The following is a 60,948-nucleotide window of genomic DNA, read 5'->3' as shown; positions in this document are numbered from 1 at the left end:
CAGCTGCTTCTTTCCTCCCTCATGAGAGGTGGGCCGGGGCCAAGGCCATGTTTGCTGACCCTCAAGGCCCCTAGAGCCAGTCCCAGCCCCCAGCGAGGAGGACAGAATCCAGGCTCATGGAGGCGCCGGTCCCCTGGAGGGGGCTGCAGGCAGACTCCACAGCCAGCCCAGTCCAGGCGTCTGTGGGACCTGGGGGTACTGGACAGGTGGGGTCTGTGGGAGGAGTGTCACTGCTCCAGTCTCCTGGGGGGATGGCTGTGTGGGGAACCACGTACACACACTTCCTACCACACACAACCACACACGGAAACACGCACAGCACGCACACAGTCGCAATTGCCGATGGGCCCCCAGGGCTGGAGCTACACAGATGAGCTCACCACCCCGTGGGCTCTGCGCCCCAAGTCCCCTGCACCCCAGTTTCACAGCCAGAAACTGGGGCTCATCCTTGAGCACGAGCTGGCCTCCGTCCCAGCACCCAGTAGTTTCCAGGGCCAGAGGGTTTGCTTTCTGACCTTCTCTGTCATCCCACCCTCCCCCTGCACGGCCTGGAGCCAGGTCGCGGTCCCCTGTCCCCTGGATGGTGGTCTGCAGCTGCCCTTGTGCTCGCTGACAGCTCCCTGGATCACTTCCGAGGTTCTCAGGCTGGCGGGCAGATGGCATGCTCTCGGCCCTGCGTCCAAGCCCTTAGCCTGAGACTGCTCCCGACCGGAGGAGGAATGCACATCTGGGGCCCTGGTGGGGCTCGGCGGGACCGGCGCTACCCACAGGCGGGACAGTGTGTGGGTTCTGGGCTCTGCACCTCCAGACGCAGCGAAGCTTTCTGCTCTCCCTCCTGTGCCTGTGCCGTCACCGTGTAAGTCGCGTGTCTAGCCAGGCTGCTGGTGTGCGAGGGATGAGAAATGCGTGGAACAGACGCACACCCGTTGCTTAGAGCCAGCCTCCCAGCCAAGCCCAGACGGACAGGCCCACATCAGGGCTGACTTAGCCTGTTGTGGACGTTGTCGGTATTTGCTACGTGGCAAGAGCTGACGGCTACCAGGCCCGCGCGGCCTCAGCTGCACCCATGCTTCACCTTGCCCAGGCAGCCCTCACATCGGGGCCACTGTTCAGGGGCCCACCGCCACCACCTGCGCAGAAATGTTGAGGGATCCCCTCCCGCTCCACAACTCGCCAATCCTTCCAGAAGCCCGGAGCGGGTCCTCCCTTTCTGCAGCCTGTGGTCAGAGCTCCAGCTGTTGGGAGGGTTGGGGACCAGCGCTCTGATGGCTGTGGTCATCTGGGGGTCGGGAAGGTGTCGGTGTGGGAGGAACAAGGGGAGTGCCCTGGGCTCCTTCCCTCCCTCCTGCCTGCCATTGGGGGATTGACTGTGAGGAGTTGGGAGCAGAAGTGCCCAGAGGGCAGCCTGTTCCCGGCCCAGCCGGTGGTCAGGAGCCAGGCCCCGGGGGCACCGCCAGGGCTGTCAGAGGAGCTCCCTGGGCAGAGTGTGCTGGCTTCACACTCTGGTCTCGGGTCGCTCATCTGGAAACCGGGGTGCTGGTGTGACGTCGAGGGGACAGGATTCTACCGTCCCTGCGCACAGAGGGTCATAAGCAGACGCTGGCTCTGTCCTCTTGGGGTCATTCTGCTCATGACAGTTTCCTCTGAAATAGGGTCTCCTGTACCAAACTGCAAACACCCGGTGGCTTTCGAATCATCGCCAAGGGCGGCGACCGTGGTCCAGTCGGGACCAGAAATCTACGAGGCCCTCCCCCGAGGCACCGGGAGATCCAGCAAGGCCGCAGGTCCCCCCGTTGTGAAGATGAGGGGCTGGGCTCTGGATCTGCCGGCCCACCTCTGTGTCCCCACGCCCAGTCCGAGGGGGCGGCACGCTGAGCCGCTCCGTGGGCGCTTCCTCTCAGGGACGAGCGGTGAAGCCGAGATAGTGGCGACATGGGAGGTGCGGCTCTGCAGCTCTCCTCTCAAGGAAGACAGGACGCTCGCTGTTGGCGTGACCCACGTGGGAGAGAGGGGGACAAAGCAGGCATCCCCAGGTCTCGAGGCTCGGCTGTGCTGCTGCTGGGGCGGCCGCCCGGGAGACGGGTTTCCCCGAGGGCTCTGCTCCCCGGCTGCCCTGTCTCCTCCCTGGAGATCCCGGGCCTGGCACCGGGGTGCCAGCCTCTCACTGCCTTGTCACCTGGTCTTGGCAAAGGGTCACAGCCCAGCCGGGGCCTTGCATCGCCTTGCTCTGCCTCCCGGACCCTCCTGTCCCCCCTACTTCTGGGGCCCGTTCACCCCCAAGCCCCAGCCCGGCTTCTGCCTCTGGTGGGAGGCTCCTCGATGCCCACCGGGCTCTTGCTCACGTTCCTGGGGGCCGTCTGCTCCGAGGGAAGAGCAGGCCCAGGGCTGGACGGCAGGACCTCGGGAATGGGGCCGGTCCAGGATTCGGGCCTGCGCGTCCTTGTGCCGCCGGCCCTCAGCGGGCTTGCCCCTGTTGCTGGCTCGCCGTCTCCGCACTCTGCACTTGGTTTGTTTCTGGCTGGGCCCCGGTTTGGGGCCTTGATGAAGAATGTTCTTGGACGGCTGCCTCCTGCGGAGAGGGAGACAAGCCAGCTGTGGGCCGCAGCAGAGCCAACCCCACTTGCAAGCAGGCATTGAGGGTCCCTGAGGCAGCCAGGACTCAAAGCACAGAGCCGAGAGGGCGGAAGATGTAGCGGGACCTCCTCTGGGTCGGGTCTCGGACTTCCCCCTGTAAACAGGGGGCCCCTGAAGTCCGGGGGAGTCAGGGTGAGCCTTGACGCTGCCAAGGAGGGACGGCCCCCCTGGGAGGCACAGACCTGTCTACACAGCAGACCACAGTGATGGAAATGGGCCGTCACCTCCTAGATGCGGCCTCACTTACCACGACCGCGGCCACCCATCCCGTGTCTTTGTCTTTCCTCCTTTCCGTGACTTTGAGGCAAGTAGAGCCGCTGTGGGCGAGGGCTGTCCGCTGAGGTCTGTCTCCTGCCTCCTAGAACCCAAGGCTGGCAAAGTCTCCAGGAGCCTCGCATGGGAGCCGGCGGTGCTCACCTGGTCAGATCCAGCCTTAGGATTAAGCTGGTGCCCTCCCGCACACCTGGGGTTCAGCTGGGTCAGGTCGGCCTCAGAGTGACGCTGGCCTCCTCCCACACACCTGAGAACTTTCCCGGTGGGACCCTCCGGGTTGCATGGAGAGCATCTGCTCACTGGAAGGACCCAAGGGCCCCCGGGGAGATGATCTCTGTCACAGAGATTCTTGGATTCTTTGGTTGGAACTCACCTGATATCTCCTTCCTGACGTACTTGGCTCCCCGAACTTCACACTTGTGGTAGCATCTTATTTACCGCATGTCTGGTTCCTGCCCGCTTTCCTCCCCGAGTCACTGTCTCACTCCTGCTGTTTAATGCGGAGTAGTGTCTCGGTCGGCTGAGTCCACAGTCCCCCAGACGGGGGCCTAAGCAGCAGAAATGTATCGTCTCTCTTTCCAGAGGCTGGAGGTCCGGCATCCAGGCGCGGGCAGGCTCTCCCTGCTTGGCGATGACCGTCTCTCCCTGTGTCCTCAAAGGGTCATCCCTCTGTGCCCGTCTGTGTCCTGCTCTCCTCCTCTTGTAGGGACAGAGGTCGGATTGGATCAGGACCCACCCCAGTGACCTCATGTTACCTTACTCACCCATATAAAGGCCCCATGTCCACACACGGTCACACTCTGAGCTCCCGAGGGTTAGGCCTTCATACAGATTTTGGGGAGACACAACCAGCCTATTACAGCTGGACAAAGGTTCTTGGGTCCCAGGAGAAGACGGAGGCAGGCTGAGGTGGCATGGAAGGGGCAGCATGACTGTCACCCCAAAAGGTGGTGCCACAAGGTACAGGGACACTGGTGTCCGGTCGGGTCGTGGGGGCAGGCAGGCCCGGGGGGCGACCGAGCGCGCTTCTCAATTGGTCTCCGCAGCTCGGGTCACCCTCCAGTGTGTGGGCGGGGGCCAGAGTCCGATTCTCTGAGCACCCAGCCTCCCAGTGGGCAGTCACGGGTCCTGGGTCAAGGGCCACTGGCCAGACACCCTTTTAAAGCAGAAGTATTTCTGCAAACTACCCAGTGGAATGCCAAGCTTGCTTCTTTAGTCTTAAACATTTAAAGACCTCATTCGCTGCCGACACTGTGGATTTATGCCTGGTGACAGTTTGGCTCTGGCGCCTGTGTTTTGCTGTGTAGTGTCCTTGCATTTATTTCATGACAAACAGGAGTTTATTTTATGTCCTTCTCGCCCCAAAACTTTAACATGTCTCAGAGGTTGGCTTTTTTTTTTTTTTTTGCCTAAACTGTCATCATGGCAAGACAACAAGGGCGCAGTACGTTTGCACTTTGAATCCTTCCTGAGGTTTGCTTTGCGTCTGCGCTAGCAGGTGTATCTAGCCCGCGGCACGGGTCCGCGGGGCATCTCCTGCAGGGGCTGCTGCCCGCCGGCTGGCCGCCCCCTGGCTCCCCGCTAGAGCGGACCTCATCCCCTCTCCCTGTAGGATGATGATTTTCTTTTCTCTTTTTGGTGCTTGGTTGCGGTGCTGGCGAGCTCGCACACGCTCGCGGCCGGTCTCCGTCTTTACTCGCGCTCGTGCACATCCACGGCCCCCAGGGGACGGAGCGCGTCTGCCCTGAGTTCAGGGAGACCGTGTTAATGCTCCGCTCCAGCTTTCCCTGCTCCCTCCAGCCCGCGCCTTTCCTCCTCTGCCATCTCCCTCTGCTGCTCTCTCCTGTTTAATGATCTCCCGCAAGTACTGACACATCGAGGCGTTGTTTGTTTTTCTTAATAATCAGGAATCCGTTGTGTTTAAAGAATCCTGACAGGTTTGGGGCGCGGCTCTTGGCGTTCCTCCGCTTCCTGGACGGGGGGGAGCTGCAGTTTTGTCTCGTTCTGCTCAAGTATTTTAGTTCCCTCTTCAAAACCCTCTGTAATGATTTAGAAGGCAGGTCATGGTTTTGATTCTGCCACTTTCTCTCTTAAGCAGTGTTAGACTTGTGTTTATCGAATCATCAAAATGTAAACAGGAACCTCTGACCCGGGTCGTGGTCGAGGAAGGAAGCCTCCCACTGGTGCTGTCTTCGCCCTCTCTGAGCGCATTTGCTCCCCGGCCCCTGCCGACCTCCCGCTTCCCGCTGTCACCTCTGAATCGCTCCGAGGTTTGCGAACGTGCCCTGTGGCGTTGGCGTGGTCAGCATCGTGTGTTGATCCTGCTAGGATCCTGCTAGGATCTCAGTTTTAGTTCGCGTCTGCCGCAGACTTTCCCCCTGTTATTCTTATTTTTATCTGGCCCCCGACATTCCAGTTTTCCATCACGACACCCCGTTGTCGTGTCCTTTAAAACGGATGCCTCAGGTCTTCGGGAAATCACGGTCAAGCAGCGGGTGGTTCCAATGTCTGCTGGGCCGCTGGGGGTTCGCCGTGCTCTTCCGGCATCTTCCGTTCCACGGGGACACGAGCACGACTCAGCTGTGGTCTGTTGCAGGATCATCTGTTTATTTTTCCTCTTGGGAGCTCTTTAGACACCTCGGCTTCCTGAGATTGGGGCGCTCTACCTCCCCGGCCTCTGGCATCGTTCTTGCTGCATCATTTTCCACCTGGAGCTGGAAAGGCTTCTCCCATCGGTGTGGGGTGTCCCGTTGGCCCCATCGCTTCCCCGTCTCCTTCAAGGAGCGCTTGCCGTCTGGGACGCCAGGCCACCCGCCTCGCTGCCTTCCCCGCTCACCACTGCTCACCTGCAGACGTTCTAGTTCATCCGTGTCTTGGACGCGTTCCTTGAGCTTTCTCCTTTGTGCCAGGTTTGCTTCTCTCCAGCGTCGAGCCTGCCCCGCTGCTGACTTCTGATCTTGCAGACTTTATTGCGGCCGTCGTGTTTCTTCTCCGCCACGGAGGGCTTATCTAGAATTCTGTTTTGTGTTATCTTGCCTTGAGCTCCAGGGGGAGAAAGCAAGTTTCAGCCGTGAGAGTGAGGGTAAGGAGGGCGCGGTGGCGGTCTTGTCCTGCTCAGCCTTCCCCGTGGGCCATGCCTACGATGCCGTCAGTCGTCGGACATCCATGGGAGCCCACATCCTCCAGAGGGTGAGCGCCCGTGTTGGGGTGTGGACAGCCTGCCGTGGGCACGTTGCAGGCCCCCTCTCTTCTCTCTGCCGTGCCCCAAATCCAGGCCTCTTTCTCAAGGATCTGGAGCAATAGTTTGAGGGTGGGGTCCTGCACGCAAAGGGCACGGAGTAGCGCCCAGCTCACTCTAAGCCTGTGATACACCTCAGCTCTTGTTACTGTTAATGCAAAAACACTTCCATCAAGGTACAATGCATATTATAGACACATGCATTGTTTCAGATGGAGCTGCATCCCCCTAATTCATGTGTTGAAGTCTTAACCCCCAGGACCACAGAATGTACTTTATTTGGAAATAGGGTCCTTACAGATGTAATCAGTTAAGATGAGGCCATTAGGGTGGGCTCTGGTCCATGATGACGGGTGTCCTTATAAAGAGGGGACATTTGGACACCGGCACAGGGAGAACGCCGTGTGAAGACAGAGGCAGAGATGGGGTGATGAGTCTATAAGCCAAGGAACGCCAAAAACGCCGTCAGACCCCAGAAGTGGGTGGGGGTGGGAGGAGAGGCCGGAACAGGTGCAGCCCTGCCGACACTTTGACCTGGGATTCTGGCCTCCAGAGCCGAGAGGCAGCGAGTTCCTGTTGTCTCGGCTGCTCACCTGCAGGGCCGTGTTACAGCGGCCCCGGCGAACGGATGCACGCACACCTGAGTAGAATTCACATCACCAGCGGATTTTATAAACTGGGCACAACTGTGCGGCGAGTGTCCTCCCCGGGGACAGAGGAAGAATGTCAACAGTCCCAGAAGGCCCCTTCTGTCACTGCAGCCCCCACCCCAGGGTGGCAGGGACAGGTCTTCCCGCTCGTGGTCGTGCAGCGCCCACCCCCTCCACCATGCCCGTGTCCGAGGGCTGGTGTGGGCTGTGTGCCACGGAGCTATCACTCATGCCGTGGTTTCCCTGTGCCTTCCACCGCAGGCAAGGGGAACGTTTCCACTGAGGGGCTGTGAACACCTGAGTCCCTTTCTCCTGCGTGTGCGCCGAGGAGCGGCATGCTGGATCTCAGGGGATGCGGGGCTCCCCTCAGTGGCTGCACCAGGCCCACGCCATGGCACTGGCATGGGCTCTGGCACCACAACCTAGCCGGCACTCGGTCTCTTCTGTCTCTGTTGTGCTCGTACGGGCCTGTGGGAGTGAATCACACAGTGGCTTTAACAGGCATTTTCTGATGATTAATGACTTTGAGCAATGCTTTCTATATTTATCAGCTGTGTAAATTTCGTCTTTTGTGAAGTGCCCATTCAAATTTTTTGTCCATTTTTCTGTGGTCTTGTCAACCTTGTCTTACTGATTTATGTGAGATCTTGATATATTTTGGTTGCAAGTCTCTTTTCGGATTATGAATTGCAGGAATCTAGGGTGTCTTTGGACAAGAAGTGTTCATACAGTCTCATTTATCAAGGTTTCCTGTGGTTAATGTTTAAGAAACTTTTGCTTATGCTAACTAAGGTCATGAAGATGTTTACTTAGGTCTTCCTAGAAAAGCTGTATTGTTTTACACTTTGCATGTATCTGGAATTTACCTCTGTGTATGGTGTGAGGTTGGGCTCAGGACTTTTCTTTTCCGTTTGGGTATCCAATCGACCCAGAACTCTTTACTGGAGGACGGTTCCCTCCTCGCTCCCCATGTGCACAGTGCCATCACGTTTGTTATAAGTCAAGTGACTACACAGGTGGGGGTTGGTTTCTAGAGTCTCTCTGTGCTGTCCTTCCAGTCTGTCTGTCCTTAACGCCAGTGCCACCTGTCTTTACTACCTGTTATGGGTGCTCTCTGGCTCCGTGCTCCTTGATGGATTGGGCGGTCTGACATAAACTTTTCCTTTTTCTCAGTTTCAAAGGCTTATGCCATCTTGGTAGAATTTGGCTGCGTGCTTTGGCCTGTCAGTCTTGTTTTTACCCCTGTGACATGGAGGGCAAGGACCCTCCTGCTCACTTTACAGAATTAGGTGACATGCCGCGGGGGCAGTGCTGGCCCCCAGAAAGCAGCTCTGTGACGTGCGCTCTGGTTGCGAGGGAGGCTCCGATCATACAGACTCCAGCCCGGCTGCCTGGCTCAGATCTCGGTGGCCCTACTTTGAGGGCATCCCTTTGGGAGAATGACAATGCGAGCCTCTGTTTCCTTGGTGTGGGGGTACTGTGCACACCTCTCAAGGTTGTATCACGTGGCGCTTCCCAGCTTGGTACTCCAGTGGGCGTGCACAGGTAATGATAAGCTCTGTGCACTCCCCTGGGGCACACAGGTGAGGCTGCCGGTGCCTGGTCTGGGCCAGCATCTGGCCTATGCTCCTGGCTGGCACCTGTCCTGTGCACCTGGGCTAGCACCTGGCCAGCACTTGTCCTATGAACCTGTCCTATGCACCTGGGCCAGCACCTGGCCAGCACTTGTCCTATGAAACTGTTCTAAGCACCTGGGCCAGCATCTGGCCAACACTTGTCCTATGCACCTGGCCTGTGCACCTGGGCCAGCACCTGGCCAGCACTTGTCCTATGAAACTGTTCCATGCACCTGGGCCAGCACCTGGCCAGCGCTTGTCCTATTCACCTGGCCTATGCACCTGGGCCAGCACCTGGCCAACACTTGTCCTATGAACCTGGCCTATGCACCTGGGCCAGCACCTGGCCAGCACTTGTCCTATGCACCTGGCCTACGCACCTGCCCCATGTACCTGTGTGCCCCTGGGCCAGCACCTGGCCTAGGAACCTGGTCTACGCACCTGTGCTCACCTGCAGTCTCCCATCAGGCTGGCACTCAGCTGGGAAGGGCTGAGTCCATATGTGTGAGTGCTTCACCTGTGTGGCTTGTGTGGTCACTGAGTGGACATTGCCTTCTAGAACCTTCTTTATGTTGATCACAGCACCCTGGTGTCTCTAAGCTTGATTTCCCCCAACTTTTTTTTACTGTGGTAAAGTACACATAACATAAAAATTTCCATCTTACCCATTTAAAGTGTACATACCCTTCAGTGGTATTAAACACCACCCGCACCCGTCCTCTCCAGAACTCTTTCCATCCTCCCAAACTGAAACTATGCCCACTCAACACTAAGTCCCCGTGCTCCCCCTCCCCAGCCCCTGGCTCCCACCATCTTGCTTCTGTCTCTGTAATCAGACTCCTCTAAGGACCTCACATAAATGGAATCCTACTGTATTTGTCCTTTGTTTCTGGCATATTTCACTGAGCGTAACGCGGTCCAGGCTCATCCATGCGGTGGCAGGTGGCAGGTGGCAGGATCTCCTTCCTTTTTAGGCTGAGTGGCCGTCTGCCGTGCGGACGGACCACATCTCGCTCCTCCGTCCGTTCTTCACGGACACTTGGGTCCTTCCACCTCTTAGCCGTGGAGATCCAAGTCTGTCCTGGGTTTATAGCTGCATCCCTCGCAGCTCACTGACCGCACGGTGAACCTTTTAAAACCCCTTCTTGTGTCTCATGGAGTAAATCTATTTGAGAGGAGGGATTCTCCTCGAAGCCCTCGATCCTTTGCTCTTCTGCTGAAGCTGCTGCTTTCTCATAAGCTCGGTGCTTACATTCTTTCAAACTTCACTCACCCCCAGTGCAGATGGCATCTTCCCACACGGGTGGTCCGGCTTCGTCTTCTGCCCCAGTGAGGGGTGGGTCGACCCTCGGAATGACAGAGCGGGTGACCGTCACGTGCCTAGCACAGATCCTTGCCCAACAGTGGCTGATTTCTTCTTTGGGACGTGCGTCCCGGTCAGATCCTCCAGGATGGTCAAAAGGGACAGACCCAGAACAAACGTGGCTGAGGGTTCTGCAAGCGAGGAGGTCCCCGAGGACTCTGGAAGCCATTTCTGGGGCTCTGATTGCTTTCGGAACCAGCACTGAGGCAAAGTCAGGGATGACTCCTCGGGTGTTTTTCCTGGAAGTACAGATCTGGGCAGAGGCAGCCCCGCTTAGCTCAGGGTCCTGGGGACGGCCGTCTGCCTGGAGGCCCACTGGGATTCCCTGAGCTGCTGCTCCCTGCGACTGCTTCTGGCCTGGGTACCTCCACAGCCTGCCGGGTCTCCCCTGTTCCCAGCTCTGACTCAGGCCTCTCCCTTCCTTGCAGGTCCCTCCCCTGCCGTCCAGGTCCCCCCCGGGGCACTTTCCCTGCCGTGGCCAGGGGGACGCTGTCATGGCCCCTCAGGTGACAAGCAGTTGGTGTGAGAGGAGGTGTCATGTCCCAGGGGTCTGGGTGGGCACCCTGTCGTCCTGCAGCTGGGGACCCAGCTGGCCAGCAGAGACAGGCACAGGCCGTGGCTGTAGGACGGGTGGGAGGTGGGGAGCAGGAGGCCGTGGAACAGGGTGGACAGGCAGGGCGCAGGGCTTCGGATCCATTTCTTCCCACTGCTCCGAGTAAATCTCCAGGGAGGCCCCATGCAGAGACTGACAGGGAGGAGCTACGGTTCTTCAGGCCCCATGAGATTTGGGCTCTTCTGAAGGAATCCTGCACATCCCCCCTGCCCTACGGAGCCTGCAGACGTTCGGGTTACGGGGCCAGGCTGCTGAACTGGACCCTGTTCCTTCCAGGGCGCCTTCACAGGGCCGGCTCCTCGGCACGGTCGCCTTAGGTCCCATCAAGCTTTGATCAGAATTACAGCCCAGTCTGAACCATGCCCTGCCCTCTGCCAGAATGTTCAGCAACCTCCCCCTCTCCGTGCCCAGGCTCCGTCCCCTCTCCCTAGGTCCTCCTGCCTTCAGGTAGGACCGCTGCCCGCCCCTGTGCCCAGGTCGGACCAGGCACTCTTCCTGTGCCCCTCCCTCCCACACTGGCATCCATCGCAGGACCATTAGCACCCGGGAACGGGACTTCTCTACAAGGGCAAGGAATGTACACCCAGGGTCCCGCCCAGGGACAGCACGAGGTGGCGCCTGGTGTATGCACTGATATTTTCAACAGGGATCCAGGCCCGCCTCCCCCTCCCGGGGGCTGATGGCGTTTCCTGTGAAGTAAGGCCCTGGGGGGCCCTGGACTGCGGGGGAGGGGGCGCAGGATGCCTTCAGAGGGGCTGCCCCACGCAGGGAGCCCCCTCCTCGGTCTGGGCGCCCGGTCCCCATGGCTCTTCCCCTCCTTGTCCCTCATAGAGTTGGGGGCACAGCGACAAGTCCAGATGACATACTCGCCCCCCAAACCCATTGGCTCAGGGTCCCCCTGAGGGTGGCCTGGGGGGCCCCTCATGCATTCCCGCTCCACATGTCCTGCCGATTCCGACGCGGCCTTGCTATTCCTTGTGCTCTGCAGGTCAGAAGATCCCTGTCCCCGGGCTGCTGAGGACAGGCAGGCGCCCCAGGGGCCGCGTGGGACCTGGGCAGGGGTGACATGTGGCTGGACAAAGGGGCAAAAGGAACTGGGGGCCACAAGTCTCACCAGTCTGCGCGGGGTCAGGAAGTGGTGTGGTCTCATGGCCCGGAGGCTGGAAGTCTGGGCTCAGGGCCGGCAGGGTGGCTGGGGGGCCCCAGGGGCCGCAGACGGCCACCTCGTCACCGTGTGCTTATGGCTCCTTTGTGCACGTGTGGAGAGACTGCATGCTGGCTCTTCTCCTCCTTTTTTTGGAAAGACTGCTTTTTAGAGCAGTTTTAGGCTCCTGGCAAATTCGTGTGGAAGGTGCAGGGATCGCCCATGTACTCCTGCCCCCCCCCACCACGAAGTCTTCCCGGCTGCCCCCATCCCCCCCCAGAGTGGGACTTTCATCACCTCGGACGAACCCGGCTGACGTGTCATCATCACTGCGTCGGGGTCACCCTTGGTGGTGGACACTCCATGGGTTTGCACAAGACAAGCGCAGAGCGAGTGACAGGTGCCACACAGAGTGACCTCGCTGCCCTACATGCCCTCCGGGCTCTGCCTGCTCATTCCTCCTTACCTACCAGCCTCTGTCTCTCTTTATAGAGACACTAGTCCTATCATACTGGGGCCCTGGACTCATTTAACCTCAATTCCTTCCTCAGAGGCCCCTTTTCCAAATACAGCCACCCTGGGGAGTAGGGCTTCAACATGTGAATTTGGGGGACACGAACGTGCAGCCCGTAAAGTAGATACATCTGGACAGTGGCTTTAGGCCTTTGCTCAGGGCCTTCTCTGTCGGCAGCCTGTCTAGTCTTCATGGGGCCTAATTAGTCTTCAAAGATGCTGCCTCCTCCGGGAAGCCTTCCCTGAGTGCCCGTGGGCCTGGGGTGCCCGGCCCAGCCTGTAGGAGCATGTGGGGGAGGACATTAGGAAAGGCTGTTCATGCCGCTGCTCGTGTGGCACTTGGAGCTGCGCTCTGTCCTTGTCACGATGTGCTCCTGTCTTTCCTCCAGAGCCAGGCGGGGACTCCCGAAAGCCCGTACGTGAGGCCCCTGTCAGGGACTTTCTGGTTTGATGACGATTCCCTGGGGGCGCTGGCCTTGGCTGCCCCGATGGGAGGGTCCACAGGGTTGGAGTGGTGTGGCGTGGGCTGCGCGTTCTGCTCTGTCTTAGGGGAGGCCGGTGCCGGGGAGGGGCGGTTGTTGCCATCCCTGTGGCCACAGAGCAGGGAGGTGGGCATGCAGCAGGGAGGTGGCCACAGAACAGGGAGGCGGCCACGCAGATGGTCTGGGGCTCGTGGCCTCTGCAGGGGGCTGAGGGTGCCATGGTCTCGCCCACATCCTAGGCTAAGCAGGGGCTAATGGGCGATCAGATTCCAGAAGCTGATGGACTCTGCAGGAAGGGTCTAAGGCTCCCTTGCCAGGTCTCTGGGGATGCGGCTGCCACCCACCCCTCTCTCCCCCTCCCCCTCCCTGCAGTGTCGCCAGTCACCACCCTGCATAGCTTCTCTTGTAGCACGAGCTCCAAGCCCGTCTCCTGCTGAGCACCATGGACAGTCACAGAGCGCCGTGGACGGTCACCACAGACGCCCAGGGCTGAGGGGCCCCTGCTGCCCAGGAGGGTCCTTCCTGGCTCCCCTTCCCACCTGTCTGAAGGGCAGCCTTCACCTTATAAACCTCAGAAGGTCTAGAGAGCTGGCAGGTCCCTCGGACGGCCTCCTCGTTTTCCAGGTGGGGACACTGAGGCTGCCTGACGGAGGGACCCGGGGGTCCTTGTGCTGCTAAAGCAGCATCGGGCCCCTACCCTGGGACTGAGGCCTCCAGCTCATGGCAGTTCCTGCAGGGCCTGGCGGCTCTCCCATGCCCCCCAGCCGTGAATGGGACCCCCGTCAGGCCCACGCTTCCAGCACTTCAGCATGTCCCGACTGCCAGCAGGGTATGGCTGAACGGCTCAGCTCTCGCATGGCACGTGCCTCATCGCCTACCTCTTCTCTGTGCCTCTGGGCTCCTCCAGGCAGGGGCCTGCATGTCCTAGATGCCGTGTGCTAGCGCCAACATGGGGGGGCCCCTGGACCTTTGCACATGCCTTTCTTTCGCTTGAAAAATGTCTCTTTTTTCCCCATCCCTCAGCTTGGGCATCCCCTCTTCCAGGAAGCCCTCCTGATACGCACTCCACGTAGTCTGGGTTGTTTTGACACCTCTCCTACTCCAGGTGGGAGTCGGATCCTGGTCCCCACAGCAGCGTCCGTGCTCAAGGACTAGGCTCTCAGCGGACATCCACTCTGACTCTCTGCGGTGATGTCAGGACTATTTGCTGGCTCGGCCCTCCCTGCAAAGGAGACACCAGTCACCTTTTTTACAGCTGGGGAAACTGAGGCTCAGGAAGGGGGTGTGGCTGCAAGCTTGTGGTAGAAGCGGCCGCACCCACCATGCGCACAGTCTGGCACATTTCTCCTGACTTGCTGCATCCATGGCCGGGATGCTGAGGCTGGGAGCCGGGCCCTGTCCAGCCGCGGGACGCATGGGAGGCAGGTGCCCTTGGCTCCAGAGCCCGGCCTCAATGTAGGGGCCTCCTCGTACCCGCCTGGTTCCACAGCCCCCCTCGCTGTGGGAACGGGGCTGGAAGGGGGCCTGGGGCAAGGGCGGGGCGCTCTGGGCACGCAGGGGAGACCTCCCTCCCTCCAACACGGCGCCTGTCTGCCCACCCAGCCACCCTCAGAAGTGCACTCAGCAACTGCCCAGAGCCCAGAAAGATAACTGGGTCATGGCAAAGAGTGAATTATTCTGCAGGAGAAAGTTTTAAAATGCATAAGCCTCCAGCTGCAGGGGGACTTGCTGTGATTGAGGGCAGAGGCGGCTCCCAAGAGCAGGCTCTTTCCGGGGGCCTTGCCGATGGGGCTGGGGGTCTGACTCTGGGGCCAAGCTGGCTGAAGCCCTCCCTCCAGGCCCTGCGCCAGGGCACAGGGGGATCCAGAAGTGGCCCCAGCCCAAGGAGCCCCCATTCTGGTGAGAAAGACTCGGACACAGGCAGTAGGAGTTGGGGGAGGTCAGAGCTTTGAGAGGCGGACCCCCATGGGGCTGCGGGGAGAAGGGCAGAAGGAAGGAAGGGGAGGGCCAGGGAGCATCCTACATAGCAGGGGGTTTGTCCTGGGTCATCGGAGGTGCTTAGGGGAAAGAAGGGAGGGTGTCCAAGGTGGCAGGAACTAGGTGGGTCAAGGCACAGGACCCTGGAATGATTGGCAGTGGCCAAAGCCCTGAGGACCCCGTGCAGGACAGTGGAATGAGTGCGGCGGTAAGCACAGTGGTAAGTGGGGCAGGCCAGGACTTCACCTGCCGGTGGGTGCCTGAGGGTTGGGATAAGAACTCCTACACATCCTTCAAGGCCCTGACTACGTGTCCCATCTCCTCCTGAAGGTCTGATGCCCCCAGACCTAAGAGGTCTTGTCTGAGAAATGGGCTTCTGTGGATTGGCCGAGACACCCGAGAAGGTGCCAGTCCTGTGCCTGACCCACCGAGGGCTCCTAGGCCCCGGGTTCCGCACCCCTCCCCCCCGGCACCTGTCCTGGCTGCCAGGCTCTGCAGTAACGGCATCACCACCCCAGGGCGAATTTCCAGCACAGCAGTTCTCGGAGCTGAGTGAGCCCCCGAGCCCCAGATGTTGAAGAAGCTGCAGCAGGGTCCCCATGCTCTGGGGCTGGCCAGTGGGGGCCAGCGGCTATGGGCCCGGAGCTACCGTGGGAGGCTCCCAGCTGTGGGTGGAGGGGCCTCAGGGGGTGGGCCTTTTCAGGCAAGCAAAGGATGGCAGTGCTCCCACGGAGCCTGGAACCGCCGGTCCTGGAGGGGGAGGCCGGGACCTCAGTGGCCGGCCTGTAGTGGAAGGGGCAAGACTCGCTAGGACACAGGGGATGCAGGCCTTGGCCTCCTGGGGGGACAGGCTCAACGCCATTGCCCTCCAGGCAGGACCTGGCCAGCGGGCCTGGGACCACCCCGAGCTGGGAGCTGGGGCGAGCTGGCCTCTCTTGGCTCTGTCTTCCCCACTGTCCAGGACACTCAGGAAAGAGCCCTCCACTGGTGGGGCCTCCATTCCCCCCAGAGCAGGGAGACTCCTGGACAATGAAGGGGGGGAGCCTGGGGACCGAGGGTGAGGCCCCAGGAGCAGGGCCTGGCTCCTCCGCTGGAAAGACCCTCCCCAATGCCTGCGGAGTGAGGGGCTGAGCGCGGCCTGTGGACACCCTGGCTCCCTCCCATGTGCTGGACTTCTGTGGACGCCCCGGGCCACGCGTCCATGCCCTGGCCCATGCCCAGGCATGCCTCCGCGTCCCTCTGACCGTGCGAACCCTCGTCTCATGTCTTCCTGAGGGTTTTCCCACTGGATGGTGATTTACCGTTGCCACAGGTCACCGTCCCTTTCCCTGCGGGCGCGTCCTCCCTCCATCTCGTACCGGTCACCTGCACTCAGCACAGCTTCCTAGAGCACTTCGTGTCCTTTCAGCTTACAGAAATACATCTACGAACAGTGCGGTCCCCTCGTCCCTCCCCGGCCCATCCCCCACCCTCCCTCCACTCCCAGAGGTGACCCCTGACCCGGAGCAGGTGTTCCCGGGTGCTGCTGCCAAGAGACAAGTTACAGACTGCCCCACAACGCCTAGCTCATATCACCCACGACTTTCCTGGCAGGGTGGGGAGCGCTGGCCTAGGGGCTCTCGTGTGGCTGTCCCTGACGTCCACTGGGCTGCTGTCCTCTGAGTCCTGGCAGGGCTGGATGTCCAGGTGGGCTGCTTGGTGGCGGAGCTCAGCTGGGCTGCTGACTGGTGCCCCCGCACATGGCTTCTCTGGGATGGGGGACACCTGTGGTGGGGGGTACCCCCAGCATGGCCCTGCAGGTCCCCACACCCGTCTGCTTTCTGTGTGGGGCTTCTAGCTCCCCCCGTGGTTTTTGCCACCTGTGGCCCCCCGGGGCAGCTTGCGTGGAGGCAGGGATTGGCGTCATCTCTCTGGCTTTAGAGGCTCGTGTCCCGGAGCTCAGGGTCCCCCTAAAGCATCGGTGGTGGGGACTGGCAGGTCCTCAGGTCCATGACCACAAGACCCTTGGGTCAGGCTCCCGGCTGGGCAGAGATGGGGCTTGGTCATGACTGTCACCTCCCTAGAGGTGCCGGACTCTCTCGCTCTGATCTGCTTGAATCTTCCTGAAAACCCCTCATGAAGATGCGGGTCTTGCATCTCAAACACTCTGAAGTCAGAAGACCTGTAGCCCGGAGGTCTGAAGGGACCAGTGGGGCCCACACTGAAGAAGCAGGGTCTCAGATCGATACCCTGGCCCCTCCTGCATGGTGCGCGGGAGGCTGGGACCCTTGTGAGGACACGGTGGACCCAGTTCTGGCCTGAAGACTGTCTGGGGCCCCCCATCAGGAGTGGACTTGCAGGGGAGCTGCCAGGAGGGGGTTGGGCTGATGGCCCCCAGCTGCACCGTTCTGGCGAGGCCCCAGCAGCTGGACACTCGGGGCGCTGGAGCCCAGATGTGTCTGCCCCCTCCCAGGACTCCCACCACAGGAAGCCTCTGCCCTGGGAGAGACACCGTCTGACCTGCAGGTGGTCCGAAGTGCTTCCTGACCAGCCTACCTTCAGCCCCCTTTGTCTATTACAGATGTCACCCCCAACCCCTCCTGCACCCCTAAGTGAGCTCAGTATCTGCTTCCTGAGGACACCCCCCCCCCCGTAGGAATAGGGCCACACCACAGGACTGGGACTACCTTTCAGGACCAGGAGCCCTGGAAGGCATCGGGCCCCCTCCCCGGGACTGGGATATCCCCCTCAGGATAGGACTGTCCTGCAGAACTAGACCCCCTAACAGTATTAGGACCCCCCCATTGGACTAAAACCTCCCTCAGGACTAGGACCCCCAAAAGACCGCGTCTGTCTGGTCCCCACTGCTTCTGGGCTGTCACACAGTAGGTGTTCAGGCAGAGGTAAACTGAGCACGAACTTACCTCCTTGCTCCTGGGCTCCCAGGGTCCTGGGGTGCTGGGTGCCCTCCCCTAAGTTCTCACTGAAGAATTCCCATGGCCTGTCAGGCCGCCTGGGAGGGAGGCCTCTTAAAGACCAATTACAGCTATCTAGGTGGGGGGGATTCAGGCAGGCGCGGGTCCAGGCAGGTGCGGGTCCAGGCGGCAGGGTGGGGCGGGGTGGGTCCAGGCAGGTGGGGGTCCAGGCAGGTGCAGGCCAGGCAGGTGCGGGTCCAGGCGGGGCGGGGGTCCAGGCAGGTGCAGGTCCAGGCAGGTGTGGATCCAGGCAGGTGGGGGTCTAGGCAGGTGTGGGTCTAGGCAGGTGCGGGTCCAGGCAGGTGCGGGTCCAGGCAGGGGGGTCCAAGCAGGTGGGGGCCCAGGCAGTGCAGGCCAGGCAGGTGCAGGTCCAGGCAGAAGGGGATCTGGGTGGGGGGGTCCAGGCAGGCCGGGGGGGGGGTCCAGGCAGATGGGGGTTTATAATTGGAGGTCTCAAAAACCATTTCTAAAAAGCTGACCCAAGTAGACAGAGAACTGGCAAGTCCAGAGAAGGCTTGAACGACACTGCCGACCACCTTGGCCCAGTGGACATCAAAGGTACGTGGCCAGCAGCAGGACACCCCAGCATGGGGCACCGCCTCAGTCCTATAGCCAGTCTCCGTGATTTCAAAGGATGCAAGTGATTTAAAGTGTGTTCTCTGGCTGCAGAGGGATTAGATTAGAAATCAATCACGGCCGTGGAATGATACCTGGAAAGCCCCCGATATTTGGAAACCAAACAACGCGCCTCTACATCACCCTTCAGTGGAAGAAGGAACCAGAAGGGAACCGAGGGTGTGTTCTGGACTGCATAGCCGATGGGCGCTCACGGGGCTGAACGTGAGCCGTGTGGGGAGGGAGCTCCCCGCCTGGTCAGCGGCAAGGACAGGTCTCCAGATAGTGACCCCAGCCTCTCCTTCAGGAACCAGGAGAAGCGCCAGGGAGGGAGGGTGAGACCTCCAGCCCGAGCGACGCAGGAAAGGGGCACAGATGCAGGGGACCCACCTGCCGGGTGAGGGAGGCCAGGGCATCGCAGACTCGGCTGTGTTGGCGGGACTGTAAGGGAACGTTCTGCACGCCTCCAGGCCAGGAAATTGGACCAGACCTAGACAAGCGGGCACATTCCTCGAGAGACACAGCGCCCAGAGCTCACTGGGGAATCGGCGGAGAGCTCCAACAGCCGTACCTGTAGTTACGAGATTGAATTCTTCGCAGAAACCTTTCCAGGAAGCCAACTCCAGGCCCCGAGGGCGTCACCGGCACGTTCTAGCAAACACTGAAGGGAGTGAGGGGACCGGCTCTGCACACTCTTCCAAGAAGCTGGGGGAGAAGCACTTTGTGCCTGGTGTTGACGGGGGCTGCGGCTCTGTGTGCTCCAGGCTGTGTCGGGCCCCGAGGGGTGGGTGGGCCTGACGAGGGCAGACCCTGCTCCGCGTGTTTGCCCGGGACCCGGTGCGTCAGGGCGCGCGTGGGCACACCCTCTGTCGTGCGCGTGCACACGGAGCACCAGGTCCCAAGGGCAGGGGAGCCTCCTGTCTGTGCAGCCTTATCCTGGCCCTGCTGCCGGCCGTGCACACTGTTCCCGTAGTTCCGCTGAAACGTCTCAGCCACCCCCTGGTGCTGGGGATTATTCTCGTGATTTTAAAGATGAAGAACAGGTCAGAGAGGTGCAGGGACTCCGCCGGAGAACAGGAGAGCCAGGGCTCCAACCAGGTCTGTCTGAAGCCCTCCAGATGGCTGTGGGCTGTGTGTGAGAGAGCATGAGGAGGAGGAGGGGGAGGGGGAGGGGGAGGGGGTGGAGGAGATGCAGGGGGACGGGCCGGGGAAGCTCAGCGCCAGTCACGGGTTGCTGCGCCCAGGCAGGAGTTGGGCAAAGCGGGGAAAGATTTCGGAGGACACCACCGTGGTCAGGATCGGGGCTCCGCGGCCAGCCTGCCTGGGCTGGAAACCCGCCTCTGCCGCTGGCGGCTGTGTGGCTGGGGCCGAGATACTAGGCCTCTCTGGTGCTCTGTCTCCCCATCTGTGAATATGTGACAGGATGACCGTGTTTGGTGTGGTTACCGGGCAGCCCGTGGTAATCTGTGTGAGAGCAGTTAGAACCGTCCGAGAACTCAGTGGCGTGAGCGGCGCTGCCGTGCGGGGCTCAGCTCCACTCCTGCGTGAGCTTGTTTTTCTCCGAGTTGTTTACCCGCGTCCATTGGCTCACTTCCTGTGCACGGGCGCCAGTCGGGGCTCTCCCGGGAAAGAGCCAGACGTGCGTGTATGCGCACGTGTGCGTTACATATTACTGTGTGTAAAGGAGCTGACATCGGAGCCCTGCCTCCCTTGACGTGGCTTCTCCCCTGAGCGCCCGAGAGCCGCGGGCAGGCATGCAGGCCGCAGGCTCAGGGGGAGCTGGGGCTGCTGTCTTGAGTCTACTTCCTCCGTCCTCCAGGGAGGCCCCGCTCTGGCTCTTAGGGCCTTTGACTGATTGGCACCCCGCCCCCCACCACCGCCCCATTACTGAGGGTGCGTCCTTCACCTAAGGCGGCTGCTGGGCCACGCGAACCACACGCACACAACACCTTCATGGGGATACAGCGGGGACCAGCCCGGTCAAGCTGACGCGTAAAACATCAGGGTTTTTTCCTTCAAAAACCCCCGACAGATGCTCCGCACCTTCTACCAGGATGCCCCAAATGCCAGCTCCTGGCCTCTCAGTCCGGGGGGCCACGAGGCCCGGTCTCCCTGCCCTGGCCTGGGCCTCACCCCGGGCTCCCCGCCTCCCCCGTCTGCACACCCGGGGGCTCCAGGTGGCAGCAGGACGAGTCCCAGAATGGCAGGCACCTTAGGGGTGATGTGGCCAGGCTGGGGGCATGCTTCTCCATATTTGGAAGGTTTGTGCCGTCTTGCGGTTTCCCTTCTTGCTTCTGACTAATGCCTTTGTGTTTCTGTCCTTTGCAGTGACCGTGCGTGTCCTCCTGCCGGAAGCATCTCTCCCTGCTCTGCTGGAAGTGCACGACGATGACCCGCGTGTGGCCCCATTCCTCGGTGGGGGCCTCGGAGGGTCTGCGGGCTGTGTCAGTGTCCAGCATCTGTTCTCTGGGCCAAGCACCTTCTACAGATAGGAGCCCCCAGTTCTCCTGCCTGAGGGCCAGGACGGGGAGAGGGCACGGGGTCCCCAGGTCGGGGTGTTCACCTGCCCTCCATGTCGGCCACCCAGCGCTGGGGCTCCCCCGGCTTGACTTCTGCAGGAGCGTCTGTGCGGGAGGCTGGGGAGAGGGGCTTTGGGGCTGGGCAGTCTCCTGCTCTTGCTGCCCCTCACTGTGGCTGCCTCCCAGCGCCCCGGCTTTCTGGGTCCCGTGGGGCAAACAGGCTGGTTTCTCGGGATTTCTCCCCTCTGGGCTCTGGGCTGCTTCCACCTCCACTCTGCCAGCTCCTTCTCGCTCCTCTCTCCTCTCTCTGGTGACCTTTCTCTAAAACATGTCCCTCTCCCCTGTCTGTCCTCTGGAGCTGGGGGTGGTGGTGGCAAGGACGTGAGTGTCTGTGGCCCAGCCACCCTCTGAGCCAGAAATCCTGGTGGCCGGATGCATGGCCGCATCCCGCTCCCCGCGGTGCTCCCCCAGCCCTTCCCGCCCCTCACCCCCAACCCCACACAAGCACCTGAAAGGGGCCCTCCTGGTTCTGGAAGGCACGTCTCCCAGCCCTCGGCCCGGGGCCTCTGCTCACCCACTTTCCACGCTCCCTGTGGCTTTAATACCACGTGTGTGGTGGCAGCTTCCCAGCTGACCCCGTGGGTCCTGCTCTTGAGCTCCAGACCGACACGCCCAGCTTAGCATGGACAGAATCCGACGGCTCCCGCACCCCTCCTGCCCATCCCCTGCCCAAGCCTCCAGCACACTCGAGATGCCCCCTGGTGTCCTGCTCTGGCCCACCTGACCATCCGCAGCGCTGTAGTCTCTTCTCCCACAGGAGCCACGTTCCATCTGCGCCTTCCGTGTCCTACGTCTCAGCCCTGGTCTAAGCCACGGTCCCCCGTTGGGCAGGGATGGGGGTGGCCTCCCTTCCAGCTGATCCTACTGACTTAGAACTAACCCACCCCTGGCTCCCTACTGCTCTAGGGTGAACTGTGAAATCCTTTACCCGCCGAGGAGGCCGGGGGCACACGGCTCCTGCCGCCCTACCCCCCACAGGTGGCATCCAGCCGCAGGTGCCTTGGGGCTTCTCGGACCTCCTCCCCGGTAACACTGGCCTCCCATCGGAAGCACACACATCTCACCAAGAATCTCCTTGTCCCGTAAGCTTAGCTTAGGGGAGGCGTCCTGGGCACGGTCAGCCCAGCTCTCCTGTGACACGTCTCTTCCCGGCGGGATTTCTGCCTGTTGCAGGTGATGGTCGGTGCAGTGGGGACCTCCCTGACAATTCTGGAACCTCCTTCAGCCCCTCATCCCCTGGGTCCAGCACAGGTCAGTCATCAGAGCGGCACTGACCAAGGGCCTCCTTCTCTGATGTTGCCGACAGGTGGGGTCCCAGAGCCCGAGCAGCTCCTGGCGCACGGGGTGAATGAATGAATGCACAAACGAATGAACAGATGAGCGAATGGTGGTGTGCACAGGCAGGTTCCTGTAGCCCTGCCCCTGAGCCTACCCTCCCGCACCTGCCCTCCCCCGCCTGCCCTCCCCCGCCTGCCCTTCTGCAGCCTCGAATCCCGGGTGTGTGTGGCCCGTGTGCCTGGCCCGCGGATGGCTCGGGGTGAACACTGCCTCCCCGTCCCCTCCCAGCCCTGGCCCCGCGGCCTGCGACCGAGGTGCTGGGTGTCAGGGCTCTGGCGGTGGCACAGCCCCTCCGCGAGGTGTGACGCACGCTGGCCTGGGGACCGATGCCAGCGAATGACTCACCCCACTGAGTGCACAGCTGCTGTCATTCTCACCCATTCTATTTTAAAAACGGTGTCCTTTCGCTTCTGTAGTAATTTGGGGCCTCTTTTTACTAGAACTTTTAACTCGCTTGGGAATTTTACACTTGTTGGAACTTAGGGGCTTAAAACTGTGCGTAAGGCACAGAACTAAATTCAGACAAAGTATGTGGGGTGACAGTGGGGGGACGGCCCGTGAGCCTCCTGTGGCCCATCCCCTGCCCGCTGGGCTGCACCTTGGTGGGGACAGGGTCGTCTCTGGAAGCATGAAGCTAACTCGGGCCCTGACCAGAGGGGCTTTATTTCCCAGAAGAGACGCAATTCTGACAAACACAGCACGCCCCGACTCCTTGTCTATGAACACAAGGAAGGATCTTTCCAGAAAACGTTCTCAGTGCACTCAGGAACGAGTGCCGCTCCGCCCGGCTGCTGGGCCTCAGGTGCTGGCTGCAGGCCGCCGTGGACAACGCTGGGAGGAGCGGGGGTTCCCGTGGCCCAGCAAACAGTGAGTCTCAGCGTGGAGGGCGGGGCTCCCTCCCGCCAGGTCGCGGCCCCTCGGGGTGCGGCCCTGCCTGCTTGCCCGCTGGCTGGTTAAGTTCTCCCTGCCTGCCACCTGCCGACGGCCCGCCCCAGCTTTGTCCCCCGCTGCTGCGGCCCACCTGGCTCATGTCTCAGATGGCGCTCACCTCTTCCCAGAGGCCGGCCCTCCCCCGTTCTCTCCGCACCTCTGCACCCGGTTCCCCCCAGCAGACCCAAGTCCCCAGAGCAGCCACAGCATCTGTCCTGCTCACCGTGGCTCCCTCAGCAACCAGCGGCCAGACTGCGTGGCAGGGCGACCGTGGACCAGTTTCTAAAAAATGTGTGTTTGTGGTAAAAAACGCATGACATGAAATTTCTCATCGGAACCATTTTGACTGTACCGCTCAGCGTCATCAGAGAGCATTCAGCATCGTGACGTCACCGACACCGCCTCCTCCAGCGCCGGCCCCCCCAACCTGTGTCTCTGGGGCTCTGGGTCGTCCAGGCTCCTCACGCGAGCGGAGCCGTGCTGTAGGGTCCTCCGGGACCGCTTAGCCCTGGGAGCACAGGGTCCCCACGGGCCGCCCCTGTGGTTGCAGGAGTCAGAATGTTGTCCGTGTGAAGGAGGGGTAATATAACGAATGACTTTCGAGTGAAGGTTTGCATGTGGCCATTCCCAGACTTAGCCTCGCCGCTGCTTGGAGCCTTCCCGGTATGGGGAGCTCACTCATTACCGGGCGGCTCTGATACTTGCGCTGGTCTTTATTTATGCCAAGCGGGTCCCGGTGCCACACTCAGGAGACACCTGCTCCTCCTGCCCCATGACTGTCCTTTGGAGACTGGAGACCCGTGAGTCACTGCAGCCTGGGTCAGCCACGGTCAGCCTGGGGCAGCCTGCGTGGCATGCTGGGATCCCACCATCTGCCAAGGGATGCAGAGGCACAAGGCCAGCATCTCGGCCACACCCTCTGCTGACCATGCTGGACACGGCTGTGGCCGAGATGGGACAATGGGGCTCCCCTTACATCTTTTTCACTGTCCCCTCCAGGCCAAGCTGGGGCAGAGCTGTGCGAGTCACCGCAGGCCAGCCAGGGCCACCGCATGTGCAGAGGGGAAGATGTAGGGGTCCGGGCTCCCGTGGCACCTTGGCTGCCAGCCGCCTTGGAGCCCCATGTCCCTGGCTGTGCGGTCAGCTGGCGAGGACCCCACCACTAGACTGTCCACTCTGCTCAGATTCGCACTCTGGCCACAGGGGCCCTCTGGCCGTCCCGCCACAGCCGGCCTGCACATGTGGAGGCCCTCGCAGGTGCCCAGGGGCTCCAGCCCGCCCACTTGGTCATTCATGAGATAAAGCCAAGTTTGTGCTTTCCTGCCACTGGTCCTCGCAAGTCCGAGAAGGAACAGGGACTCTGGCTTCAGATCCCGGCTACGTGTGCGGGAGAAATGATGTTACCTCTCTGTCCTCAGTTTACCTGTTGGTGGGTGGCAGCCCCTGGGGCTCTCTGCCCGCGCCGGGGTGGGGGGGGCTTAGTAGATGTTCGGCCTTCCTTCTCCCCCACCTCCCAGCTGGCCGGCTGCAGAGGGGGTAGTCCTGCACCTCTGCTCTTTTTAACCAGTTAAGCGAGATCTCCTTCTGTGGCCTTTAAACTGGTTAATTAGTCACCTACTAATTGTATCCTCCTGCCTTCTTCCTTAGCTGCTGCTTCCTGGCGTGCAAGCAGGTGCGCAGCTCCACGGCCCGGCCGCCCCGCCCCATCCCGCCATGGTGGATGTGGGTGCTGCGCCTCCGGCCCAGCGTGGGGCTCTGGCCCCATCCCGCAGGGAGCCACACCGTAAGGAGGCTTTGTGGCTGGGCTCCCCCGACCCTCCCAGCCTGTGAGCTGGTCCCCATTCCAGGTGGAGACGGAGGGTCAGAACAGCAAGGGGATGCCAGCTCTTCCTGCCCTGCCCTGTCCCGTGGAGGTCTGGAGCTTTGGAGGCAGCGTGGTCCCCTGGGAGCCAGAGTCCAGGGCGTCCATGACAGTCCCTCCCAGTGGACAGTGGGCGGCCCGTGGGAGCTCGACCAGGGGCCTGGGGCCCCATGGGGACAGCACTCTGGCTGTCGGGGAGCTGGGCTACTCTAGCCATGAGTTAAGTACCTGTCCAGTCTGTTCGTCCAGCTGCTGGCCTCAGAGGCGTGGACACAGGCAGGCTGGGGTTGGAGTCCTTTTCCCTCTGGGGGGAGCTGTGTAACCACCGCTTCAGGCCTCGGCTTCCCCACCTGTAGAATGGGACTGAGTGTCATCGTTTGTTCGCGTGTGTGCGGAGATGCCCCTCACAGGGCTGACACTCATGGCCTCTTACCTCGTCTCAGCCGGGCCCACTGCCAGGTGATGCCGGTGATGGCCTGTGAGCACGGAGGCGCCCGCCTGGCAGGGAAGAATGCACCATGGGCCCACCTGGGCCAGTGCACGCTGCAGGAAAACGTCAGAGCTGAGGGCATTCTCAGACCTCAGGAGAATGCCTCCAACTCCACCTGCAATGAAGGGGTTCAGCGGGGCACCTGGACCTGGGGGTGAACCCCGAGGAGGGCCCACATACTGGGGGAGACAGGCAGGTCTCAGAGGGGGAGGGCAATCGAGGTGTCGTGGCGCCCATGGAACCCAAGACCATCGGTGGGGGCACAACTCCTCAAAAGTAAGATAGTGAGACCTCCCGTCCCTTGGAGCATTCAAGAGGAGCCTGGCGGTCCTTTGTTACTGGGGCACTTCCTGCCTCTGCGTGGCAGGCGAGCTGCGGGTGATGCCACGGGTTGAATGGCGGCCTCCCCTAAAGCATGTCCGTGTTGCAGCCCCGGAACCTGTGAGCGAGGCCTTACTCGGAACAAGAGTCCGTGCCGATGTGATTCAGCGAAGGGTCCTGAGACGAGATCAGCCTGGAGTGCCCAGGGGGGTCCCTAAATGCAACGACTGTGTCCCTATGAGAAAGGAGAGGAGAACACACACCTGGGGGGAGGCCACAGGCCCAGGAGCACCCAGAGCCCCAGGAGCCAGAAGAGGCCGGAGGGAGCCTCCCCTGGAGCCTCTGGAAGGAGCCCAGCCCTGCTGATCTCCGCCGTCTGGCCTCCAGACTCCGAGAGAAGCAACATCTGCTGTCTTTAGCCCGCTCAGCGTGGGGCCTTAGGACACTCACCCAGGTGGCCTTGGGGAGCCTCCCTGGGCCAATGGACCCTGGACTCTCACCCTCCTGAGGCTGGGAGCAGGGAGCAGGCCTCCTCTCCAGCAGGAAGCTCCATGGGAGGGGCAGAACGATTCTAGAACATTCCTGAGGGCGGTGATTTGTCATCCTGGTTAAATATAGAGCATCGATTGCAGCCAGGCTCCTGGGCCCAGGCGCTATCGGTCAATCGGAGGGCACCACCCGACTCACCCTCCGCTGCGCCTGCATCAGCCCCTCTCAGGGCTGCTGGGGGAGGAGAGAGGATTGTTTGTGGGTAAATTGGTGGCAGGTCCTTCACAGGAAACTTCAGCCTAATTGCTTTTGAAAAATGACTCTGTGTGGCATTATGTTTCACAAGACATCAAATGATGTGGAAAATTCATTATAAGTACCAGGAGATGCCGCTTGCCTCGAGGGCCAGCCCGGGTCAGAGTGGGCGTTGGGCTCTGTCCACTCTGCTGTCCCCACTCTGGGACCTCAGGCAGGGGCCTCTCCTCCCTGGATGGACCAGGCGGCTCGGGGTAACAGGCCTGGATTGGCCATCTGCCCGACCTCTCCGGGCCCCGCTATGCCCGGGGCAGCCAGGACAGGCTAAGGGGTGCCCCTCCGGTGAACGAAGCCAGCTGGCCAGGGAGAAGAGACCGGGGAGATGAAATGCTCCAGACCTCTTTCTGGGCTTCCGGATTGGCGCATTTCCTCCGTGCTGCTAGGTGGGACGCCGAGGAGGCATCAGAGACTGGGCTCCTGGCTGTGGGCACACAGGGGTATGGGAGGGGGAGTTGAGGCCTTGAGCAGGGCACTGCCCATCTCTCTGAGCCTCAGTCTCCCCCAGTGTACAGAGGGCTTGGGCCCCATCCCTGAGCCCTGCCTGCCTGCCCCCCAGCCCTTTTGAAGCCTCCCCTGGTCCACAAAGCAAGTGACAGAGAGCCAGACTGGGGCCGGGGCCCCTCGTGTCCTGCTCCCCAGTGGAAAGCCCTGCCAAATTGCCGTTGCCCTCGGGGTCCCTTGCTTCTCCACCAGGCTCCCTACCTGCACCCCAGCTTCACACACCCACAGGGCGGCTAGTTTCTTCTGTGCTCTGCCCAGGGGCTCAACCCAGAACCTGGGAGTCTGCCGTGATCCTTCCCTGTCCCCAGCCCCACCCCTGACCCTCAGCCTGTCTGCAGCTGAGTTTCGCGCAGACGCATCTGTTTCTTACCTCCTTGACTGTCAGCTTGACTCCAGACGGCTTTGCTTCTTCCCGGACTGTTCCCGGGCCTGGAGTTGGCCCTCTGGCCCTTACTGTGCCAGCGGGAGCACACCCCTGGGGAGCACACCCCTGGGGAGCACACCCCTGTGGACCCCCATAGGGCATAAACCCCGAGTAGGTGCTATGACCTCTTGGGTCTCACCCTCCCCTCCCTGGCAGGGGCTCCCAGCCTCCTTTAGAGGAAGGAGTGTCCGTGATTCTGTGGACAGCTCATGGTCGAGCTCACCTGCCACAGGGCCTTTGCACCTGCTATTCCTCCCCCATTTCACATAAGCTGTGTTCCTCTCTGCAGGGACACCTCTCCGGTGACCCCTAAACTGCCTGCCCTTGTTGGTTAGCTCCCTCCCCCCCAGGCACATGCCATTACATCAGGGTCAGCCGTTGACACTGCTTGTTATGGCATCCCTTTCGGAGACCGGGAAGCCTGCCTCTTGCTCCTTGCTGCGTGTTCAGCAGCTGGCATGATGTCTGCAGACCAAAACGGTCTCTATAAACACTTGCCAGATAAGTAGAATATATGGTTGAATGACTGAAGGAGCCCCAGACTGGAGGAGGTCTGGAGGGGGTCTAGCCCAGGCCCTGCACTTAACCAACGGGGAAACCGAGGCCTGGGGGCGAGGAGGTGGAGGAAAGAGGAGCGAGCTTGTGCGGGGCTCCCACCAGCGCTTAGAGGTGGCTGCCCACCGTGTAGGGACAGGGGTTAGTGCCTCCCTTTCCCGAGGGAGAAACACCCCCTGGTGTGGACTCGACTCCAGGGCCAGGCCTCTGGCAACTCCGAAGGCCCGGCACCTCCTGCTGCATGCCCCCCATCACACAGCCCCCCTTGGCTCAGCAGCTCAGCCAGGGACGATCTGAGCTGCTGGGGAGGAGCGGACAGGGCCAGACCCTGCCTCTGGAAGAATGAAGGGCACTTTGGGCAAGTTCTGAGGGGCTTCCTTGGCCAGAGTCCCCCACGGAGGCTGCCTGCCGTCAGAACCCGGCATGGCCCGGACCCGAATCTCCCGTGGCTTGGAGCATCTCTCCTGCTGCCATGTTGCTGTTCTGGGCAGCCATCCCGGGGGCCAGAACTCTTCCCTGATACAGGAAGGACCCTCCCGCTGACCTGGCTCTGGGCGTCTCGGGCCGGAGGGTGACGTGCATGGCTGCTGCCTGGGAGCCCCTTGTTCCCCAAGACCAGCCGCTCCTCTGGGGAGCCACAGCCATGCGGAGAGCACAGTGGGGTCCCCTGTGGGGACACGGGGCTGGGTTGGGCCCACCCACATTGCTCCTGGTGGTTTTCATCACGGGCCATCTCTGAGTCCTGTCCGCGGCCTGGGGCTGCTCGCTCCGCCCTTTGAAGCAGCGACTTGGAATGTTGGAAAGAAGGAATCAGGGTCTCCTCCTTCCCCGAAGGCCGCGACTCCCCCTGCCCTCACTCCTGAAACCTCCTCGTTCCATCCCTTCTGCACGTGGGGACAGTGACCTATGGGGAAGGAGAGCATGTGAGCCAAGTGCTTGTGTGTCCCAAGCCCCTCACCAAGAGCGCTGGTTATCGTTCTATTTGTGGTGGGCCACGTTCCTGTCCACGCAGGGCGCCGTGTGCCACCCCCGTCCCTGTCCGCACCCAGGGCGCCGTGTGGCCTCATCCGCACACCTGGGTGGAGGCACGGTGACGACCACGTCTGCTGGGACAGGATGGCCAGGGCAGCTCACAGCCCCTACACCCCGCTTTTCCTCCAAACGCGCTCAGTCACCCACACTGTGATGTTCACGGGGCACGCGTGTGCCGTGTCTAGGTCCTGGGTTGCGGTAACAGTGAACAACGTCCCAGCCCTCATGGATTGGCATCCTCGGCGAGACCCCCAAGGAGCCGACAGGGCCCGAGCACACGGGGATTCCCGAGTCCTCTCCAAGGGCCGTGGGTGCCGGTCCCACGGGAGTGCTTTCCTCTCATGCAACAGGGGCGCCACACCGGGTGTGCAGGGGCGCGCTTGCCCGCGCTCTCCACGTGTGCGTGCCGGGAGCCTCCGGTGTCTGTCAGGCACCCGGGCTCAGGCCTGTGCTGAGCTGTGGCCAGATCCTTGCAGCACATCTCAGCGGAGGCCTCACCAAGCCCTTGAGGATGGGCCTACTGTCGCCCCATGTGACAGATGAGCAAAGCGAGGCCCCAAGGGCAACGCACAGGCCCGGGGGCAGGGAGCCAAGCTGCAAACCGAGGAGTGGGACCCAAGCAGGAAAGGCCCGCCCTGCCCCTCCCCAGGGGTGGCCAGGGAGGGTGGGAGGGTCTCCACCTCTGCCTGAAACTCCACGTGGGACTCTCCTTTGTGGTTTATCCACGGACACACTTCCTCTGGCGTCTAAAACACAATCCACCCGGGCTGCTGACAAAGGAAGCCCTCAACACTTTAGTGAGAATAAGTTCACCTTTCTTCCTGAGAGGAGATGCCCAGAGCGAAGTGCTGGGGTCTAAGCCACTCAGCCTCTGGCTTGCTGGAGGGGATACTGAGGCCCCGAGACAGGGAGGGGATGTCCCTAAAGAGGAGATCTCTGACATTGGTTTGGTGATGCCTCCTGGCTTCCTTCAAGTGTTTTTCAAAATTGTCAAAAATAACATACTCTTAATTCCATGTCACTACCAAGTATACGTGCCTTGGCGCCCAGAGAGGGGCCATGCGTCATCAGTCCCCGCGTGGTGACAGGAAGTCGCGGCTCACAATAGGCCCGAGTCAGGCCCTGCCCCGAGGGCTGCCAAGCCCACCCCGTGTCTCTGGAGCGTGTTGCCCATTGACCCCTCCCACACGTGCAGGCACGCATACAGACACACACGTGCACACACACATGCAGGTACACACACGCGTGCGCGCGCACACACACACACCCTCGGGCCCCATCTCCCTCCGCCCTCCCTCTGAGCTGTGCACTTGTCCAACAAGGAGCCGGCTCAGAGCAGGGACGGTTCAGCTCCCTCACCCCCACGGCAGGGCCTGGCAGCCTGGCCCAGGGGCTCTGGAGGGCCCATGTCTCTTGGTCCCCACCCCCTAGTGTAGCTCTTCCTCCCTGACTGTCCTGTAGCCCCCTCCTCTCTGCCCCAGTGCCCCTTTCCAGTGGGCACTGCCCAGCCCCAGCCCAGGGTCAGGGCACCCGCCTCTGTCCCCCAGGATCTGCCGTCACTGTACCAGCCCGAGCCTCACGTCACCAGGGGCCTGTCCCCTCCTTGCCTCCCCAAGTCCCAGCCTGGCTGACCTGTGACCCTCTTGCTCGTGCTGGACAGGGGAGGCCCTCTAGTACCCACATTCTGGGTCGTGTCGTGAGACGAGTCCTTCCCCTCAGCTGCTCCGTCCCAGCCTGGACCCCGACCCCGGGAGCCGCGTGACTCCTCGAGCTTCCCTTTCTTTCTTTTTTTTTTTTTTTTTAAAGATTTTATTTATTTATTTGACAGAGATAGAGACAGCCAGCGAGAGAGGGAACACAAGCAGGGGGAGTGGGAGAGGAAGAAGCAGGCTCCCAGCGGAAAAGCCTGATGTGGGGCCCGATCCCAGAACTCCGGGATCACGCCCTGAGCCGAAGGCAGACGCTTAACCGCTGTGCCACCCAGGCGCCCCTCGAGCTTCCCTTTCTGCACCATTGGTGCTAGGAAGTCAGCCAGACTGGGGGGAGCGTGGCCTCGCTGCGTGTCCGTGCGCACGCCTGTGTGTGTGTGCATTCACACACACACGTGCAGCAGCGTGCACCCAGCACGTGTTCGTCCCCACGCAGACAGCGGCGGGTGTGCCCGGGCCGTGCTGTGCACGCGCGTGTGCTCAGGACGTGTACTTCGGGGTACTGACCTCAGCCACCGTTCCTTTCCCTCCTTGGCGTCCTTGGGCAGGTGGTGAGCAGTGCCTCGTACTTTGTAAGACTGCTCGTCCCTTTCCAGACCAAGGAGCACACAGAGGCCACAGTCAAACCGGGCCGAGCAGCCCAGTCAGCTCCTCAGCTCCAGAAACCCCGGGCTGTTTGCCAACCCCGGAGCCCTCTCTGGCCTGGGGGCGGGCTGGGGTCTCTGCCTGCCTCTCCACTCCCTCCCCTGCTCCAGCCCTGTGGATCCTGCCCTCCCTCACAGTGGGTGTGTGGGGTCACTGAACCGTGGGGCTCCCCACTGCACCCCACCTCCGCCAGCCCCTCCCCAGCCTCCCCTTCCACCGCCCAGGTCTCGAACTTGCTGCATGGTCCCTGCTCAGAGACTGCTTGGGTTGGGTCGGATGGCTCATCCCTTTCCCAGCCGCCTGCCCCACCCCTGCCCCAAGTTCCCCCCCACCCCATGTGCCCGCCTGGCCTGGAGAATGCTGCACCTGCTGGAGAGGCCGGCCACTCACCTGGAGGCCACGCCAGCTATTGGGCTCACCTCCTTCCCCAGGGCCTCCCTCCAGGGTCGCTTGTCCAGCTGAGGCTCAGCCCCGCCCAGAGCTCCTGCCCCCCCCCCCCCCGCCCGGCTGAGGCTCCAGAGTCTTCTCCGGGGAGGCCCCTGTCCACCACTGTTCCCGCGAGCTCAGCCAGGGCTCTGCTGACAACGTAATGAAACTGATGTCCGTCAGGGTGGGCGTTTCACGTTTTGGGGTTAAGTAGCCTTTTCCCCATATTTGGCCCCTTCATCCTGAATGTTTTTCTTTCATTTTCTGCCCCTGTTCCAACTCCGACGTCTCCATGTCCAGTTGTCGGGGATTTCGCTGTATGCACGCCGGTCTGAATGCGCAGCAGACCCATTCTGGGTGGAGTGGCCGAGGGAGGGAGGCTGTGGGACAGCCCAGGGTCCCCCTTGCTGCCGGCCAGCAGAATCCCCGTGGGGGGTCAGCAGTCCTGCAGGCCCCGCTCCTCCCAGAGCTGGAGTCTGTCTTCTCATTCGATGGACTCCCCCTCACATCTTCCGCGAAGTGAGGTCATGGTGCCTCCTCAGAGAGGGGAAGGGAGGCTCAGACCACCGTGCCGAGAGCCTGAAGGTGCCATCAGACGAGGCCCAGGGGGCCGGCCCCTTACCCAGAGTGGCCTAGCCCCTTCCCCACAGCAACCCTCCCAGGGAACGAGCCCCTTGCCCAGAGCCACCCACTCAGGGAACTGGCCCCTTACCCATGGTGACCTGCCACGGAGCTGGCCTGCTCTTAGTCAGATCTGCAGAAGACAGACTGCTGTCTCTAAGAACAATCCGGGAACCCAACAATAACCCTGGGACCATCGGCCAGGACAGGATGGATAACTGACACCTCTGATTTCTGTCCTGCTTTGGACTCAGGACCAACCCAAGTAACCCAAACCTGCTCCCATAATCAGCCACGTGGTAAGCCCCCTTCCAGCCTCCCCAAGCCCCCAGCCCCCATCGGGCTCACGCAAGAGCCCCCTTTCCTCCTCTGGGTAGCCCCCCTCCCCCCGCTCTGTCTCTGGGTCTCTGCCCAGTGCAGGCAGCCGACCCCTGCTCCAGCCAGCACCCGGTACGCAGCTTTGCCCTTCTCGTGGGGGGGGGGGTGTGTCTTTGCTTATTTCCATGGGTGTTGACCACTGACACCATGCTTTTTGGGCCCATTTCCCTGACTTCAGGCTGAAGGAGGCCTGTTAGCAGTGCGGCATTTATCCTTGGACAGGACTGGGGCTGTGGAACGATGCGTCTGCCTGGAGGCAAGGGTGAGGCCCCAGGAGGCCGGCAGTTTCTGGGTCTGCCAGGACTGGGGCTCTTGGTGTGGTGGTGGCTTTGCTGCCAGCTGGAGCCTTCTGGCTTTTGCAGACTTCCTGAGGCCTCAGTTTCCCCAGCAGCACTCAGAAATCGGTGGGATTAAGTCGCTGAAGTGAGCTGTCCTGGGACTGTAGGCACCACTGCTGTCCTCCGTCTCCTGTTCTCCTGGACCCCAACTGTTGAGACCCTCGTCCCTGTGCCACGCCCCTCCCCACACCTGGGTCCTGAGTGGGGATGTGGGGGGTACGGCCCCCTTGAGGGCTCCCATGGTTCTGACCCTTGTGTTCTGGCCCGGGCTGGCCTCTGTTATGAGCAGCCTATTTGAGCGTGAACCCTGGGGTCAGGGGCACTGGCTTGCGTGGGGGGCTGCTGGCAGGGAGGGCATGAGCAGGTGTCTCTCAGGAACGGTGACCAGCCTCCCAGGGCTCCACTTCCTCCGTTCAGGCCTGGCACCCCACTACCTGCCCAAGGAGGGGCCGAGCACACAGCCCCAGGTGGTCAGATAGCTTCGGGGTCACAGTCCTCTCCCTAGGCAAATGCATTAGGCAAGCCGCCCAGAGCAGCGGGGAAGGTGCTGGACACAGGTCATGCCCAGCTGCCCCAAATGTGCAGGGACCTCGGAGCCACCGATGCCCTGTGGTCTCCTTGGGGAGGGCTGGGTGTTAGGTCCAAGGACCACTGAGCCCATCTCGCTTCCATCTGAGCACCCCCGGCCATGGAGCCACGGTGCTCAGGACAGAAACCCTGGGAACCCCCAGCAACGAGGGCTGTGCCCAGTGTCCCGGGCATGCTGATGGCCACCTCCCCGTGTTGTCTCAGTCTGTCCTCCACCATCCCTCTGGAGGGTCTTATTCTCTCCGTCCTCGAGAGAAGGAAATCGAGGCAGGGCTCAGCCCTACAGCAGAACTAGACGAGCCCACCCGAAGGCCGTCTGCGAGCGGCATGGAGCTGAGCGCTGAGCCGGGTGGCGCCGTGCACAGCCAGAGGGAGCCGAGGGAGGGGTGAGGTGCGGGCTCCTGCCAGGTGCCTGGGGGCCGCACCTGGGGCACCCCAGCATCTCTGCGTGCGTCTGCCTCTGCTGGAAGGAGAGCTTGAAAATACTCTGTTTGGAAAGGAGCTCGCTTGTTTGCTGTTTTGTTAATGAGTTGAACTGTGGCTTCCGAAAAGGTACGTCCAAGTCCTAAGCCGCAGAATGTGTGAACGTGACCTCACTCGGACAGGGCGTGTTTGCAGATGTCATTAAGGTAAGATGAGGTCATAAGAAGTGGGGCGGTCCTGATCAGATGATGCTTTCCTCATCGGACAGACAGACGGAGAAGAGGGCCACGGAGGCGGACGGAGCCACGCGTCCACAAGCCCAGGAAGGTCCCTCCCCCGGAGCCTCGGGAGGGGCACAGGCCTGCCCCACCTTGAGCTTGGGCTTCTGGCCCCCAGGACTGTGAGGCAATCAGTCCCCGTGTCCTAGGCCCCAGGTGGGGGGCATCTGGCTGAGCAGTCCCAGCAGACTGAGACTCAGCCCCAGGGCCACACGCTCCCAGCCGACACTGGCCACAGACCGACGCACCGGAGGACCCGCTGCCAAGCACGGAACCCCTCCTCCTCCTCGTCCAGAATGGGGTGGGGTGCTCACAGCGCCTGTGTTGGGGGTTAACTCCAGGATCACGTGAATCAATATTTGCAAAGTGTGGAGAACGATAGCTGGTACTCAGTGAACGCTCCGCCTGCTCGTTAAATAAATGGAAGAAACGAGCGCCAAGCCCGGAGTCCACGTGCAGCCCTACATGTCAGCACACATCCTTCCAGCCTTTCCTCACGGCTGCATGGGTCAAAGGGCAGCCACACTGCAAAGGGCTTTTCTAGGACTGCCTGACTGTACTGCAGGGAGGGGCGGGGACCAGGCTGCCCTGAGCCCAGCCCCAGGGGATGCTCGAGGGCCTGACTGCCCAGGGCTCACAACGCTGGGGCCCGTTCCTGGGGGTCTGGGCAGGCATTGCTCCTGCAAGCATGGGAGCCTGGAGAGGGAACCCCTGAAAGAATGCACATCGGAAATGGTGGAGGGGAGAAGGCACTAGAGGGAGGAGCGCCAGGGGAGCTAGGAATATGGGCAGACGTCAGGAGGGGCCCGCGGGCATTGCCGGCCAGCACTTCTTCCCTATTTGGAATTATTTCCTTTGGCCTGGATGCCTGAAAGCACAGAGGGGTCCAAGGCTACATACTATTTGCTGGGTCCTCCTGCAGTGAGACAGGTGGTTCTCCTCCAGGGGGCCGGAGGGAGTCTCTCTGCACCTTGTCCTTGCCAGCTTGACCCCGCTCATTTGGGAGGTGAAGGTGAGGCCCCTCTTCTCCTCAGGTCTCGGGCATCCTGGTGTCCTCCCTGGGCTTCATGGTGACCTGTGTCCGAGCAGAAGAGCAGGTGGGAGACTCAGCGGGCCACGGCTCAGCCCTCCGGGGACAGCGCATCCCTGGCCTGGCCCCATGGCTGTAAAGAATTCCATCTTTCCCCATTCCCCCCTCGTAAATTCAGTTATTTCTTGGCATACAAAAGATTTAATTTTATGTGGTCAAATCCATCCATCTTCTCATTTAGGCCTCATTTTGTTCCTTTTAAGCTTGGAAAGACTCCCCAGTGCCAGGGAGCAGGGAATCAGGTTTACCTTGTGCCACAGGAGAGTTTGAGGGATCTGGTACCACTGCAGGGCCAGGGGGGTTCCCTGGAGAGAGCACCCGGGCTGCTTTTCTCTCCCAGGGTGGAAGGGAGGGGCCTCCCCTCAGCCTTGCCCCCCCGCCCCCCGGCTCTTGGCTCCCTGCTCATCCCTGGGCCTGTGCCCAAGCCTCCCCGTCTGCTCGCAGAGTTTACAACACAGGACTGCTCCCCAGAGAACCCCACCACCCCAGGCCGGCCCTGCATGTCCAGCCTCCAGCCCATCGGGCTGCAGAAAGCCAGGCCCACGGTCCTGGTGTGGCGGCCAGACTCCTATGGGAGCTCACTGGTCCGTGCTCCCCTGTAGACTGGTGCTGTCACTGGGCCTGGAGTGGGAGTTCAGTCCCTGGGGCTGAGGACCTGGTGCACTGCTCAGGCTCTGGGCCTGAGAGAGGAGCAGAGTCGTGCTGCCCACGCTGCCCCACCCCCAGCGTCTCACTACAGGCGGGGGGGGGGGGGGGTTATGAGTTCACCCTGTCTGGGCAGCCCTGGCCTTTCCCTCTCCCCTCCCCTCCCCTCCCCCTTCCCCCTCCTCCTCTCCTCTTCTACTCCCCCTCCTACCTTCCTACACCCCTCCCCTGCTCTCCCTTGCCCCCTCTTATTCCCCTTCCTCCTCTTTCTCCCTCCTCTCTTCCCTCCCCCCTCCTCCCTCCCCCTCCCTTTCTCTCTTTCCTGGAGTCCTCCGTTAGTTTCCGATTGTTGCTGACACAATTATCCCAAACTTAGTGGCTTAAAACAACACGAGCTTATGCTCTCACGTCCTGTGTGATGAGGGGTGAGCCAGGATCCTTGTGGCCAGTCCATGTCCCCTCTCTGTCCCCTGCCTGCCCCAGGGGGAGCCCAGCCCTGACTTGGGCAGGCGACAAGACAGAGAGGGGACAGGAGACACTAACCAGGTAGACGAGGCCGCCAGACGGTACTCCGAGGTGTGGCCACCTGCCCGCAGATGTGCTTGCTGAGTGAGGGCTGAATGGGGGGTGCTCAGAGGCAGCAACAGACGCCAGGCTGGCGGGCTGAGCCCCGTATGGAGGGTTCCGAGAGGGGCAGGGGCTGACTGAGGCATATGGTGCTATCTAGAAATGGCTGCGGGTGGCCGCTGAAGGCTGTAGGCAAGTGGGTGGCATGGTCTATTTTGTGTGGTTGGAGACCCCTTGGACACAGCATGGGGGGTGGGGAGCCGAGGGTAGGACTCTGCTGGGACATTACCGGGAATCCAGTCTTCCCATAGGCCATGTTATCTTCCAGGGCCCATATCGAGGTGTCACCTCCTCTAGGAAGTCTGCCCTGGTCTCCCTGGCTGAGGGGGCCCCTCTCATGTTCCTGGCCCAGCATCACTGCATGGCCATTGTCTGACTCTGGGCGGTCCTCTCGTTTGGTCCAGGAGCCGCTGGAGGCTGAGGACGTGTGTGGGGCCTGGCTCTGTGTCCAGGGCAGGCTCTGCACCGAGCCTGGATGCTGGTGATCTGACAGAGGCGACAGGCAGGGCCCAAGGAAGCAGAGAAGGGAGGTGGAGCAGGGCAGAAGGAGGGGTGAGGCTCTGCTTCCCGGGAGGACACCTTTGACGACCTGCGGCCATGGACATCCTGGGTCGGGGGAGCCCAGTGGTGCAGGAGGCCCTTCTGCACACACACACATGCACACGCTTGCACACACATGCACGCACATGAGGGTGGGAAAGAGGCCATCTCCCCCCCACGTGCTGACACAGTGCCCCCATTTCCTGGGGAGAGAGGGGCTTGCTCTCCTCATTTCACCCCATGCTCTCTGCTCAAGTCTGCGCCCCCTCTCGCTTCCCCCGCGATGACGGTCAGGGGCTGGGCTGCACTGGGGCTGGCAGGGAAGGGGGAACATCGTGTCTCTGATCCAGTGGGGACAGAAGGCCCGCTCCTGCTGCAGCAAGGCCAAGGGTCCCCAGAGGAGCCCCCCGGGCAGGAGACCACCAGCTAGGATGACCTCAGTCTGTGGCACCCGTGCGGGGCTGGGGCCTCTGAGGGGAACTTGGGCCCCAAACACTTCCCACAGGGACAGCAGGGAGGCAAGGGACCCTGAGACATCCTAGGGGGCCCGGGGCCCAGGAAGGGCTTAGAGAATCGGGGAGATTTGAGACACTTTCTGGGGAACAAAGGTGGAGAGAAAGAAGTCTCCTGAAACGTCAGAGCAGCTCCAGACCAACCATGTCCGTGGCGACCCTGACTGCGTCTTGTCCCTCAGCCTCGGCCTCCTCAGTAGGTAGCAGGGGGCAGTCAGCAGGCTGGAGGCCGGCGGAGCCCTGTCACTGATGTAGGGGTGGGGGAAGCTATGTCTGGGTGTCAAAGACCAGAGCTGGCCTCAGAAGACCCCAGAATCCGTCCAATTGTTCCTTGGGATAGATGGGGTATGTGAGACTGGGGTGGGGGGCTGCCCCAGCGTCCCAGGCAGAGCAAGGGTAACCCAGGTGACCTGAGGTCCAGCTCATCAGAATTTACCACGGCACGGTCCTGGAGGAGGGCAGGAAACCCTGGGGCACCTCCCCTGAGGACTCATCTGGGCTGGGCCGTGTGCACGAAATAGTCACTAGATGCGGCCCCTCCCTGCCCGCCACCAGCCTCTGTCCTCACTCAGAGCACCCCGACCTCTGCGGCTTTGAACACCCTCCTCCAGGGGAAGATTTTGTACAAATGGAGACTACAAAGGGGGGTTTGCAAACCTTGGGGGAGCACGTTATTGTTGATGTTGGAGAATGTCCCCGATCCCACGCAGGGGCCCGATCGGGGTGGCGGGCTGGTCAGTAGCTGCCGAGTATCATGCCGCCTGTCAGCTCCGGGCGGGAAGCACTTGCTGCCTTGTGTTTGTGGGGGGCTCTGCTTCAGGCCGCAGGGCCGTGCTCACGCCCCCAGGCACGTCCTGCTCACTGTGAGTGCGGAGGACTCGAGGTGAGCCCTGCCAGCACCACCTCCACCATCATCCGACGGGTCAAAGCCGGGCTTGGGTTGGAAGCCACGTCCAGGCGGAAAGCGGCCGGCTCAGGAAGGGAGAGCTGCCGCAGCCCGCGGGGCCCACAGGCCGGGGATGTCGGCAGCAGGAGGGGTGCTTGGGCAGAGGCTGGTGGGAGCGTTGGGGCACCAGCGGAGGGCACGCGCTGCGGTCGTGCCTGGAAGGTCGGATCCAGGAACAGCAGGGACATTATCCCATCTCGCCGTCCTACAGCTTAGCCCGAAAAATAACCTCTGCTCACCCACACTCGAGCCCCTTTTTGTCCATTTCAAGAAGTAGCACTTTGCTGCCTTGTAACCTGAGCTCGTTAAATACGGGGGGCGGGGGGAGACCCGTGCTTCAGGCTGTAGCTTCACCCGAACGAGGAAGTCTCAACCCAGGGTGGGTCCCAACCTGGGTCATACACCGCTGAGAAGATGGGGTCCCGGCTTTCGAGGGCTGTCTCTGGAGAGGGAGGTTGTCCTGGGCTGACGAGGCAGGGGTTGTCAGAAGGCTCAGGCATGTGTTGGGGCAGCCCAGCTGTCCTAGTTGTGACCCAGGCAACAACAGAAAACTAGTTTTATCTGCGTCGACCCCTCCATTGCTGTACCTTCCATTGTCAATTATCTTGAGGGTTCCACCCGCGGAGGCATCAGGCTCTGGGGCTGGTGACCAGTCGCCTTGAGTGTCCATGAGTCACCTTTACGGTGCCCACACGTGGGCCGTCAGAGCTCAGGTTTGGAGAGAACCCCTTGTTTCTAGTCGCCCTTGTGCTCGGGCCTGTCCTCTCCTTGCAGCAGGAGACTTGAAGCTGTGTGTGTGTGTGTGCGTGCGCGCCCGTGTGCACACGTGTACGTGCCAGTACGTGGGCGTGTGCACATGCAGTGCCTGTACATGTGTGTGCACATACATGCATGTGCTTGTGCACGTGTGTGCCACGCGTGTGTCTGTATGTGTGCATGTGTGTTGGGGCCCCTGTGCTGCCTTGGCTGGTTCCCGAGTCACCTGGACTGACTCACGCCACCTCTATGAACCGGGGGTGTGGGGAGGAACAAGCCCCGAGGGAGAAGGAAGGACGAGGATGATGGCCGGCAGGAGTAAGAGGCGGCTTGTGACTTGAGGTCCGGGGAGACCAGGAACATCCCCCAAGTGAAAACCCGTCCGTATGTCTGGGGTAAGGAGCAGAGCGCGCCACGGACAATAAACGCAGAGGGACGCACCTTGGAGGTCAGATCCGGCCCAGAGATGGGGCGTCTCTGAGGGCGAGGCCAGAGTAGCGGGAGCCCCAGCACTAGCCGGGTGGCACAGGGGCAGCTGTGGGCGCCTCCATGGGGCCCAGCGCTGCAGCAGATGGGACGTGCTGCCGGCAGGGGGGTCGCGTCTAGGCTCCGGGTGGGGCAGGTGCTTGCACGCACAAGCCGGCCTCACGGACACCACCGTGTCCTCGGGCTCTGGCCAGAGGGCTGTCCCCCGTCACGTCCCTCCAGCTGCTTTCACATGTGGCTGCAAAGGCCCTGGGGACACTGTCATCAGGTGTGAACGTGTCCTGAGCAGAGATGGGGAAGAACGGAAGGGGCAACGGAAGGCACCAGAACCCGCTCAACTAGAGCGAGGCTCAGTGATGGGCAAAGCGGGAGCAGAGAGAAAGTGACACAGCAGCTGTTGGAAACAGACAAACGATGTCAAGGTCAGGGCCGTTGGAACTTGGTGGGAGAGCAGCCAGGCCGCAGCGGGGCAGGGGCCTGGCCGGGGGTGAGCGGCGGACAGGGAGCCCCCAGCCCCACCAGGGAGCACCGGCCAGACCCAAGCGCAGCACACCCCAGGAGCACAGGAAGGAGACAATTTTGGTCCAAAACGAAGTAAACAAATCCCCAAACAAAAGCTCTGAGGAAGTGATAATTAAACCCCAGAGCTGGCTCTTTGAAAACAGTTTGCAAAATGAACAAGTCTCTTGAAAACACATCAGAGAGAGAGCCCGCCCAACCCAGAAGGCGGGCCTCAGGCTGCGGCGAGGGGACGAGGGGCCGTTATACACCTGCCTCTCTCGCCCTCCTCCCGCGGCTCGGCGAGGGGTGCTCCCCACGGTGGGTGCTGAGCCACAAGAGGTGCCCCGTGTGGGCCGAGAACAGAGGGGACAGATCAATCAGGAGAGGAGGACCCCGTTGGGGAGGCCACGGGGGACAAGTCGTTCCTGCCAAGCCCCTGCGCCCCCACCCTTCACCAGGGCTGCGTTCCAAACATGAACCACCACCCCTGGCAGCCCTGGGCCAGATCAACGGACCAGGCCACAGGAAACGTGGGCACCCTGGCCAGCACCTTCTCTGAGTCTGGCCCCACCTGCCAAAGATGGAGGAAGGTGAGTAGGAGCTGGAGCGAGGGGTGAGGCTCCCCACCTCCCGACAGAGCAGGCCGCCCGCAAGAGCAGGTAGCCCAGCCCCGATGACACCCCCTCAGCCCGGGAGCCCGAAGAGCAGAACCACGGGATGGCTGGGTCCTCGCCCCCTTCAAGGGCTGCAGCCATGACGTTGACAGGGCGTGCTCAGGAGGGCCCCCCATGGAGGGGGCTGTGCTCAGCGGTCTGTGCTCAGGAGTCCGTGCTCAGGGGGGCCGTGCTCAGGGGGCCATGCTCGGGGGGCTGTGCTCACGGGGGCCGTGCTCAGTGGTCCGTGCTCAGGAGGGGCCCTGCTCAGGGACATGCTCTGCTGTCGCCATCTTGAAACTGTCAGCAACGTTTGGACAAGGACCCTGCGTTTTCATTTTTTATGGAAGCCTGACTGGTCCTTCCACACACACAGAAGCATGTGGGCCACAGAGCTCCTCTGAGTGAGGTGCAGGTGGCCGGTGCCTGGCGCCCAGGCGGGGGTGGGGTTCCTGTCCACATCTCGGGCATCCCTGGGCCCAGCTGACCTGGCTTGGGCGTCCCTGGCACATGCATCCCGGAGGGGCCGGCGGTCGCTGGGCTGTCCTCCCTGGGCGGCTACCTCCCCCTCTCTGGCTGGGTCTGCCCGGGGGGCCAGCAGCTCCCAGGGGCAGGGCCTGGTCCCACCGCTCCCTGGTCCCTCCTGTATGGACGTGGAGTCGACGCTCAGAGTTGCCTCCTTCATGTGGAATGAGGGGCCGGAGTGCGCGTGGGAAACCGCAGGTTTCCACGGGGTCTGCTGTCTGTGGATGAGGTGGAACTGGTGGAGAGCTGAGGCCCTGGCCCAGGCCCTGGGGACCTGGTCGTGCAGGAGGACGCTTGTCAGGAGCCAGCTCTTCTGCAGACTGCCGCCGCTCGGGGCAGCCAGCACTCTCGTCTTGTCTGCACACCGGGGCTCTTGCCGGCTCGCTGCAGGCCCAGCGCCCGATGGTGTGATGTCAGCGTCATGACTGGAAGTGCGGCTTCCCCGGGAGCATTACTGACCCATGGGAGTCAGACCATGTGAAGAAAAATGACAAGGATCCACTGTCTGCCAAACACGCTCGCCAGGGGACAGGGAATGATAAACCACCGCCAGGGCCTCGTCTGGAGAGCACATAAAACCCACTCAGCAAAGCCTGTGGGCATGGGCTCCTCCAGTACGTCTAGGCGAGAGAGGGGAAATTCACGGTCAAAGTCAACGGCACTGCTGTTAGGAGATGTTTCAGGTCTCCGGGCAACTGGGTGTCCAGCTTGGGTCCTCACTTATTCATTCCCCCCACATCCATCCATCCACCCCACACCCACACCCACATCCATCCACCCCCACCCCCACATCCATCCATCCATCCATCCATCCATCCATCCATCCATCCACCCCACCCCCACATCCATCCACCCACCCCCCACCCCACATCCATCCACCCACCCCACACCCACACCCACATCCATCCACCCCCACCCCACATCCACATCCATCCACCCCCACCCCCACATCCATCCATCCATCCATCCATCCATCCACCCCACCCCACCCCCACATCCATCCACCCACCACCACCCCCACCCCCACATCCATCCACCCACCCCCCACCCCACACCCATCCATCTATCCACCCCCCACCCCACATCCATCCATCCATTTTTCCACCCCCCCACATCCTTCCGTCCGTCCATCCACCCCACATTCATCCATCCATCTATCCACCTCCCCCCAACACACATTCCCATCCTCGCCCCCAGTGAACCACATGTGTCCTCTGGAACGCAGCCTGTGCTGGGTGCCTGGCATACAGAAATGGGATGGATGCCAGGAGCTCACAGCCTGGTGAGAGAGATGGGCTGTGTGTTTTCTGGTCAGACGGCAGCCTTGGAGCTGTGGGTGACCAAAGAGGCACCCGATCCAGCAGGAGATGTGGGACAGAGATGGCTTCTCTGAAAGGGGTGCCCACACTGAGTCCTGCTGGACTGGGGAGGTGGGGACCAGGGTGGGGTGGATTCAACAGAAGAAAGCAAGGGAGCCCTCGAGCAAGGGTCCAGAGGCCAGGCCCAGCTGCTGAGTACAGGGGTCCCCCAGCATCCTGCGTGTCTGGTGCAGGAAGAGGCAGGAGGCCCGGCTGGCAGGGGGAGTTGCTGCTGGCATAGCCCACGGCCGTCCATGGGAGGGGCGCCGGGGAACGTGGGGCAATCAGATCAAGTTTAGAAGGGCCATGCCAGGGATCGTAGGTATAAAACAGAGGCCAGCAAACCTTCCCTGTACGGGGTCAGAGAGCCAACATCTTTGCATTTCTCATCCATGCCCTTTCGGGAAAGCAGCCACGGACAGCGCGGATGCCTGGTGCCCATGAAACTTGGCTTTGAGAAACAGGTGTTGGGCCCGATTTGGCCCGACTCAGATGTAGAATAAAAGAAAGCATGTTTGACAGAATAGCCCCGATTTTGGGTGCCCCTACAGGGAAATACCCACCCAAAACACGAAGCTCTGGGATGTACGCGAGGTAGGTGCACGGCTGTTTCCGGAACGGGCACAGCCCCGGGCTCCCGGGGGAGAAGCAGCCGCCAGAAGAAGAGGGGTTCTGTGCAGGGCCCGTGCGGGGAGGGCCAGGGCAGGGCGCTGAGACAAACGCAGCTCGTGGGTTAACGTGCCTGACCACGGCTTGTCAGACTCAAGCCAGAGTCCCTTCGGTCTGTCCACAGGTGACAGCGGCTGACAGGTGGGAAGGGGGCGGCCGGCCGGTCACTCAGGGCAGGGGCTCCTCCTGCAGCTCCGGGTTGTCTCCACACACGGGGAGCACGGAGTGGGTTATAGGTGTGGGAGTGGGAGAGGCAGGAAGGCGCCCTTGCTCCGTGGCGAGAGCTCGCCTGGACGTGCGGTGTGGCTGTGGGAGGCCGCGGCCCCCTCTGCTCTGCAGCTGTCTGCTCCGTCCGTTTCAAGGGGGAGCCGCCTCATTGTCCGACTTCCTGGCAGCTGCCGCTGCTGCGTGGGGGACAGATTGGCTATTCATCCTGCTGGCCGCGATGCCGCCGCTGCCACACCCGCACAGGCGACATCACACACAGAGCAGTGCCACCGGGCGCGGCCGTGTCTCTGAGCATCCCGGCTGCCTCTGTGCGCCACGTTCAAACGGGAACCGTGCGGAGCCCCGGCCCTTGGTGAAACTGTCCATCTTCAAAGCAAAGTCGCCGGCGGTGGGGGAGACGGACCCCTGCCGGGGGTGAGAGGGCAGTTCTGGTTCTGGAGAATTCTCTCTGATCTGTCAGGGTGCACAGCGGCGTGGGTGGCGCCCGTTAGCGTCACGTCATCCTCGGTCCTCGACGTGGCTCCCCCGCCTGCTCTGGAGGGTCGCGCCCTGAACACGATCCGGTCGAGGGGGACGACGCTAGAACGGGCCACAGGTGCCGCCTTCGGACTCTGGCCGCCAGACTCTGTTGACTTTTGGGAGTGAAAACGCGTTCTAGTTCATTTTGGGCTTGGCGTGAGCGCGAGAAATTCCCCCTTTCGGATGAATAGTTTAAGAGAAAGAAAATGACTAAGCGTGCACTTTACGTAACAGCCATGAAGATAATTTGATGCTCTGTTTTGATTCAGGGTGCAATATTCCCTTAAAAAAAGAGACATTCTCTGCTTTCTTGAGAATTCCAAAAGGCTGGGAATTAAATCTCTTCCCCAATAAAAATGAGAAGTCTGGCCTCCCATCTAAATATTACAACGTTAGCCGCAGCAGAGAGCGGTCTTTCCAGTTACGCAGGAGCCCCTTCCAAGCATAGATTCGATGTCGTGAAAATGGCGGACGTTTATCGGGTGCTTAATAATTGCTAGGCACCAGGGGTCTCTGAGGTCACAGAGGCTACTGTGACCCCCCCTTTACAGGTGAGGACATTGAGGCACAGGGGTAAGGGGCTGGCCCCATCACTCGGCTTATGAGTGACACCGACGAGGCAGCCTCCCCGGGCGCCCGTGTGCACGTCCACCCGGCTGGGGAGCCTCAAGGGAGCCCGGGGGAGGTTGGGCCCCCCAGTGGTGCTCCCCACAGGTGGGGGTGGGAAAGGGGAGATGTGGGTGAGGAAGACTTGCCATCTCACCTGCAGGCCCAGCTGTTCTCTGCAGGGAAGCCCCTCCCCATCGTCTTATGTCACAGGCCACCTTTGTTGTTGTTTTTTTTAAAAGATTTTATTTATTTATTCGACAGAGATAGAGACAGCCAGCGAGAGAGGGAACACAGCAGGGGGAGTGGGAGAGGAAGAAGCAGGCTCCCAGTGGAGGAGCCTGATGTGGGGCTTGATCCCAGGACGCCGGGATCACGCCCTGAGCCGAAGGCAGACGCTTAACCGCTGTGCCACCCAGGGCCCCCCACAGGCCACCTTTGAAACGTGCAACCCTGACCGCCCCCTGGGGACCCCTCAAAGACCCCCACCACCTGGTGGAGGCCCAGCGCCTTGGCAAGGTGTCCAGAGAGCTTGCTGGGACTGGCCAGTCCACCTCTCCAGCAACTTGCTGTGCTCTCTGGAAGCTCTGGTGAGCCCCCGACCCCGTGCATGGAGGTCCTTCCCTCGTACCCCTCCAACCCGGTGCATGGCCTGGAATCCTCTCTCTCTAGCCGCATGCCTGGAGGATGTCCTCGGCTTCCCTTCACCGTCTGTCCCCCTGCCAGGACATGTTTCCTTGGGGTCCACAGCTACCTGGATGCTTCCTCTGTCCCAGCTCTGCCTCCCTCTGACCAAGGCCTCCTGGGGGCAGGACGGCTTCCCTTTGGCCACACCCCAGGGCCCAGAGCAGGGCAGGTGCCCGCCAGGTGGCCATAGACCTGGCCTCGGGTCCTGCTTCCCAGACCTCCCAGCACATGTATCCCGGGCCAGGCTCCTCCTCGGGGAGATGGGCTTGCCACCCTGTGGAACGTGGGCCGACCAGAGGTGATGGGCTCACTTCCGGCTCTCCGATGGATGCCCGGTCTGGTGTCCCTCCTTGTGCCAGGACGGCGTGGTCCGGATTATGTCACTGTGCAGCATGCCTTCCCGCTTTGTTCTTTCTCAAGACGGGCTTGGCTGCTCTGAGCCCCTCGCATTTCCATGTGAACTGTAAAGTTTCTAGAATTTATTAATTTCACCAAGTTTATTAATTTCTACAGAGAAGTTGGTGGGACCCTGCTGGAGACTGAGCTGCGTGCTCATGGGGGCCGGGGGAGGCCGCTGCTCTGCTTTCCAGGGTCTCCTACGGGGTTTGCTCAGGACCTCCCGACACTGCCCTCAGGTGTCTCGGGCTCCCTTGGACCCAGGGCCGGCCTGCCCTCCAGGAGCCAGACGCCAGGACGAGGCCCGCAGGGCAGTCCGGGCCAGAGCGCTGGACGTGGGTGGCCGTGGGACCAGGGACCGGGACCCCAGGGGATGAGGGTTTGCTTCCACCTCACTGTCTCCTGAGTCTATAAATGACAGCGAATCCGGGGAGACACCAAACAGCCAGATTCCTCTAAATATTTACACGTGGCTTCCACCGCTGAACTAGCAGAGCTGAACTCCAGTTTCAATTTCCCCAGATGCCCACACGTTGATTACAAATGCACCTCACTGAACTCTTCCAAACGTTCAATTAAAATCACAGAATTCATCTGTCTCCTTACTGCTTTAAATTCTTCAAAAAGCAGACAAAGCACGGAACGTAGCACGAACACGTTGGTGTTGGCTGTTCTCTGTCCTCCCTAGTCCCCCTCCTGCCTCCCGGGAGCCACTGTCCTGGGTCACGTCCGGAGTTACAGAAGCACCCGCTGTGTCCGTGCAGGCTGACCATGAGGTCGGGACACCTGGATACGATGACAGGGACTGGCCTGTCCCCCGAGCTGCAGCCCCGTGCGTAGGCCGAGCCTTCTTTCTGCTGGTAAAGTGGTAGTTGCCTCAACATCCTCCTGGGCCCACGTTGGCCTCTCCCCTGCATCAGGTTTTCCCTGCTGTGTGTGTCCTTTTGCTTTTGCTTCCCTGGGGTTCCCGACCCGCTGTCCCGTCGCTGCGCCTGGACCAGCCAAGGGGAGTTGAAGGATGCGGACGGGTCCATTAGCTTGGTTTCCTGTAGATACCGTCTCTTCTTAGGAAAACAAACACAGACTCACACTTTACCAACAGTTATAAACTTAATAAAACGAATTACCCACACATGTGAAATTTCCCCTCTTTTTTAAAGCTGATAAACATGGAACGGACCCATGATGTCCTTTCACACGGTTGTGTAGTTGCGGTAAATGGAAGCTGATACAGGAGAGGCTCCGAACACAGCAACTGCAAGATTCTAGACGTTCGGCTCTCTCAAGTCCTATGTCCACGGTCGTGGTCAATCAGGGACCCAGGTCCCTCCAGATCATATCTGCCTGGTAGAAGCCGGGTGTAGCCGGTGGGCGTGGGGCGCTCACGCCTGAGCCCTGTCCGCTGTCCCCTGGGCCCAGACAAAGCTGTAGAGACAGCCTGGGGGTGGGGTGGGGACAAGAAAGGGACTTCTTCCCACCAGCAGGAGGGGGGATGAACCAGGAAGCTCCAGGCAGACTCCCTGGAGGAGGTGGCAGGGGGAGTTCTTCATGATAGGCACGTTTCCTAGAGTGTGTGTACGCGCACGTCTGTGCACCTGGCTTCTGGGCAGAGGACACAGAGGGCAGGAGAAAGGTCGTGAGCTCCGGCATGAGGCCAACCGGGGCTGGAGGCAAAGTCTGGGTGCCTGAGCCGCAGTGTTCCTTCCCTGTGAAATGGAAATCACAATGACAAGGGCAGGGGGTGCGGGGAGGATCAGACATGATCCTCTGTGTCCGGCGCTGACGGAGACCCGGCTCCGTGATGCGGAGCCACCGTTACTGTTGAATTGTTACACGTGTGCTGCTGTGGCTGATTTTACTGCCGCAGCGGACGTTCGCAGAGGGACCGCTGCTGGGCCGGCCTTGCGCCCCGGGGAGCCCCGGGTCTGGCCCCCGGAGGACGGTCCCGGCCCCGTCGGGAGAAGAGATGCCCCAGTGTCCTGAGCTTCCCGGGGAAGAGAGGCCAGAGGGCAGACCCTGGAGACGGGGGTGGCACTGCATCCCTCCAAGTCCCCTCCGGCCCCAAGACTCTGGGGCTCCATGCTTTGGAGCCCCACAATGGGCTCACTGAAGTTTACTCTGTGTACAAAGTGATTAAATTTTCATGTTCTTAATCATCAGGCATCTGCTCAGCGGCTTCTTTGTACCTTGCTGGCTCGGCTTGCCTGCCAACCTCTTAACCCTTCGGTGCTGGCGAGCCAGTCCAGGCCCTCGGCCCGCCTGCGTGCCCTCTCCCCGGGACGGCAGGCGGGCTGCGCGCAGAGCCCGAGCTATGCACTCAGTCAGGCCTGGAGGGAAATCGGAGCTCCGCCTTCCTGAGCTGCCCCTCACCTGAGCTGTTGTTTTGGCCTCTATTTCCCTCCTGTAAAATGGGTCAACAATGGCATCTGGGCCTCAGGGCTGAGGTCAGAAAACTACCACGTGTCTGCATGCAGTCATGCTCAGCTCGTTTTCTGGAAGGAGACTCGGGCCAAGGCCTGGGGCTGAGGCTCTGGGCAGGGCTGGGCCACCCACAGAGACCCAGAGGGGCAGAGGCGTCCTGCTTTGAGGACTGAGGCATTCTGGGGGTTAATGGGAGGAGGCGGTGCACAGGTCACCCTGGGACATAAGCAGACACACGGTCCCCAGGAAAGCCACCGCCTCGGGGCTTTGGGGCTGACGAGGTCACGCGCTGTATGGGACCCGCCCGACGCACACAGACTCTGCACCGGGTGCTGCCTCTGCTTTTCCCTTTTTCTGGCTCTATTTGAAGCTAATGTTTACTGGGCACTTACTGGGATGCAGGTGTGCCCTGGGCTCGGCCCCCAAGGCCTCCCGAACGAGGTCCAGACATAGCCCTTGGGGCTCCTGGGTTTCCTGTCACCAGGCCTGGCTGAGGGCAGCCCTGGGTGTCGGGAGGTCTCCGAGGTGGTCCGGGAGGCACCGCGTGCAGGACAAGGCTGCAGGGACACGTTGGGTGGGGGGCTGGTCTCCCCCCACTGAGGACCAGTACCTACAAGCGGGCAGAGGCAGCTGTCCCCGCTCTGGGCTGCGGCCCTGCGGTTTCCGCGGGTCTCGGGGAGGGGACAGGACGGACGGTGGTAGCCTGAAGCCGCCCCAGCACCTCCGGAGTCAGAACTCCACGGAACATTGGGACCACGGCAGCAGTTCCGGCTCACGAAGCTTCTGGGCGGGCTTCTCAGGCACTTCCTTTCCTGGTTCCCTGGAGGGGGGCCGCCCTGCGCTGCCGCCACCTGCCTGGGGGTCCACGGCGGCCCAGGCCCAGGCGGCCGCCCCGCTGGGCAGGAGCAGGAGGGGCTGCCCGCCCCACCCGCAGCCCGTCCTCGCCATTCAGACAAGGCCGGTTTATCACAGTCAGAGGACAGGAGGCTGCAGCCTGGCCGCTTAGCTCAGGCCAGATGCATAATGTATGAGCCCAGCGGCTCCACCCGGGACCAGAGCAGCTCAGCCTCGACCTGACGAAAATTAAAGTGATCTTGGCGCTTTTCCTTGTAAATCAGGATCTTACTGTGGTTTTGGCCGAGCTGTTTGCTTGGTAGATTTATATGCAATCGGCTCGCGGTCTGGGGACCGAGATTTGTCCTGAGGCAACAGCACTGGTTTTGAGCTGTGGGAGCTGGCCAGGCCTCCGCAGGGGTTGTGGGTCCCCCTCTCTGATGAATGTCACTCCCTGCTTCCTGGGGGAGATCCCAGAGCCGCTCGGGTGCAGAGGGATGCGGCTGGACTGACGGGGGGAGTGGGGGGGCTGTCCTTGCTGGGCTGGGGCCAGTTCTGCTCCTTTGGTCAGCTTGTTCTGGGCAACAGGGGGCAGTGGGTGGTGACAGGGGCACCTGCCCATTTGCACCCCCTCTGTGCTTGCACCCCCTCCCTTTTGCACCCCCTCCCTTTTGCTCCCCCTCCCTTTTGCACCCCCTCCCTTTTGCACCCCCTCCCTGCTTGCACCCCTCTCTGCTTGCCCTCCCCCGCTTGCCTCCTCCCTGTTTGCACCCCATCCCCAGTACTTTGGCTGCAGAGCGCTGGGGGGCGTGGCTTTCCCACCACACTGGGACTATTTTCTCTCTTGTTTTCTGCCCTCTGGTCATTGCTGCCTTGGAGAAGGCTGCCTCTGGTTCTCCTGGCCCATCAGCACCCCTGGGAGTTTTAGGAGGGTCTCTGTCTTGGATGTCTCACCTGCTCAGCCCACCATACAGCTTCATTTTCGGACAATCTGCGGACTGTCGTCTTCTCTCCTCCGAGGCTGGGCCCGGGCTCTCTTTCCTCACCCGCACTGCTTCTGGTTCTGTAGGAGCTTGACACACCGCCAGCAGCCACGTGGCTTCACGCCTGCGTTCCCACCCTCCACCTTCCTCTCTCCGCTCGGGGAGATCTCCTCTGTGTTGCTCGGCATACCCCAGTACTACCTGCCGGCAGGGACGTGCCCGCGCAGCCCACCCGGGGCCTTCCTGGGTTCCAGAGCCGCAGTTTCCATGTGTAGAGCTCAGGCTCACACAGGGGGCTGGGAGCTCCCTTCAGCCTCGCACTGTGGGCGGCCAGGACTCGTCATCGTGGGCTGAAGGACGGCCCCCCAAAGATGTCCACACGTCCTGATCCCTGGGCTTTGTGAATGTGGCCTTATTTGGCAAGATGGTCTTTGCAGATGTAATTAAGGATTTTTAGACGAGGGAGTGATCCTTGATTATCTGTGTGGGCCCTAAATCCAATGGCAAGTCAGGGGGAGTTTTCTTATCAGAGAAAGCCAGAGGGAACCTTGAGGCACACAGGGGAAGCCCAGAGAAGAGAAGAGGCCATGTGACCACAGGGGCGGAGATGGGAGCGATGGGGCTGCCAGCCAGGAACGTCAGCAGCTATCAGGAGCTGGAAGACGCAGGAACGGTCCTCCCCTTGAGCCTTGGGGGATTGCAGCCCTGCCCACACCTTGACTTTGGGCATCGGGCCTCCGGAACTGTGGTGTTAGGAGTCACTCAGGTGTGGTAGTAAGTGATGGCAGCCCCAGGACACTGATCTAGTCATCTCGACATGGAAGAATGGAGACCCCTCCTCCAGGGAGCCTCCAGCTCAGTATCAGCGGCCCCCAGGCCTGGAACCCCGGGCTCTCTGCCTTCAGGGCTCCTCCCCCAGCCTGAGCCACAGCCGCAATACCAGCCTCTCATTAGGGGCGTCGGTAAAGAAATGGGCCATCGGATCGCAGAAATTCCACCTGTCCCCACTCACGCACTCCTTTGTGTTCTAACATGATTTTACAGAATAGCCAAACTGATCTCAGACAAGTGCAAGGGGAACAAGAAAACATCTAAACTTCAAACAATATGTAAGGTTCTAAAAGACACCTTTTGCCAGCAAAGGTGTGGAGGTTTTGCCGTTTGCAGGAGACCCCTGGTTCCAGAGCCTTCCAGGTACACGGGGTGCAGGTCACAGAATGAACCGGGTGGGGTGGGGTCCCCAAGGGGGGACCATCTTCTCACTGGGAATGCCTTTGACACCAGAACCATGTTCCCACGTGATGTGAAGTGTTCGGCAGGGTCTCTGGAGTGGGATGGCCTCACTGGGCACTAACTGGGTGAAGCGACCGGGTTACTTACGGGAGCGTCCAGAGTGATCAGCTGTCTGCCAGCAGGCTGGATAACTTAGATGAGGCGGACAAATTCCCAGAACCACAGAAGCTCCCAAGACTAAATCATGAAGAAACAGAAAATCGGAAGAGACCTATAACTCATTAGGAGACTGAATCAGTCGTCAAAGATCTCCCAACAGAGAAGGGTCCTGGACCCGATGGCCTCACTGGTGAATTCTAGCAAACATTTAAAGAATTCCTCTCAAACTTTTCCAAACAACTAAAGAGGAGGGAACATTTCCTAAGTCCTTCTAGGAGGCCGGCATTTCCTGATGCCAAAGCCAGACAGAGACACTGTAAGAAAACTATAGCCCAACATCCCTTAGGAGCAGTGATGCCAAAATCCTCCACAAAATACTGGCCAACAGAATTCAGCAGCGTGGTAAAAGGACTAGACTTCACGACCAAGTGGGATTTATTCCAGAATGGAAGGGTGGTTCAGCATACGTAAACTGATCAACGTAACACGCCATGTCAACAGAATGAAGGAAAAACCCCACACGATCACATCCATTGATCAGAGAAGCCATTTGACAGAATAAAACACCCGTTCATGATAAAAACACTGAACAAACTGGGAACAGAGGGGAACTTCCCCCACGTGACGGAAGTATGTATGAAACCCCACAGCAAACAGCATGCGAGTCAAAACCACAATGAGATCCCGCCTCACACCCAGTAGGACGGCTACTATTGAAGAGAACATGAACTAACAGGTGTTGGTGAGGATGTGGAGAAATTACAACCCTGTGCTCTGTTGAGGGGGATGGAAAATGGTGCAGCCGCTGCAGAAAATAGTATGAGAGTCCCTCATGAAATTAAAAATAGAACTACCATATGACCCAGCAATTCCACATCTGGGTATGTACCCAAAAGAACTGAAAGCAGGGTCTCAAAGAGACGGCCACACCCCCATGTCACGGCAGCATTATTCACAGCAGCTAAGACAGGGAAGCACCCAAGTGTCTATCCACCAATGAATGGATAAGCAAAACATGGTCCATCCACAGGATGGAATGTTATTCAGCCTTCAACAGGAAGGAGACTCTGACACCTGCCACCACGTGGATGAACCTGGAGGACACTGTGCTCAGCAGAAGAAGCCAGTCACCACAAGCCAATACTGTATGATTCCACTTACATGAGGTACTAGAGGAGTCAAATCTATGGAGACAGAAAGTAGATGGTGGGAACCAGGGGCCAGGGTGGGGGGTCAGGGAGGAAAGGGAGTTAGTGTTTAACAGGTGCAAGAGTTTCAGATTCACAAGACAAGGGTTCTGGGGATAGAGGGTGGGGATGGCATTAACAATGTGAATGTACTTACCACCACTGGACCATACACCTAAAAATAGTTAATACGGTAAATTTTATGTTATGTGTATTTTACACAATAAAAAAAGGTTGAAAAAAAAAGTTGAGAGAAGACAAAGGTTGGACCCATTTCATAGCAACTACGTATTTTTAATTTCCGATGGTGCCGATCGGCTCGTCCTTACACCAGAGGAGGAAATGTGCACTCCCGGGTTTGCTCCTATTTTCCCTCCCACCGTGTCTAAATGTTTATGGGGTATATATATATTTTTTACATTGTCAAGATTACTCTGTTCTGGAACCATAATGCCCCAGTTATTTGGCTCTGTAATTAAAAAATTGAATGCTCATGGCTTCCACTCCAGATTTTTCTTCAAATAGTTTTGGGTTGGCTAGATTTTGGGGAAGTTGTTTGAATTTTTTTTTACCACGAGAAGAGCTCACGGGTGCTGTATCCTGCGAGCTCTTCTGTGTTTGCGACTGTCCGCCTGGCACCTCCATGTGTGACACAGTCTCGGGCTGCACCGAGGACACCCTCATCTCGGACACGGGACACCTGGATTCCTGTCAGCAGTGCTGTCCCTTCAGCCACTTCCTACCTGGATCTTAAGGGTGGCATGGGCCATGCTCGTGCACATCTGTGGGCACTTGGGAACGGGGGAGGTAATCCATGAACACCAGGGCACATGGCTGCTCCTGTCCTTCCCTGCAAAGCCAGAAGCCAGGTGGGACTCCCCATGTCCTTCCCTGTCCCATGTCCCCCTTGCCCTCTGCTGCCCCCACAGCGGGCCTGGGTGGGTGGCCATGGCCTCACTTCCTCTTCTCTGAGGCCGTGGTGGGTGGGCCTGCCTGCAGCGAGTGCTGGTTTTCTTTTGTCCTTTGTTGCAGAGCATGGGGGTGCACTAAGGCACCCCGTGAATTGCCTGGGTCCAGCCAGAGTCCCCCGCGGCCATGCTCTCCTGACCCCATGCCTCCTTGATAAGCGGGGTCAGCACCCCAGGCAGCACAGGGACCCATCTCCGTCTGCGGGCTCCGTGTGCATGCACGAACGGCCAGAGGGGTTCTCAGCTTCCAGCGGAAGGGCCAATGGCCGTGCTCCCCGCCGGAACCCTCACACGCTCCAAGCCCCGGGGCCGGGGACAGGCAGCAAGTGCTTTGTACGCAGGTTATTCGGGGTAACAGTGACATGGCCTTGGTTTCCGCCCTGTGTGCGGTGGAAGTGGGTCAAAGGCCTGTCCCCTGGCTTCCTGTTTACAGCAGGTGCCGGGTCCCTTGGGCCCCATCCCGGGGGCTGCATGGCCTTTCTGCCTCGGTCAGGCCAGCGGCGTCCAGATAACAGGGTGTGTGTCAGACCAGCGAAATCTGCAGACATGAGCCTGTAGCTTCTTTCAGGGTAAATGGAGTTCCTTGGCCATAAAGAGCGGGACACCAAGGCAGGAAAGAAGGCTCTCTGCAGCACCCCTGCGGTGCGGGGGAAAATGGTGACTCGGGGAGGCGTCCCTGACCCTAGGCACACAGCTGTCCCCTCTGGGGCGTTCGTGGCTGAGCACAGGCCTCGATCGGTGTGTGCAATTACCGAAGAGCTTCCCCACGGACCCCCTGCTTAGGAAGGACTACCAGTCGTCCCTCCAGCCCGGCACCCCGGGGACGGCGTCACGCTGGAGGGCCACCGTGGGCCTCGGAGAGATCGGTGGCAGCAGTGCTGGTGGCCAGAGGGTCCTTGGCGAGGGGAACCCAGGGGCCAGGCCCATGTGTCGCCTGCCCCTTTGGCCACGCCCTGGAGTCCACACTCGCGGCTGCTGGGCCGGAGGCTGACCGCCATCCACATGGGGAGGGGAAGCCGGTTACCAAGAGCCCCCCCACGGGCCACCATGTGGAACACAAATCCTGCATGCTGGTCCCACTCCCAGGGGCGCCACACCCCCTTCCCCAGACCGGTCCCATCTCATCTTCTTCTTTTTTTTTTTTTTTAAAGATTTTATTTATTTGTTTGACAGAGATAGAGACAGCCAGCGAGAGAGGGAACACAAGCAGGGGGAGTGGGAGAGAAAGAAGCAGGCTTATAGCGGAAGAGCCTGATGTGGGGCTCGATCCCATAATGCCGGGATCACGCCCTGAGCCGAAGGCAGACGCTTTTAACCGCTGTGCCACCCAGGCGCCCCCCCATCTCATCTTCTAACGGCCCTTTAAACGGTCCCCAGTGGCCAAGCTTCACCGGCCTCCTGCCCGAATTCGCCGGTGCTGGTCCCAGGCCGCCCTTCCTTCCTCAGCGGATGGCTCACACCTGCCCTCAGATAGCGGGGTGGGGAGACTGGGCCGCGTTGTGTTTGTGACTGTGTGCACCGCGGAAGCACAGCTGCAGCCCTGTCCTCAGCTGGGGCACTGCAGGTGCACTGGGAGCCAGGGTCTGTAAGTGACGGAGGTCAGGACAGAGGTCAACGGGGTCAGCAGGAGGTCAGTTAGCGGCAGAGTCAATGCACAGATCAGTAGTGTTACCTTGTAACGCGCACACACACACACATGCACGCTCATACACATACTCTAAACAGGCAAAACTTCAGACAATTTAAATTAAAAAAAAGCTATAAATTAGCAAAGAGAAGGAATCGCAAAAACAAGCACAAAGACGTTTACGCAGAAAGTCAGAAAATTCTGATAAAGTGGATACTCGCTGGGAAAACGCAGCCCGTGTGCTCACGGTCCAGTGGTGTTCCAGGGGTGTTTCAAGGAACTGATAATGATGACGTCCTGCACGTTTTTTTGGAGAAGAGGGAGAGATGAGGAAAGTGCCCAGTTATTCTTTATGAAGCTCGGCTCAGAGCTAAGCACGGAAACGCGCATACATGTGAACCCCAGAACTAGCCAGCGCCCTCGTGAACTCATGCAAACAGTCCCGCCGTAACCCAGGGGAGCGTATCCTGGGTACTGAAAGGTTGAACATGCAGAGAAACAAGAACACATAAAGGACAACAAATGACAATTTTCTTAAATTCATTCATGCAGACATCTATCCCCAGATAGTTCCCGAGCACCTGTTAGCAGCCAGATTCTGCGAGTTCCTGGGCGTCCAGTTGGGGGTAAACGTGTTCTTTTGTTCATTCATTAAGTCCCACAAGATCGTAGTGAGCTGGAAGGGGAAAGCTATCTCCTTCACATGATCTAGAACATACGTCTCAAATAGCAGCCAAATTAAAAGTGTCTCTGAACACTCACAGACATTCTCGCTAAGCCCGGGAGCTGGGTGGAGCTGACACCTCAGGGATCACTGGTCAAGGCCAGTCCACGTGAAATCTGAATGCCAGCCTCGTGTGTTGGGGGGATGCTTAGCCTTGATAAGACTATGGCCCCAACAAAGTTGGAAAGGGTCAAGGATACAACATTCTCGGTGCCTTGAGACCTCCCGATGGCAGGACAGATCCCCGCAGGCGACCCTGGGGTCAGCAGCAGCCAGTGGAGGAGTCCTCTCCACGGGAACGGTAAATGTCGAGGGGTACCTTAAAAGCGGCCACACGGGGCCTTGATGGGGAAACAGCGTCCTTGGCCCCGAGGTCCCGGAGGAGCTGATGCAGCGGAGAGGTACGGGTGTCCGCAGGGCGAGGCCGGGGCGCAGAGGCCGCAGGGCAGCCATAGTCTGCGTGTTCAGGCTCCGTGTTGTGCCCTGTTCCCAGACAGAGCTCACCTGGCCCCGCTGCCGAGAACTCACCCCGCAGGTGGGCAGAAGGGGAACGCCCACAGGGAGAGACGGGTCCGGCTCCCCCTGGAGGTGGGGGTCTGGGTGGAAGTTGGGGTGGGGGGGCTCAGGGGTGACAAGACCGCGGACCCCCGGTTGTAGTTTTCCCGCCCACCGTGCTGGGAGGAGTGTAGGCCCCGGGCAGGCTGAGCTGTGTATCCTTCCAGAGAAGCCAGGAATTTGCATGGCTGATAAAATGTCCCGGTTTCTAAATACTGATTACTAAGTCAGATTTAAAATGAACAAGCACAGAAGAATCCCACATCGGTCTAAGAGAACACAAGGCAGGCGAGGGTGGGCGGTGGGCAGGGGTCTCGCCGCCTGGCTGGGAAGGAAGCTCATCTCTCTGCTGGGTCATCAACTCTTCTTTGCTGTTGATGGGATGACGGAAGAGTTCTGATGCCTGTGCTGAGGGAACAGCCGGGGCCTGGCGGATTCATGATGTCACAGCTGACTTCCCGTGTCGCTCACGGCTCTGACACATGCTCTGTGGACCCCACGCTCCCCAGGAAGCCCGAGGATGCATCCCACTGATTCCCCGGCGGCCCGGGCAGCCCCCAGATGGGTCCTGAGCACGCAGGGCTGCAGAAGCCATGAACTGTCCCCCGGGGTCCTGGGTCTTGGGGGTCAGTGGCCATGGTGGGGATGGTGTGACCCCCCAAACCCGGGTCCCAAGCGCACTGGTGGGGGAAGCACAGGTGATGGGGAGCACTGGTGGGGTGTATCTGACTCATCACTGGCACCTGGGAGACCCGGGAGTAGCAGGGCTGGTTCAGTCCTACAGTGGGGGGGGGGCAGGGAGGGGGCAGTGGCCGTGGGGGCACATGGAAGGCGCTGGGGGTGAGGGCGTGGCTGACGTGGGTGCGTGGAGCCCGCATGCGGGGTCCGGCCCGTGCCCGAGGCAGACGCGCCACGCAGGTCGGCTGCGCCCACAGAACAGGACTCTGTAGATGACAAGAATCACTTTAAGGAACATTTAATATGGGGAAGAACTAATCCTTTTATTTTGTGGTGCTGATGACTAGACAATTGCACGGCAGATACGCCACCAGACTTTATTACTCTGGGGAGAGCACGAAGGACAAGCCCACGTGTCTGACGCGGGGAAATCGTTCCCATAAACCCGGCACGATCGCGGCTTGGGATTCCAGGACGCGGTTCAAAGCCACGCTGCTGAAGGACGCGGACACCGTGGGGGAACGTGCCCCAGTGCTGGTTTATTTTATGTGTTTATCCCTGAAATGGTTAATTTGAGGAAATCATTTCAGCCCCCAGCTTGACAAACCTCCGAGACAGGGTGTGAAAGCTGCCGTGTTTCTGGGTGTGGGGAGACGTCTGCGGTCAGTCCCCGGGCCGTGTCAGTGCCGCTGGTTTTCTTCCCAAACCCGCTTACCTTAGCACACGTGCAGGGGAGGGGGAGGGAGGAGCCTCGTCGGTTGGGAAGAGGCCCTCGGAGGTTCAGACAGAGGGGGGGACAGCCCCACCCTTCTCAGAAGGCCTGTCTCCCTGGCTCTTGGGAGAGGCCGGGGGGCTTGCAGTGGGTTGGAAGCGGGGGGCCTCAGCCCCACCCGGGGCCCAGCCCGATGACTGCAGGGGTAGATGGAGATGTGGAAGTGGGGGGGGGGCTGCACTCGGTCTGCATCCAACACCCGAAACATGGCTCTGTGCCGGCTCTGCGCCGGCTCTGCCTGGTCCCGGGAGCCCGGACAGGCCTGCCGCCCCGTGGGGCAGCGTCCTGGGGGCCTGTGGAATCCTGTAAAGTGCTGGTGTCACATTGGTGTCTGCAGGCTGTGTGCTTCCCAGGGTGGGAGCCATTGGTTTTGTCAGTAACTCGAAGGTATCCTGGGACCGCAGATGCTCTGAGGCCAGGGCAGGAGGGAGGGGCAGGCGGGAGCACAGGCTGGAGAGGAGTGCGGGCAGGTGCTGCCTGGAGGAGGGGGCACTGGACAGGTGATGGAGCAGGGGACGGGGAAGCTGCCTGGCAGATGTGGGAACCCCACCATTTGCGGAAGAGCATTCCCAAGATGCGGGCTGCCTGCAAGCCTCGGGCCGAGGAGCATCGCTGGCCCAGCTGGCCCAGCCCTCGGGGCGCCCTGCAAGCATCCCCTTCTTGATATTAGCCTCTCCTTCCAGAACTCACATGCACTCACACACACAGATGAGCATGTGTGGGTTCTGGAGCACGTCCCGTTCTCAGCCGCGGCCCCGAGCCGCCCCGCGTCCCTGTATATGTGCTTGTAGGTGTCGGTCGGCAGACGGTTCCCTCGTGAACGGGCCCCATCGCGGCTCATCCCTCAAAGCCGCAAAGCTCTGGCTCTTCCTGTGTCCTTAACGGCTCCGTGGGCTCGAGTCCGGAAAGCAGGGGTACGGGCGTGCGCCCTTCAAGCTTCATGCCTGGTTGCAGGCTGTGCTCGGCAGCCAGTGCAGGGGGAGCCCCTGTCAGCCTGGGCCCTCGTGGGGCTCAGTAAGCAGACAGGAGCGCCCGCCAGGCCCTCCCGTTCTAAGCTGTTGGGATGCGGGCTCTTGCGGGCAGTGTCCCGCCTGGCCTGGTGGACTCACACCCAAAGGCTCTGGTCTGAGCGATGGCAGGGAGAGGTCCTGAGTGGCTGGAAGGTGGAGCCCGGGAAAGTGGGGTAGGATCCTCGGATGAACAGGGGGCATCGAGCTGGGGTCGGGGAGGGTCCCGGCTAAGGGTTACCTGCGTGTAGGTGCTCCTTAAGCCACAGCGTCACACTGACTGACGCCAACCTAGGCCCCACTGCGTGCCTGGCGCTTTCTACGGCTCTCATCTTTGAGTCCTCAGAACAGCCCCGCAGAGAAAGTACCATCGTCACCCCTATTTCACAGGCCAGGAAACGGAGGCAGAGTGTGAGGAGACCAAGGTCCCCTTCTGGAGTTCTGCCCCTGGAGTCCCTGTGCATGACTGCGTCACACTGGCCACCAGACTAGCACAGAAGGTGGGCCCTCCGTGTCCCCCAAGGGGGCGGCGGGCTGTCAGCTGACCCGGCAGGGCGCAGAACAGAGGGGTCTTGAGCCCCCGGCCCACCCGTCGCCTGGCCAGGCCCCAGGGGCCGCGGCTGGATCTTTCCTTCTGCATCTCCAGTGCTCATGGCAGGACTCCCTGCTCCAGCCTCAACTGTTAGTAATTATAAGGGGCTTTTCCGACTTCATTGTGGGGAACATAGAGCTCCCGTCGGCAAGGCGACCCACCGAGTGCTGCCAGATGGAGGCCCCGCGCTGCTTTTGTGAGGGGCGTGAAGATTTACGCTGATTACTCCTCGGGATAATAAAGGAGCAGGTGTTTCCAAGCCGCTTGAAAAATAATGTGAATATCTGAGTGATGTGAGTAATTTGCATGCTGCCTCCGGTCTGAATAACCTGCCTGCCTTTATCCCCGGGGCCCTGGAGCCTGGCCCCTGTCAGCATGTACCCCGCTAGCTCACGGGCAAGGCAGTTCCTGAGCACCCGCCCCCCCAGTCTGCTCGGCAGCAAGCTCCCTTTCTCACTGGGCGCGCTGGGCTGAACATGGTCTTACCTCCGAAATGATGTTCCCGACATAGAAACTCTGTGGCGGTCCAGTAGGAAGTTGCGTGTAAAGCGTCCGGCATTCAATAGCTGCTCAGCGAAGGCTGTTGGGAAGATGAGACACACCTGGTCCAAGGTGTGGGATTTGCGGGTGATGGGGTGAAACGTTTTCCCACTGCAGCTAGTGACGTGTTATTTACCTTCCCTCCAGCAGAGCCTGAGCCCCTCGGCTGCAGCCCTCCCTGCTGTCAGAGGTCCTACCTTTTGCTACCTGACCGCTCTCAGATGTAGCTGGAACCCCACTGTCCTAATTTGCACGGGACAGGAGCTCATAATGAGCAAAATTTCCCTGCCATTTGTGGTTCCTCTTCTGTGTAATGTCCGTGTTGATCTTTACCCGCTTTTCTTTTGTGTTGCCTTTATTTTGTTGTTGATTTGCGAGAACTCTTTCTATATTCTGGACATTAATCCTTTGCTGACTTCTTTGTATTGCAGTCTGTGAGCGGCTTCACCTTTTCCCTTTCTTTTTGGTGTCTTGTTTTGATTTACCCACAGTCACCCTCTGCATCAAATGTTAATTCCCCTTTATTTACTTCTAAGTATATCAGCGTGTGTGTGTGTGTGTGTGTGTGTGTGTGTGTGTGTGTGTGTTTTAAACAAGGAAAATATATGCTG

General features: G+C 60.6%; 1 long non-coding RNA gene across 7 annotated transcripts; it reads right to left on the bottom strand.

The window, feature by feature from the left end:
- Nucleotides 1–22,137: 22,137 nt before the first annotated feature.
- On the bottom strand, nt 22,138–30,641 carry LOC123775560 (uncharacterized). Of its 7 annotated transcripts, none has more exons than XR_006775102.2 (5): nt 27,267–30,641; nt 25,728–26,816; nt 25,214–25,323; nt 25,009–25,130; nt 22,138–24,296 (listed from the first exon to the last, which is right to left on the bottom strand). It is a non-coding gene; the product is annotated as an uncharacterized LOC123775560 (long non-coding RNA). The 7 variants fall into 7 exon arrangements; XR_006775100.2 differs by having other exon boundaries at nt 22,138–25,130; nt 25,728–25,826; nt 26,092–26,816; XR_006775103.2 differs by having other exon boundaries at nt 22,138–25,130; nt 25,728–26,195; nt 26,279–26,816.
- Nucleotides 30,642–60,948: the final 30,307 nt, after the last annotated feature.

Source organism: Ursus americanus, chromosome 8 (genome assembly GCF_024610735.1).
Source record: "Ursus americanus isolate L20-20 chromosome 8, mUrsAme1.1.p, whole genome shotgun sequence".
NCBI lineage: Eukaryota > Metazoa > Chordata > Mammalia > Carnivora > Ursidae > Ursus > Ursus americanus.
This window is presented reverse-complemented; position numbering and strand designations above follow the sequence as displayed.